This window comes from Ixodes scapularis, unplaced genomic scaffold (genome assembly GCF_016920785.2).
Source record: "Ixodes scapularis isolate PalLabHiFi unplaced genomic scaffold, ASM1692078v2 PGA_scaffold4__175_contigs__length_147842914, whole genome shotgun sequence".
NCBI classification, from domain to species: Eukaryota; Metazoa; Arthropoda; class Arachnida; order Ixodida; family Ixodidae; genus Ixodes; species Ixodes scapularis.
In genome coordinates, this window is record NW_024609879.1 from 96,700,666 (window position 1) to 96,772,754 (window position 72,089).

The 72,089-nt window shown below is 44.3% G+C and overlaps 2 protein-coding genes and 1 pseudogene across 2 annotated transcripts; all 3 read left to right on the forward strand.

The window, feature by feature from the left end:
• The first annotated feature begins 14,234 nt into the window (after positions 1 to 14,234).
• On the forward strand, positions 14,235 to 16,526 carry LOC115329937 (sulfotransferase 1C2-like). Its single transcript, XM_029991615.4, has 2 exons — positions 14,235 to 14,355; positions 15,434 to 16,526. The coding sequence occupies exon 2, from the start codon at positions 15,452 to 15,454 to the stop codon at positions 16,394 to 16,396; it is 945 nt and encodes a 314-aa protein (XP_029847475.2). The 5' UTR covers positions 14,235 to 14,355; positions 15,434 to 15,451; the 3' UTR covers positions 16,397 to 16,526.
• Positions 16,527 to 29,756: 13,230 nt separating this feature from the next.
• Positions 29,757 to 30,722, forward strand: LOC120839894 (annotated as a pseudogene).
• A 3,903-nt stretch (positions 30,723 to 34,625) lies between these two features.
• LOC115315951 (sulfotransferase ssu-1) lies at positions 34,626 to 41,223 on the forward strand. Its single transcript, XM_029975256.2, has 2 exons — positions 34,626 to 34,724; positions 40,159 to 41,223. Exon 2 carries the CDS (start codon positions 40,177 to 40,179, stop codon positions 41,140 to 41,142), a length of 966 nt encoding a protein of 321 aa, XP_029831116.2. The 5' UTR covers positions 34,626 to 34,724; positions 40,159 to 40,176; the 3' UTR covers positions 41,143 to 41,223.
• Positions 41,224 to 72,089: the final 30,866 nt, after the last annotated feature.

Here is a 72,089-nt window from a genome sequence, read left to right on the forward strand (position 1 = left end):
CAAGCTGGCAAACTTCCTCCGTTTCTTGAGTGACATACCAGGCGTCGTCGTCCTGTTCGTCTTCGTGACAGATACCACACTTGCCGTAGGTATCGTCATCGGGTTCATCATCAAGGTCGCCGTCAAGTTTGTAGTCGTGGTTGTCGTTAAAGGGCAACTCCTGACCATACTTTCAATTTTGGTATTATGACTGTTTTTAGTGCAGTCAGCGTCCCTGAATTGCAAGGTGTAATTTTTTCCTCGTTATTGTGCGTAGTTTTAAAGATATGGACTCCTCAAAGTTTTGTTTGGGGCACGGCCAACAAAACCGAAACTAGCCGCTTGAGGCCCTGGCAGCACTAGAAATCAGCCGCTATGTGAACGTGACGTCAGGATCGTTCTCGTTCAACGAGTACGCAGGTTGATCAGCAGCTACTTCTGTCGCACTAGCCGTCTAAAGGTAGGAGGTAAGCTGATTTTATTTTGATTCTGTGTATGTGGTAGTTATCCAGCACATGTAGGAAGAGAGTGCGTATACCGAAAAGCTAGTGACTGGAAAACCCGTAAACTCGTACAGTGCCGTAATCGGCGGCCGCCGCCGCCGTGCGTGTGCCATGCCATACTTGTCGCTAGTATACCCAAAAGGTAGCGACTGGAAAACGAGTGAACTCGTTCAGTACCGTACTCAGCGGCTGTCGCCGTGTGTGCAGTCTTCCGTACTCTGTCACTAGGCCTAAATTGTCATCGGGGCTCCGTGGATGGAGCGGCGTTGCTCTACGACGCGCTGCCAGTGAAGTACAGTACTGGGGGCCCTCTCGCTTTCGCGCTGCAGGTCAGTAACAGACACGAAGCTTTGAGGCTTTCCGGCACGGGCTGCTGCGTTAGGGCTGTACATGTCTGTTTTTGCATTCTTTTTTCCTTGGGCGCGTAAAAGCCAAAGTCCACTCGTCGAACAGCGTTTACCCACACCTTCTTCAATTTCTGGTACGTTGGAAACTTGTGAAAAAGCACCTCCGGGTTGTGCAGCAAGTTGTTTGAGCAGCCCACAGCACTACAAGTGCTACTCGGCATCCTTCGAGGAACAGCTGGGCAGTCTTGGGCGCTACGAGTTGCTCGCTAAAACCAGTCTTTGAGTCCTCACAAGCAAATAAACAAAAGGCTATACCGAAGCTACACGGGCTACAGATAAAAGCAACGGCTAAACATGACAATCACAAGTCCAAGTAGCGGTGGTAGCGGCTCAAAGAAGCGCACTCCGCGTAACGCTTGGAGGAAAAAAAGAACGATACTGACGTCACGGCCCAATGTTGCTTTAGTGATCGGCAACCTGCTAGCCGACCGCTAAGGTGCAGCGGCTCGCGGCGGGTCACATTTTTATTATCGGCATTAGTTGAGAATGCGGCATCCCACGGACGTAATATTTTGGCTGGGGTCGTATTTTGTGTCACTACAGCGATACCAGTAATTTCTTTAATTTCGAGTTTTGGCCGGAGTTGCCCTTTAAAGTCATCGTCCGGATTGTCCTTGGATAACTGTCAAAGCCGTAGTCGGGATCGTCTTCCATGAAATTGTTTGAGTCTTCGCCTGGGTCATCATCAGTGTCGTCATCAGTCTCGTCACCACGGTTGAAGACTGTCATCGAGGCCGTTGTCAGGTTGGTTGTTGACATTGTAGCCAGGTTTGGTCTTTGGAGTTGTCGTCCGTTTCATCATCAGCGTAGAAGTCGTCATGATGCTTTCGTCTAAGTGTGGTAGCCAGGGGCTTTGTCAAGTTCATTGTCCGGGTCGCTTCCGAGGCCATAGTTGAGGTCGTCGTTGATGTCACAGTTGGAGTCGTCCTCGGATGATTTCAAGGACGTCGCCTTCACGATCGTCGTCTTCAGAGTTATCGTGTTCACAGATGGTACGCTTTATGGGCATAGACTGCGTTACCCTGCACATCCACCAATATGTCATGAACAAAAACAAACTTGATTAATAAAACTTCAGATCAATGTTAAATGCAGCGAACTTGTGCCGAGAAACAAAAAGTAACAAAGACCGCACATACTTTGACAGCGACAAAAGGACAACTGACTCGAGCAGCCATGCGAAGCTCTTTTTGTAAGCCCGTAGGTATCTAGAAGGTTCCGAGCTCGAACAAACAAGATTCTCGAGTCATCTCAAACATTCTAGGCGGCATGTAAACAAACAAAAGATTCCCCATTCCACCCAACTCCATTGCAGAGAATTGGAATTTTCTAATACTAATTCCATTCCTTTGAACTCCTGGAAAGGAAAAACTGGGCCCATCCCCACTCCTGGAATGGCTGAACTGCTGCATTCCATTCCTCTCAATCCCTCCCAATTGTGAAAATGGCACTTGACAGCTAGTACTAAGTTACCAGAAAATAACGTCGGCGTAAAGCTGGCGTTGTGAAATGCGTAGACAACTGCAAAATTCAAAACCCTACCCGCAATCATTGATTTTACTAAGTTGAGCGTTGGTCGCACATAGCACTAGTGGCAATTGGTATGGGGGCACTGCAGATATTGATCGCACCACCAGGTGTAAAAGCCTCATAACAGAGAGGAAAACTAAGTCGCCCATCTTTTCCACAAAAGAACCGTATATGTCCTCCACTTTTACGAAATACGTAATAAGTGAGGAGTCATGTGTATTAACGAAGTGCGGGCGGTGTGACATTGTCCCTGCCTGGTGGCCTGCAACTGGTGCTGTAATCACACATGGTCCCAACAGCCTTATGGTTGCATCTCGCAGCACCAGGAACGACACTTTGGCTGTGTTCCAAATCTTACCCAAATAGATCCCAGTTACTCCGGTGGGTCGTGTCACGTGACAACACAGATTGAAAAGTGCTGGGCATGGGTAGGTTTTGGAACGCTGAGGTACAAAACCCTTACTCTGGATTAAGATCGAGTAAATTGCCCTTGTCAGCCTACAACTCTACAGTTTGGGTTGCTTCACTGGGGTTGCCACTTTCATCCTCGAAGGAACATAATCAGTCAGATAACCAAACCGTCAGTTACCTAAGTGCAATAATGCCGTTTCGAAAGCCCCTTTGACGGCATCTAAGCAGCTCGCATTAGAACAAAGCCTATTCCATTCCTACTCTATTCTGGGCAAAATGTAACTACTAATTTCATTCCCATTCCATTCCAGTGCTGCCACCATTTTATCTGCATTCGATTCCAGGGTTGTGGAAGTGCGGAATCGTTCCAACTCTGGAGTGGCAACTCCTCAACACTGGTGATAGTCACCAAGCCACCCAGTTCAGTGTGAATGCTGTCCTCACAGCCCATCCAGAGCTGTTATTACTGTAACAAACTCCAGTACGACAAAGTAGTTGAATTCGGAAGCCTGTTGTGCAGATTTGTACCTTGCATTGTTTCCGGTATTTTTTATTTCTTTTGTATTTTATAATGGACAACAACCGTTGTAATCTCGGTATTGTTGCCAAACCTGAAGGTTTTATCATCGGTGCACTTTTAAATAAATATATGCCACAGCCGCAGCTCAGCGATGAGCACTTACACTGCGACTTAGGTGTTTCGTAAGTATTCATTTTGATTGCGCGATAGTGATGTTTGTCTTCTGTTAGAATTAAAAAAACCAAAACAATATTCAACATGGTCTATAATTTTGGACACCCGCGGCATGTGTGATCTGAGCGTTTGTTTTTTTCATCTGAAGTGTGTCTCTTGCTTACTACCTATAGAGTATACGATGTTGTGGACGGAAAAGATGCTGCGACCGACTCCGAGCAATAAAAACATTCTGTTTATTCTCATGTCGTTGAGCTCGTGGCGACGAGTATGAGTAGCACTGTCATCTTTGGCGATGCCAAGGCTGAAACGATAGACTGCCGCAGAGCTATCGCCCTCAGCTCTGCACTGTGAGGAATGGCACGATTTTGTTGAAGTGATTGCGGCTCCAGAGAGGTGTCGTTGCTGTTGACATGTACCGCAAGCAGGATGACATACTAGAGAGCAGGAAAGAGAGCGTTTGGAAGCCGTGCATGGTAGTTGACGCCGAGGTCAGGAAATGAGGCAGCAGACGGGGGAAATCGACCCTGTCGTGCTTTCAGTCCGGCTCAATCAGTTTGGAGTGTACAACCTCGGACTAAAAGGGGGATGCCGGCCGACTGCGGGGCCGATGCAACATCCCCTAAGATGAGGAACCGAACTGAGAGCGAATGCCTGACATGGCAACGATGAGGAGACCCTGGTCGGCTAGCAACATGCCTTGTGAACAGTGTGAAGATGTCGATGAATATTCACTTGCCAAGCCGGTGGGGCAAGCAAGGTGGTCGCAGCCCATTGCTGGGAGATGCCGGTGCTAGATGCGACAGAGCAGAGGTGGTTGCGGAGGCGCTGCAGATGTGGAGGCTGAGAAAGTTGAATATGTGCCTACTGCATTTTCGTCCGAAAAGGCAGAGCCATTGCCGTGCCCTTGGCCACGAAGAACATTCCCCTGGATAGCAGGTGCTCGGAGTCAATCATCATGTCCAGGTCACCAATCTGTAGCACTTTCGATCTTGAGGACGGAAGAGACGGTGCAACAGACTCTGAGTTTAACTGTGAAAACATTCACTTTACTCTCGTACCGTCAAGCTCGTTCCGACGAGTAGCTTGCTTTTATACACTGCAGTCATTAGCATTATAGTTGATCTAAACTAGTATTTTGCAACACTATTAATACGGCAGATTGGGCGAGTTGTACGGCATAATTACGAACCAGCGCACAGGTAGACCAGTTACTCAAAATCCAAATACACAAAAATATACACTCGCACAGCGCTGACGTGAGTTTTTTGTGTGTGGATTTTGGGTAACTGTCTACCTGTGCGCTGGTTCGTAATATTGCAACACTGCCATCTTTAGGCGGTGTGGAGGCTGAACCGATGGACCGCCAGAGGCCCATATCTGTATCTGTTTCATATACTGAGTGCCTTTTTGCACGGCTCTGTGTTTACTTTTGTCTTCCAGATTTTTACTGCTCACTTGTTTTTTTAATTTTATTTAGAGGATACTACTGGCCATTGAAGGCCCAAGTAGGAGTGGGGTACAACATATGCATTCACACACCTACAACAACAAACAAATAACACGACATTAAGAGGTTTACGACAACTAACCAGCAAATATACAGGATATATATATTTAAAAAGGGGGGGGGGGGGGGCGGCACAGCATGCATCAAGCAGCATGTAATTCAATCATTTGTAATAATAGATGTGAAATATAAAACTTATATTTAAGATTAAACATTATCAAACAATTGTGAATTTAATTAAGCTATAAATTTTATATAGACTGTTACTTTTTATGCAATTTTGTCTAGATTTGTCAGGATACAATCTGCAAGTACGCATAAAGTAACTGGAAAGTTGAAAGAAGCAAATTAGAGATTGCAAAACCTACTTCTCAATAGATATTTTTTTCCCAAAGTATTTACGTGATAGTGCAGCTGAAATAAGGATCCTTTTTCAGTTTTTTTTTTATTTGAAACACCTTAAAAATACATTGTTTACTAAGATTTTTTTTTATTATTATGCTTGGAAAATTAAGTTACCGATTGTGTTCAGTTTATTCTAAACTATTTATATGAAATTCCAGAGTGCTTTTGTGCATAACAGTGGCTAGATAAGGTTTTTATAATCTCTGATAAAAAAAACTGACTAGTTTCTCTTTAGTGACCGTTTCGCCAAGGTGACAGCAGAACAAGTAACGGATCCCGACGTCAAACTGCCGGAATTTGAGATATATGTTTTCTTAGCGAAAGCACGCCACTGTTGTGACATATTTGAATATCCTTATCGCTTGCTTGGGCTCAGCGGGTAATGCAGGTCGGCACTAGCGTGAGTATAAAGGCTGAACTGCATAAAGCGATTTAGCGAGCGACGGCGACAGCGACGAGTCGAAGATTTCTTACTATCGCTCGTCGCGTCACTCGGTTTTTGGATTTCTAGAAAACATCGTTCCGCTTTCATGCGGCTTGCGTCGTCGCGCGAGTGACCGAGCGTCAGCGAAGCGGGTCGCCGTCGCTTTTCTCGTCGCTCGCAAAATCGTTTACATTCGGTTTATACTTCACGCTGTCAATAATATCGACTCGAGCGCGCATAATTTCATTTCCACGGGAGCGCGTGTAAATCAAACCCTAAACCAAGACGGGGGCTGCAGCCAGCAGCTTTGAGAGCGTCATACAATGGATTATAGTTTGACAGAAGCAAGCACACACTTCGCTAGCGCATTCCAGCCTTGAGCGCTCGAACTTCCGAAAACGAAACCAGATTTTGCTACATTTTGGCTAGCTCAAAACATTTTTTTTTTTAAATATAGGGTGTCTTTTAGCCATAATCTAGACTAAGAGAAATGTGTACCTTCCCAAATTATATTTATGTCGCCGTACTATATAAGTAATAATTGTGTAATATCGTTACGTTCATATAAAATACGGGGGGTGTCACCGGACCTTCGTCTGAAACAAAAAGTCTGCTATATATACCGAGCGGGTTTCTATTATTATTGAGTAGGAGTGTCGGGTTGTTAGTGCCTCTGTTCGTTGTTTGTGTATGTCGATGCTTGTATGTTGATCTTGTGGTATGTGCTGTGATGTATGTGTTGGTATGCTGCCGTCCGTGTTAGAGCGTGTCACTTCCACAAATGCCGAAATGTCCTTCATTTTTGTAATTTTCCGCATACTCACTAGGTGGCGCAAGCAGCCGCCCAATTTTATTTTAGCTTTGTTTGTACGTAGTCCATTTATGTGTAAGGAACCACACCACATAGCTACAGTCTAGTAGAAAAGTAACCGCGTGTTTAAATGGCGCATAGCCGGCGTTCAGTTCGTCTTCGTTCGCTGGCCGTTTCGGTAGCCGATTCGTACCCGGAAAGCTGCAAAATTTGCGTACACACGAGATATGAGTGGATACGTCGAAACGTCGCGTACAACTTTGCTCGCGGTAAAGAGGTGAGCGGGACGTCGGTAACGCCGGTCGAATAGGGTCGGGTCGGGTTGGTGTCGGAGCTATTCGTCGTCGCTCACGGCAAACGGGCTTTTTCAATAAAGTTCATGTCTGTGGTCGCGAAAAGATAACTGCTGTGGAAATTACCCGGCGTCGGTGACAATGCAACCGGCTTGAGGCCTCGGCGATCGGCTGAACCGCCACGCGAACGAGACCTGCTCGATGGGGAAGCACGCTGCTGGATGCAGTCGATGGTCGCTCCCACTGTCGCGTAATCGCCGTAATGGATACGGCGTCGGCGCTTGGGGGTGAATGCTTGCGGTAGTTCAGCACGTATGGACGATTACGAACGAACACGTGCAAACTACGCTTTCGCTGCGGCGAAAAGCCGTGTAAAGCGCTGGGCCTCGCTCGTAGAACCCGTCTTGCATCAAACGGCCGCCATTGTAAAAAAACACCCCTAGACGTGTGATCGCAGAACGAAGTACACGTTCAAAGATGTTCATTTTACACGAGACCTCGGGTGCAAACGAAATACACCGAGCCTCGCGTGTAAAACGAACACCATTTGGGGAGTCCGCCCTGGGACAACGGTTTACACGTCCAGGGGTGTACTTTTTCGCTGTGTGTGTAGAAAATAAAGTCGAGACTATCTGCCAGCTCCAGCTCGTTCTCCACCCCCGCTGTCGTGTCGATCATAATGCTAACAAAGTAAGGGAGCCCGTTCTTTAGGTATAGTCTCAGAATGCTTTTTTGCGAACTCACGAAGCGTCTTGATGTCTCGGGGACTGCCGCACGTCCCTTGCATGTTCCTCCAGTGAATGGTGACGCCGTCGAGCCTATGCCTCACCAGCTTCTTCAGGTGGTCGGCGGCCAACCTTGTCATCAGGACTGAGTTACTTCCAAACCGCGAGAAATGGGCGCTGTCTTTGTGGTATACGCCGACAGCCATGTGAATCTTTACGGGCGTTCTCGGAGTGTACCGCTCCTGGGTCGCTCTCAGCTCCCACATGCCGTAACGTACTTCGAACTCGGGAACTGGACTGATCACTTTGCCGCCTCAAATGCCCATCGACCAGTAGATTACGTTCGGGCACAGTTGGAACGGAATGTGTTTGGGAAGGTAGTCCCAGCGTAGCCGTTTACGGAACCTCGAACTGTTTACAGGCCGTAGACGGCCGTCGTCGCCTTGTCGCTGGGTGCCGTAGCTGGAGACGCGTCGTCCGTGTGCAAATTATGGACGTTGTCGGCTAGTTTTACCTGCGCCAAGCAGCTCTCGTCGACGTTGGTCCACGGGATGGGCGTCGTGACGGAGGCCGAACCTCCGGCGTCGAATGCCGGGATCTAGTAGCCGAGGTATGGGGCCAGGATCAGGCCGAGCGGGATGACCAGGGCCGCCAGCGTCATCAGACACACGAACCACATCTCGAAGAGCGTGCGTTTCATGCGTCGCGCCTCCCTGCGATTTCTGAGGCAGACCACGCACTGGGGTGGGGCCACGGGGAGGAAACTCTCCTCGGAATCGGAAGGGGGCCTGGTGACGGGGTAGCCCTAGGGAAGGTCCGATGGTTCTTCAACCTGGACGTCCGAGACAGCCCGAAATTCAACGTGGGGAGTCGGGGCTACGGGTTCGGGGATTGACGGCTGCCGTGGGTGGGCGTCGCGGGTGGAGCCCGATAATTCGTAGGAGCTGGATATTGTGCTGGTCAAAGGCTTCGTGCTCGAACTGGATTCGGACCCATCCACGGCGGATGGTTTGCGCCTCATGTGGTAACGGCTGAGTGGACCTCGGTAGAAGGAAGCAACTGAAGCTGCAGGGCAGTTCTGCTGCGGCCGACGACGCGCAATCGAAGCATCGAATGCCGTGAGGGGCGCGTGAGCGATGCCGCGTGAGAAGCGGGAGGATGGGGTGACAATGATGCAGAGCCCTTTTTTTGTGTGTGTTGTTGAAATTTTGGACACTTTCATTCTTAACGAGGGCCCCAATCACAACTTTATAGTTGCTCGTGAACAGGTTTAACCATTTCCGAGTTCGTTGTATTGGTCTTGACATTCCTTCTATGCTCATTTAATCTGTCGCTAATGCATCTTTTTGTTTGACCAACATACGTACACCCACAAGCTAGAGGTTTTTCATACACGACACTATTCCTGCAACAAACTGATATTTCAAGATGAGCCTTTTTGCACTCCTTCGTACCCGCGTGGAATAGCGTCATCCTGTTGTACTTGAAAACCAAAATAGACACAGGTATCCACGCCAAACTTCTGCGCACAGGCACAGGCACAGAGGTTTAACTTGTGTGTCTGGGCTCTGTTAATAGTCTTTGTAAGGTCGAGTCCCCTTTCATCTCCTCTTTTGTGTTTGAACGTGTGTGTGCTCACATTCTCTCACCACAGCACCAGAGGGTATGGCTTTGTGCGCCTCGGGCAGATGGCGCTACGGAAACTCACCCAGATGTACCCAAATATCCGTCACATCGGCCGCCGCGCGTGGTTAAAAGGCACGGGATATTACCTTTTCTTGCTCTGCTTTTTACGCGGCGGAATTGAAATATTTACAAAAAGATAGACGTGATTTCTATCTCTTTTCCTAAGATAAACGATACAAAAATTACAAGCTGCGAATTCCTAACGCGAATAGACAGGGTCATCATTCCAAGGAAAAAATTCTGACGACGTCCTGACTCCTCAGCACTAGTAACTTCGGTAGAGCTAGTTAGGGCGCTGTGTAACAAAACAACTTTGTGAAAACTTGTGCCTTGAATGAGTATGTTCACGGGTTTTTATTTGGAAATTTGTTTGTACGATATATAAAACGCGGCACAAGTTTAATATTGGTTGGGCTTTGAGTGTTCGGAAAAACGTTGTGCCCGCGGAACTTAAAGTCTAGAAATAAATGGTGACTTCACGCGTTCTCGCCAATTTTATTCTTTTGCTAAAGATTTCCTAAGTTAAAAGCCTTTCGGTTACCAGCGCGTGCAGATGACTAAATTGGTTGTCACCGGGCCGCACCTTTCAATGTTTCCCACCGCTAAACAAATCAATTGCGGGATATTTTTATTTTCGTTTCAACTACCCAGATTGTCTCACATTGGTTGTCGTCTCTATCTTACCGGATCAAACCTGGGACGAGGACATTTGTATCAGAAGTGTAAACAATACCGATCTAAATCTTCTTTGAAGGTTACATGCACACCCGTAAGATTGTCATAACTCGAATTCGCAAAATGCAAGCTACGGCATGGTGGGTGGGTCTGTCGACCTGCGCGTTAGCGCCCTTCGTGGAACAGTCAAGTAACTCTTCGAGATTGGAAGTAAATAAGAAAACGGAATAAAGAAAAAGGGAACGCCAGTAACTTTGAAGCACTTCAGAATCAAAAAGAAAAAAAGTAAGGTAAAAAGCATAAACCCAAGGATCGGATTTAACGTTCACAAAGCTAGTTATCCACTTTCAAATTTCGCAAAAAAAAGCCTGGCCTCAGGGACTCCGCTTGACCATAATCCTTTCGAATCCCCAGGGGACTTTTGTAGCACTCCATTCTCTTTCCCCTTGCTCGCTCCTTCTATTCGAGAGCGGATATTCCTTCCTGAGGGGTGCTCACACGCTGTGGGTGTTGTCACGCCGTCTAACTCCCTCGAACTCCCCTCATTTCTTAGAGTGTGCTCTATGGAACGCACAGTTATGAAACGAAAATCTAGATGGCACTTCGAACGACGGCAGGCGGATTGAAGTGAGTGAGGGGGGTACTCCCTTCCGCTGGAGTTCCACAGCTGAAGTAATCTCGTAACGTTGGCCGCACTCATATATCGTCACTCTGGGGGACTGTGACGCCCAAACGACGTCAAGTTTTGCGAAGGAAAGATTGCATGAAATCGCTCGCTTTTCTCCTCAAAATTACACCGCAACAAAGGAGTTTCTTGGTCAGTCGCGTTTTGTGGAAGTGTACTTGGGTTCCACTAGAGGCGGTAAGCTCGCATAAAAAGAAAACATTCCAAGCTAATATTCATGGTCCCTTTAAAAGCGGAGTCACACTGCTCGTACGTCATACAAAAGTCAGTCTGCCAACACGAGTGTGCACAATATCCGTTAGGCTAGGTGACGCAAGCTGCCGCCCATTGCAAAGGGTATAGCCATTACCATTCATCCACCCATTCATCGTGACTCGAATGCCGCGTGCCAAGTTTCCTCCTTGAACAGAGTGTCATGCGTCATTCGAAGCGCGGACCTCGCGGGACTCGCGTTCGAATCTGTATGCATGATACCGTCGCTCCAGGGGCAGGGGGTGCGAGCGCGTCCGTGGGGTGTCCACACGAGGGAGAAATCCCGGGGATTTCTCCCCGGCACGCGCATTTCATGACGAAATGGTCGCGTCTTAATTCACACGGGGGAGAAATCCCGGGGATTTCTCGGGTATTCACACGAGGGAGAAATCCCGGGGATTTCTCCCCGGCACGCTAGCATCACGAGATAAAAACGCGAGGCTTTTGCACATCGCAAAGCCTGACGTTTTCGTCGTGGGATGCGCGTGCCGGGGAGAAATCCCCGGGATTTCTCCCTCGTGTGAATTAAGACGCGACCATTTAATGCTGGCTGCACCATCCACGCCATTCGAGTGTACAAGCGCCGATCTAAAGTTCGATTATGAGTGAGCCACGTTCGAATAAAAGCGTCTATCAGCCTTTCTTGATGCGCGATAAGAAAACGTAACACAAAATTAAAACTAAAATAAAGAAATGAAAGAAGGAAATTAGGAACTTCGTGGCCTCAGCGTCCTATTAAACATTAATTTCAGCTTTATTATTGGTATTGCTTTCTTTCATAACCTGCGTGAGAACGTATGCTCTACTTTATGTGATTGCGAACACGAAGCTAGAGGTAAAAGCATGTTCCGATGAACGATGCTCGCATTGCACGAGCGCGATTGTTTGGCAGGGATACTAAAATCTCGCTGCTCTCTCTAGTAGCCTGCGCTACGCTGGCACTTATAGCGAAACAAAGTATATATATAAAAAAAGAAGAAAACTGTAGCAGAAAAGCGCGTAATGACGCATATTCGAAACACGACCAACAAATTTTTGTGCACCCGTGGAGAGCTGCTCAAAACTTGAAAGCTACGGTCGCATGCTGTCTTTTGTATCACGTATGCTTTGACCTGTGCTTGGATGGCTTTCGAATGTTTATTTTTGTTTCTTTGTATTTTCCTCGCTATCCCGTTCCGCACCAGAGCAGGCGCGCTCCCTCACGTGTGACAGATCGAAACGCTCACATTTGTACTGCCCAAAACAAATCCTAACAAGTTCCTTTTCGCAGCGCATGATTAAAAACGTCGGAGGTCTATCGCTTTAAAACGTTACAGTCAGACTAACGTGAGAATAGCGCATTACTTTCAAGCTTCTAGCGACAACGCGTTTCTCTTAAAACGCAGAAACGAGTAACATACTTCGTCATCAGACTGTCTTTTTGTCGGACTCAGGAGCCGTGGAACAGCGGCTTCAGGGATGGCAGATCCAAGAAAACTCAGACATGCCTCAAGGTAAAACTAGAAGACTGCCCTCTACCCTTCGTATGTTTTGTACGCATCTCAAAGTGCTCGCGGAGGCACTTTTTGGGTGAGAAAATATTTTCCTCTCTTTTGCCGATCCCAACAATGAGCAGATATCGTCCTGCAGATCGGAATATGAACCGCTGTGAATATACACTTATTTCGTTAAGCTTAACGTCACGGAATGTTCTATCACGAAAAAAAAAAAATATACAAATAAAAACGTTCCGCGACACGCGAACCTCGTTGGATGAGCAATAACATTTATTGCGTAGTAACAGTAACTTGGCCCCATTTGTTCAAAAAGGTGAACGAGAACGATGGAAAAGGAAATGTGCAGGTGATGATTTTGATCATCCACGCGTACGTTCATGCCACAAAGGTTCAGGTGTTTCCGGCCTCCTCGTGAGCACTGCGCACCGCTTGCGTTCCAAAGTGACTATACAAGGCAGAAAACAATCCCGAAAATCCAAAATATATAAAACGTGATGATTGTGACGCCAGAACAACTCGCTGACACGCTTGAGATACTTATGAAACTTGTAGTTACATTAGAGGGAATAAATCGCTTGCTGAAAATCCTTTCCCTGCAAGGTGCTCAGGGTGATTAAAGAAAATACCGACAAATGAGAGAGCGGCACGGTGACGTCGCATAAGAATTAGGAAGATAACGACTTTTTAAAAGAAAATACGAGGACGTGATTTTTCTTACTACTGCCCTCTCACTAGGCATTTTGTTTTTAGAATTAGGTCGACTGTGCTCTCAGTAAAATTTGTAATAATTTATTTATCGGTTTTCAAGAAATAAAGCAAGAAAGAAAAAATACAGACATTAAAGACAATGGTTGTGTTTCATCTTGAGGTAACGAAATCTATACGGTTGTGAAGAAGATTTTGTCACCCGTTATGAACACAATAAACCCGGGAAGGTAGTTGTGTCCCATCAATTTTCTAGATATGTACTGCACTTTGTTTCAACTTAAGTGCAGGCACAGCCGAGGCTACGAGATAGCGGGATCAATCAAGCAGCCTCAAAATCGCAAGTCATTAAGCTTTTTTTGATTGGTCCCGTCAGCTCTCAGCGTCAGCTGCTTCTGGACTTAACCTGAAACGACGTTAAGGAATCACAGCGTGTTTAATCTAAAATCTACCGCAGTATTTTAGCAGAAAACAGATAATTGCGGACCTGTTATCTGGAGCGTCACCGAATTCAAAATGAAGTTCTTAAGGGTACCAGTCCCATTAAATTAAATATCCAGAAATATAATGCGCGTTTATATTTTGTAGTCGACACTTGGCGTGTTCCTTTTTCTGACGCAGATGAACCTTCTGGGAAAAACCTACTTTCATAATTCACACGGTAAGCACAACTGTAAATGAACATCCTATAGTACTCAGCTGACAACTGATGACAGTATCATATATTTTAGAACCGATTATCCACGCAAACAAACAAAGATTGGTAAAAAAAACAAAAAAAAAAAAAAACAGCGTCAACACGATGAACGACAAAGCACTCTCCTAAAGGATTTTTGTGAATGACAGTAACCGGATGTCGGCGCGAAGATTCTGACCTTTGGCGCATCCGTTCGCGTCACTGCATTTCCTGTCTTTTGTGAGCGGCGCATGGCATGCGATCGTCCGTTTCCTGGAAGGCATGTGGATTGCTAAAGAGCGATGACCCCGATGATGGAGACAATTTCGATTGGCTCTCGTCACTTTGCTCATTTAAAATAAAGGTAACGATTTTGTTCGGTCCCCGAAAACCTTTCTCATATTGCTGTGCCTGTGCCTGTGCGCTCATATTGAAGGCACAGAAGAGAGAAAGTTCGACAGACCAGGCGCAATATACCGACAATTCAGGTGAGTCAGAATGATACCAGTCGCTTATCTTATTGCGACTAAAAGATCAGTTTTGATGGCGTCTCAGATTGTCATTGTGTTACGTGTTGTTAGAAAAACTTATGGAAACTGTCCCACATTGTGTGCATTCACGAAAAAAAAAAGTTTTACCACTGATTCTTTAAGGCACTATGTATATAGGTACACACACTCCGTATGACAATAACTCCCACTGTAGAGAACGCTGCGATCTGACGGAGCCAATCAAGTGGAGCCAAAAGTACATCGTCATAATGCTCGTCGTCTTTGCGCGTTTGAAATCGCAGGCTAAACCAATCGAGCGCAGAAAATGCGTGCCACCCTTTTTTTTTTTTTGGTTCGTGATTGTTTTATTTTGCAATAGCAAATGCACCAAGTTGAGGACTGAGTGCGTGATAATGCACTTTTTGGCGTCGCTTGATGGACTCTGTCTGATCGTAGCGGTGGCTGAGGTCGGATCTAACGTAAAACGGAATAAAGGTTTTCGCAATTCGCGACGGCTAGTCCTTGGAGAGCCGATATTTTCTGAGGGGAATTCCGAAGAGTATAGACCAACACGCGGCCCTGACGTCACGCAGCTGCGGTGGCCCTGTCGACGGCACTGCGCATGCGCAGACACTTCACGTGAATTCGGTTTCTGCTCTCGCGCAGTGCCCACACCTGGTGTGCGCAAACACGGGCTTGTTTCTAAACAGCGTGTCGGTCTATTGTTTTCTGCATTTCTTAAGGTCGAAGCCCCGAGTTTGGCGGCTGATATGTTTAGATTGATCACACATAAAATTGGGATGTTATCCAACTAAGGAACCTTCCGTCGTCTGTTAGCGAGGCTTCCTTGCATGCCAGCTGCATATTATCCAAATAAGTACGCTTAATAAACCTTTCTACTAACTGATTATTGATGTATTAATTGAACCTCTACTAACTGTTACTTAAGGCAAAATAGACAATTCTGCTCATTCTTTGCAGGATGGTCTGATTTTAGGAAGTTTAAAAAGCTCGCACCGTTGTCTCCTTTTATGGGAAAAAGTACTGTAAATACGTTTTGTATCACTCTTTATAGGAACGAAGTCTGATTCAAATGACGACCCAGCTGCACAGAGATATTGATGGCCTGTACATCAGCAGATTTATCCACGAAGACAATATTCGGTCCGCCTTGGCCTACGTCCCACGGCGCGATGATCTATTCATCGCGACCTATCCAAAGTGCGGCACGACCTGGGTTCAGTACATCGTTTACAACATCATTAGCGAAGGCACACCACCCGAGGACCTCAACGAGTTTATGCTGCGGATGCCTTTCCTAGAGTTTCTCGGAGCAGAAGGCGTCGAGAAGATGATACGGCCAGGAGCCATCAAGACACATCTACCTTTTTCAAAGTGTCCCTTTTCAAAAGAAGCCAAGTACATCTGTATTGCCAGAAACCCGTTCGCCTGCTGCGTGTCCTACTACTACCACACAAAGACCGCCCCCGTACCCCAGGTTCAAGACCTCACGTTCGAACAGTATTTTGAGATGTTCATAAATGGTAGAGTTGGGTACGGCGATTACATTGACCACTTGCTGGCGTGGTACAAACATCGGAATGATTCAAATGTGCTCTTCTTCACGTTCGAACAACTTAAGAAAGACAAAAGAGGACACATTCTTGAGATAGCCGATTTCATGGGTGAGCAGTACGGGAAAGTCTTGAGAGAAGACGAGGTCTTACTCAATAAGATACTGGATGCCACGAGCCTTGAAAGCATGAAAAAGGTGTTCAAAAATGATCTGAAGACTATAATGTCGTCCCTGGCTTCCCTTCCTCCTGAAAGGAGGCCCAAGTCCCTGGATGTATACAAGAGCATGTCCGTGGATTCAAGAAATTTCAAGTCGACGGGAGAGTTTATACGGAAAGGGGAGGTTGGTGGATACATGGATCACTTCTCGCCTGAACAAATATCCCGGATGAAAGATCATATTGCTTCTAGGACGGAAGGAAGTGATGTTATGACGCTGTGGAAAGAGGACGGGCTTCCATGATGACGCAAGTGGAAAATACATTGTGGCTGAACGTTTTATTGCGAACGTTTCGGTGATATTAAGACAACTTTGTTGTAGATCACTTGGCGAGCCTGTGATGCGAGAATAAAATACTAATTCCTTTACTGAGTATTGGTATTAGCTCATTCATTCATTCATTCATTCTGAAGACATTCGTAATTGACCTTTACGAGTCATTCTTGTCACTAAGGGCATTTGGGAAGGCTATCCTTGGCCCTAAAGCATCATTCCCATCCCCTACGCTGTTATGGAGGTCGCAGGTGTAGGACGTTGTCCGTGCGGTTTCCGGTCGTGTATTTGTCCAGGGAAACAGATAAAAGACGTCATGGCTCATAGTTACTTCAATTGGCCACAGTGAGTTTGTTGTAAAAAACACGCAATGTGTTTCTGGTATCTCACGCGGTATAGCGTTTGCCTACGTTTGACTACTTTACGTGGACGGACGTCAAGATCCAACACCGGGATATCCGTGCAATCTACAAATAGTGTCAACCAGTTAATTCTGTAGCTTGATTATATAAGAAAAAAGAGTCTAGAGGTGACTCGAGCTTCAATCTCGACATTGCGTCGTACAAAAATATTAAAACATAAAAGTACAAATGTGCCTAAAGTCAAGGTATGACATCAAGTCACGAAGACAACGAAGCGCTGCTTCGTTTGGGTAGCCTGGGAATTCAGTCCTGTGTCAACCTAAACTTTTGAATAATCAGGCATGCGCCTTTCCCACCCTGACGCCATAACTAATAAATCAAACGGAGGAAAACTGTACCTGCAGGTGTATTTTTACGACGGAGTTTCTCCGCGAGGAGAGGATTAAACGTCATCGAGTTTGGAGCTCACGTGCTCCCCGTCACGGAAGCTCGCGAACCACCGCGCTAACAGGGAGCCGAAGAGAATCTGTAACCGGGCTACAGAATATCCGTCGTCCCGTCGGAGCGACCGCGCCTCCTGCTTTGTCCTCCTGCATTTGGATAAGCTTAGAGTTAACAACCTTGAGGTCTGGGGCGCCTTTTAGGGGCAAAGCTCCTTAGGGTCTAGCCTTGTCCGTCCGGCGTCCGTGCTCACATCGATTGCCATCCCATCTGTCTTCTTAAAAAAAAAAATGTTTGCGCAGTCGACAGGATTCGAACCTGTGCGGGGAGACCCCAATGAATTTCTAGTCCATCGCCTTAACCACTCGCCCAAGACTGCGGGACGAGTAGGGGGCTCAGAGATGTGGTAGTAACTCAAGAGCTGGGGATGTCATGGATGAAACGTTGCATGTAGCCGCTCAACGTATATACAGGAGAGAGCGCTGCAGTCAAATGCGTATATAATCGTGTTAAACTTTGCACCATCAGAACCATCAAAATCAGCACCATCAGCACTACCTATGAACAAAATCAGTATCACCAGCACCACCAGAGCTTCGCCCCAATCAACATCATTCACCACGTGGAGGTGCTGTCACTTTTTCTTTGCCTTTTTCCACTGCATTTTGTTCTATGAGCTCCCGAAGGTCGCAAACTGGTTCGTGTAAAGAAGAAAAGAAACTCCGGCGACTCCGACTCCCCTGTGCAAATGCTCAAGTGTATTGTTTGCACCGCCTCCTTCCTCTCGTGTCTTTTTCTTTTCTGTCAGCTCAATGACGTACTCGGTTTTCTTCGGTGATCAATGTCTCTCGTAAGAATACAACATAAGCAGTGCCGCGAGGGCTTTACAATACTGCCGTCTGAAAACAGTTAAAATAGTTTAAATGTTAGGCCCGTAACTTTACCGCTCGTGCGAGGACAGAATCCGTCCTTCCAGCCTGTCTGACGCGACTTCGGAACACGCGAAGCGATACTTTTCCGCCATACGATATGAAAGTTAAAGTCCAGGGCCCCATCATCTGTTTGGACATGCCCCCATGTAAACATCACGACTTTCCTCCTCGCCTCCTCTGCTTTTCTGTGACCTCGGTGCTCGTCATACTTGACGTCACACGCCACCTGCCAATGGCCTACCTGTTACCTGTCCATCTGTTCTGCAGCGCCCTTGTATCCTTCCCTTTCCCGTTTTCGAGGCTTGAGCAGCAGCGGTGGCCTTGACGGGTTATTTGACAGCCAACAAAGCGTATGAGCGGTTGTCCAGACCCACGTGATGAGCATGCTCTAGGCCTCGGCAAAAGGACACAAGCGGACGTTAAACAAAAAACTTAATCGCCAAAAAGAAAAAAAAAAATTGGACGGATAGGCTTGCGCTTGCCAAACTTTATGCAGCGGAGAAGTGTCCGGTACAGACAGCCCTTTGGGCGTGCTCAGAAAACGAAATCACCCTTTCGATTCATTGGTGCTCATAAAAAGCTCGCATGGGCGGCTCATAAGTGAGGCGTACTTAATGCTTTGCACATTCTGGAACTTGCGAAATCAGACAACCCTGCAAAAACCATGTCCGTGATTCGAGAAATTTCAAGTCGACAGGAGAGTTTTTTACGGAAAGGGGAGGTTGGTGCATACATGGATCACTTCTCGCCCTAACGAATATCGGGAATGAAAGAGCGTATTGCTTCTAGGACGGAAGGAAGTGATGTTATGGCGCTGTGGAAAGAGAACGGTCTGCCATGATGCCGCAAGTGGAAAATAAGAACAATATAATAACCGTTTATTTACAGGACAGGTAATAATAATGCATCTTTTAAATTGTGGCTTAACATTTTATTGCGATACTTTTGCTGATAATAGTGAAACTTCGTTGTCAGTCATTGGCAGTTCGACTGCCAGCTCAAACTGTTTGAATGACAGCTTGCAAATTATGACACCAGTGTCGCCGGCTAAAGCTATCAGTTTTGCCTGGTCAGCTATTAGTTTGAACTATACAACTAACAGTTCAACCAATTCAGCTGCCAGCTTGTCTAGTTCATTTCTCAAGTTCAGCCAATTTCGACAGTTTGATTTACAACTTGCCCGGCACAATTCCGCTACAACCAGTTCATTTCGGGTTTGGCCAGATCATATCCAAACTGTTTTCAAATTGTTTTTTTTTTTTTTCAATAAGGCAGCCCGGGGTGCAATAAAGCACTCATTCTTACACTAAGTCTTGGTGTTAACTCATTCTTTCTTTCATATGACGTATTTAGTTTGCCTCTGCGAGTCATTCTTGTCATTAAGGGCAACTGTGGAGGCTATCCTTGGCCTTGATGCATCATTCCCATCCCCTAAGTTGTTACGGGGTATGTAGGCGGAGGACGTTGTTCGTGCGGTTGCCGGTCGTGTATTTTACCAGGGAAACAATCAAAAGTGGATGTTATGGCTTATAGTTACTTTACTTGGCCACCGTGAGTTTGCTATGAGAAAAATGCGATACGTTTCTGGTTGCTGGTAGGGTGTAGGGTTTCCCTACGCGGTTCAACCTCGAAGTCACGTAGTACAAAAAGAGGAAAACGCAACAGTGTGCATGTGCCTAAAGTCAAGGCATGACAACAAGTCACGATGACATCAAAGCGTTGCTTCGTTTGGGTAGCCCGGAAAATTAGTCTTTTGTGCAACGTAAGCTTTTGAATAATCTGACATGCGCCTCTGTCACTCTGGTGTACTAACAAATAAATCAAACGGAGCAGAACTGTATCAATTCCCTATAGCGGGGACATCACAATAAAGCCGTCTGAAAACGGTTAAAGTAAATACTTTAAATTTTTGTGCACGTTTCGCCCTTCCAGCCTGTCTGACGCGCAGCCGAGTCCTGGGAGTACGCGTTCACGCACTAGGCGTGCTTGTAAAGCAAGCCTCTCTTTTTCTGCTAATCGGCGCTATTAAACAGCTGGTACGAGCGGCTCACAAGCGAGATGCACTTCATGCTTTGCACAGGTTATAACTTGGTCAAGGCTAATTACCATCGCTAATACAATCTAGCGAAAACTGCGCGACACTGTGAACGCGAACACGACACTGAAGCTTTTTCTTGTTTGACGCAAGTGTTGAATGGACGAGCCTCAAATTGTATCGCGTAAGTTAGAGCTTCAAATGAGCACCTTTCACTACACTAGAAATTTTCAAGGCAGCCTTTTGATAAAGAAACAAAATTGCGATATTTAACTTCTTAACAGTGCAGCGCGATGTACATTTTAATCTCTCTTTCAGTTGCCTACTCGCGCTTTAAAAGTGGTAATCAATGCAGTCTACGTTTGCATATAACACTACGTCACAATACGTCACGAAGGATTAGCGCTCGCCCCACTCCCCCTCCGCGCCCCCGTTCTTTAAAAGCGAAGCGGTTAACCAACTCACATATATCATTACACAGAGTCAACCTTATCGGCCAGCTTGAAAAATGGCTGACCAGAAGCAAATCCAAAAATTAATTTTACTAGGGATTCAAAAAAGAACCTGGTCGTTCAAAAAGGAAATGAAACACGCTGAAAACAGAGGAACTCGGGGAACAAATTGTATGGCTCATACTTCCAAGATACCGCTGTTTCTAAACCGAAAAAAAATTGAGACTGGATTCTTTTATTCTGATTTTGCAAAAATAAATTTGCTTGATTTTGTGGAAACAGGAACGCGTATTTTTGAGGTTTCGGTGTCGTAAACAAGGTAACAAGTGCAGACGGGTGCTGAATACTCTGGTATGATATGCCGCAGAGCCATGCACCTGTGAAACATTTTTATTTTTTTTATTGTTCCTCACTCACACAAGCATCTGAAAAGTTTGCCGTATTTGGAATTAGTCGAGGACCAAGCGCTCAGCAACTGCAATCGCTATAGACGACCTATTTCAAGAGATAGCCCATAGCTCTATAACGTTTTATTACGCTCCTACTGTTAACGGGGATCGCACGTAAGGCTGGTAGACAATGACCCCGACTTAACCTAATATATCGTAGGAAAAAAAAAAAACTACAATATTTACTGCGAGAACAAAGATTGGACACATTTCAAAGCTTTCTCGACCGAGTCCTGGTTCTCAAGTAAGTATTATGCGTTTGTTAAACTTCAGATTTGTTTTAACTGTTCGAAGCCTCTCCTTGTGAGCTTTCGAGTTTTGAAGTCATTTTTTGTTTTATTTAATAGGACTAGTTTGCGATTGATATTGCATAAGTAAACTCGTTTTTTTTTTTAAAATAATTGATAGTACCTTGTGTGGAAAGTGTAACAAAATATTGGTGACGACTCTAAGATTTGCCAACGGATGTAACGAGATTATAGACTTTCAGTTTTTCAGGGGTGTGCTATTATGAAAGCAATCAACAGACCTTCCCTTGTTTGCAAAGATTCATGACTACTACCGGAACATAATAATTCTAATCGTTTTTATTGTATTGCCTAGGCTGCCTTAACAAATGAACAATCATCCGGTGGATGTCTTTTACCTTGTGCTATTAAATGAATCAGTGAACCTCGTAATTTATATTTTAACTAAAAATTCTATATTAACTCGCAGCTTAAAGGAAGACTGAAGCGGTACTGAATTTGGAAAGAAAATAGAACATTTAAATCGTCTTTATTTGGCCTCCAGGATTACGAACATCAAAATTATATTTTAGAATGACTCGCCAAGTTGCCCCAATACCGCCTTCAAAATAGCGCTGAAGCCCGTGTGAAAAAGGAATCATGACGTGTCGTACCTAATTCACAACATTTCGATGCTTTCCCCAAGTCTACCTGAGCAGCCAAAAGCGGCGCACGTGTTCCCTCACACGCGGCACGCGCGCGACAGCTCTGAAACCTATGGGTGTGACTTTACGACAGAAACAGTGGTTTGTTTTTCTTGTTTTTTCTCGCGTCTCATAATGCGTTCGGGTCAGATGCTTGCGACATTCCAATTCACAGGACGAAAATACGCTAAAATTCACCTCTAACCCGTTTTCTTTGAAGAACCCCTTCTGCTTCCTCTTAAGAAACGCCGGGAATGCGTTATTCATTATATTCAGTCTTGTTCCTTTGTAATCGTTCTTTGACGTTCTCCTCGGCCAATGTCGCATTCTCATGTGCAACAGGGTGATAATAATAAGCACAAGGCTTGCCATGCCTTGGCTTTTTTAAATCTGAAAGCTACTATACACCTTTCCAAAAAAAAAAATGCTTCTACGGTCTCACCCTGTTGCTTATGATGACGCAGTAGGTGTGACTCTAGCGACCCTATCTGCTAGACAATTTTTGCCACTCTCTTGGTCTCTCGAAACCTGCTAAGCGCGATTCTCCACCTAGGCTTTGCGGTTTTGCGTTCTAAGTATTCCGGGCTTGTCTTGAAAGTTTGCACTTTATTTTTCTTGCGCATGCTGCCTATCTTTTTTTACTTATCTTGCACTGCGAGAAATAGGGCTTATAAGTGCCTGCCGTTTCTGCGTTTCTGCCAGACGGTTACGGGATCCAAAGGAAAGAAAGTCGAACGGCCCTCGACGCAATTTTGTGAGCAATGAGAGCTGTTCTCCCCACTCCAAAAAATTATCCACATAGGGTCCTTCTTAGTCATCGCCAAAAATAGCTGTCCGGGTTGGGGTGGGGAACCAATCAGTCGCGTTCGTTCCTTTTTCTTGGTGCTGGTGTTGTGACAAAAATGAATCTATCCCCAAGCGACAGGGCTGAGGCGGCACCAAGACGACAGAGGCTATAAAAAAAGGAAGCTCTCTCCTCAGCGACAGGCTATCTGCAGTACACTAATCCTCTCTTTATGCAGCTTCTGCCTTCCACCGCCGAAAAGCTGCCGTCAGCGACACGGGCCAGCTGACGTCCATTTCGGTCAGCCAGAAGAACAAGCCAACAGGCCCAAGGAAGCTACAGCGGCAGCAGTGGCGACAACGGAATCCGAGACAACAGCGGCTAAGACGACACCAAGTCGACAGGGGTTATAAAAGAAGCACTGCAGGCGTCGACGGGAGGACTCAGCGACCAGGGCTGTCGGCAGTACTCTAATCATCTGACTTTGGAGGTAGGCGCAGTACCATCTTTTATTATTCTTAATCAAGAAAATCCCGATCGCTGACTGCGGCCTCTGAGCGTTCAGTGCCATGCCCAAAGCGATTTGTGTCTACATTGTAAGATGGAAATTGATGATGAGAACATTAGGGAGCTTTATAATAGAGCAGGCTAAAGTTTTCCGTACGCATTAAAAAGCGTCCTCGCCACTGAGCTTGCGCCGAACGCTAACCACGTTTTGCTCTCTGCGTGCGCTATTTTACAGTATGCTATTCTTTGGAAATTGCGTGCGTGCGCAAAGAGGTTTTGCGCTCCTCCAAGGAGGATTTGTGATGAGAAGTTGGCTAAAACCTAGACAAGCACAGTTCAAAAATGGCGGCTCCCAGGACCATAGCTGCGGCTGCCTTGGCGTCGACGTGAGCGCGATGTCGGCGGCATCCTCGCGACTGCAATTTTAAATACGGGACAACGTTACACTCGGTTTGGAAAACGCAATAAGGTGGGCAACGATCAGCGGCAACTTTGCTTGCGACAGGGGAATATTTCTCGGCGAAGGTATACGGTGCGCGAAGTTCAGTACGCAAGACCTCTCTTGAGGCGATGTAGGCGGGCACGACCGATCGACCGCTCGTGTCGCATTCTCGTGTTTAAACTAATCTAGAATGTTAATCTGTACCAAAACTTGTTTTCTTCCCATGTTACAGCATTCGATGTTTTGAAATAAAAATTGTGACTGTATTTTGGTGGCGTTGCAACCGCGAGATGCTGGGGCTCTTGCCTCGCGGCAGAGAAACGTTATTCTAAAACACTCTTGCGTAGTTTGCGCTAACACAAGCGCTGAATTTAGCAATAGCGTGCGCTAAAATTGCGTACGTTATTCAAAGACTCTCTATTGTCTTCAAGTGTAACGAACGCCCGTTTAGTTAAACGCTGGCACTTGTGCGGGTGTGACAGAAATCGCTTTCCGAGCTAAAAAACCGGGGTTCAAAGAAACCTGGAAATGTCGGACTTGCCAGGGTGCAAAATCAATAACTAGGAGCTCACAGGACAATAAGCAGTCGCTCGAACAGCCGTGAGACGTGTAATAACAGCAAAGTTAAATAATGTGGATGTGGGCAGTACTTGCACCACCAAACCAGCAAGTTGGCGAGCTGTTAGAAATTAAAAAAACCGTGATGCACTTTTAAAAATCGGTACAGTCAATGTCGGATAGTTACGATGAAGTACTGAAAAAAAAAAAAGAAAAACGTGACAGCGATATCAAAAAATGAAAAAATAGAGTAAATGAAATCAAGCAAGATCGAAAGAGTGATGAATCTCCCCAGATCAAAGAAGAACTAAATAGATTGGAGAAGTCTGGATGAATAAATGATCTCGAAGTACATGGACTCACTGAATCACTAAATAAAACTCTCCTGGAAAAACTGAACAAGATCTCTGATCAAGGGGGAGTGCCAAGGTCGACCCAAAGTAACGTAGAGTCTGGTCATCGCAACCCAACTAAAGCAAAAAAAAGATACCCACGCTAATCATGCGTTTTGTTAACCGGAATGAGCGAATTGCGTGGCCTCAGAACAAGCAGAAGTTAAGGAGCGGAGCAAGTCTAGATAATCTGTATCTAAAAGAGAACATGATTTCGTCAAACAGGAAGCTTTTTTACGATGTCAGGATGAAGGCCAGGTACCCTGGCTACACGTTTGTGTGACACAAAGAAGGATGCTCATACGTCAGGCAACCAGACAACGAAGCAACTATTCGAATGAAGCATGTAGATGACCTTGAAAAAAATTAAATATGAGCAACCTAAACTTGAAAGACCTGTTTTTCTGCTCAATTTTTCAAAATTTTTGAACTATGAAAATAAATCAGATGATCTTGAAACCTTTCTTGACTCGCTATGTCTACGTCTTGATGTAATAACGTTTACGCAAGCATGGCTTAAGCAAAATGATCCTGCACCATATTTTGAAGACTACAAATGTGCAAGGACGCAAAAACGGCGAGGTGGCGTTGCATTTACGTTAAGAGCATGTATCCTGTATTACGTTGTTAAATAATTTTTTTTGTTATTAATTCGTATGTTGAAAGTTTGGTTTTGTATGCGGAAAAAGCAGCAATTGTTGTTATATATAGACCACCAACAGGAGATCAAGGCGAATTTTAACATTTCTTAAAAAACTGATTTTTTTTGCTACAATCTATTATTATTGGGTCAGGTGCATATTCACATGTACTTGAATAATACTGCCGCCACAGACCTGTCTGATTTTATAACAACCATGTACAAATGCGATAGCTCTACAAACCAGGATTCTTTTAGGAGGTGCCTCTTTACTTTACCTGTGTATAAAAAATATACACGACGCCGCCTTCACTTATGTTTTTTTTTCAACTGATATCAGTCACTGCTTTTCTATATTATTTTAACTTACTTGTTTAAACAAAAAGTAAGCAAAGAGAATTAAGTTTATTACCGTAAAATAAATGAGCAAACTCTATCCCACTTCCCTTATTTAATCGACAGCCCCGATGTGGCATTTAATCATTTCTCAAAGATCTTTAAAATATGATGTGATAATGCATACCCCCTCGTACAATCTAAAAATAAAAAAGGCTGAATGTTACAAGGCCATGAATAAAGGAATGCCTCTGTAAAATAATAATTGAAACGACAACGTGTACCAGGACTTCGTGAAAAGACGAGACCAGCCACTTCTGAGTCGATGTAAAAAAAAACAACAAAAAAACAAATAAACGCATTAACAGCCGATATCGTCACGAATGACAATTGATGAGGCGACGAAGACTGAAGCAAGCTACACGTTTAATGGGGCGAACTTGTGCCCAAAACAAGATAAAATAAGGTTATTGTCGCAGGCTTCGATGGCGCAAAACATCAGGATCGAACGCTGGGGCGAGACTGACTCCGGCTCGCCACCTGAAGCTCCTTTCGTACACCCGTGGGCTCCTGGAGCAATCGGCGTAAAAGATTCGTCAACATTCCGACCTCGAACAGACGACAAGGTTCTCGAACTTACGAGAACGCTAAATTGAAAGAATAAATAAAAGACGCGCCGCTCCGAGGAACAGAACCCGAGGCCTCCGCACGAAAGCCAAGCACCGTAACCGCTCGGCCACGCACGCGCTCGCTCGGCAACGCGCGTAACAAAAAAAAAAAAAAAAAAAAAAATAAATAAAATAAAAAAAATTAGAAATTAAAAAAAAGCAAAGCGTGAGTATTATCAGAGTATGTTCAACAATATAAAAAAACGAGCCGAGGAAGATATGGAACGCAGTGAATGATAGAACAAATAGGAAGCAGTACGTACCGATAAAAGTGTTATCGATAATACAAAAAAAATATATACATTCGGGAAAGGTCTTGCAAATATAATGAACGCACATTTTGTTAGTGTGGGTGAATGCATAAAGAAGAGAATAACCCGGGCGATTTCGTCATCGACAAAACGAAGACTTTGATTTATTCTATAATCTTTAAAAGCAAGTCTAATCAAAAACGAAACCAAAGTAAATAACTCGTATTGATTTAGTGGCGCGAAATATGATCACAACCGAAATATTACGCCGAAGGGAAGCCGCGCACTCCACTAAAACTGATTTCAAAGACGCGACCAGCTGCTCTTTAGCGGGCGGCAAGCGGGTTGGCTTTTAGTCAAGCAACACTGGCGCGGCACCCTTGTGGCGTCACGTCGCGGCCGTACGGCTGATGATCAGTACTGCGATCCCTCTAGCAGATACTTTAGGTCTTGCCATAGACACCAAAAAACCAAACTTTGAGCCGTGATATTAATAAAACTACACACAATATTCAAACAAAATGTTGTATCTTGTAATTGGGGGACACAGCTTTACCTGAAAACTGTTGTAATCCCAAATTCAAAAATATTGACCGGAGCTTCCCTTCAAACCAACTATGCCGATTGAAATTGATGTACTGATTAAAACATTTAAAGTCAATGTTGAGAACGGTATTGACTGTTTTAAATCGGTTCCAGTGAAAAACGTCTCACAAACACTGTCTCATTCTGTCATATAAAACAAATATTATGCCACAAACAGGAACCTTTCCAAACAAGTTAAAAATATCTAGAGTTAGCTCAATAATTAAATGCGGGGAAAAATAATTTTATACCTATATCGACCGATTTCGATTCTGCCAAATGTTTAAAACATATTTGTAAATGTAATTCATACTAGATTATATGCATTTCTTGTACGTATAATATAATGAACGAGGCACAACATGGATTTCAAAAACATAGATCTGCAGAGCCAGGCTTACTCTAAATAAAAGTTAAAATAAAAAAAAAAAAAATATTGAAGATAAATTTTATACATGACGCTTGTTTTTAGACTTTACAAAGACTTCTGAGACAGTACAGCATATCGTATGAATTAAACTTCTATATTGGGAAATACGTGGCCTGGCAATAAAAGTAGTTGAAAGTTATTTAATGAATCGATTTCAATATGTGCATGCAAATGAAGTAGCCTCTGAACGTTAGGTGTACGACATGGAGTACCGCAGGGATCCATTCTAGGCCCTTTTCAATTTATTATTTATGTAATTGATATGAGAAACAGGCAGGATTCCCCGCAACTAATGATGTACGCAAACGACACGAATGCGTCCTTGATAGTACAGTCTTAAGATACATTACAAATAATGGCCAACGAATCCTTGGAAAAGCTGGCAAACTGGCTTAAGTGTAAAACATGACAACTTAATGCTGAAAAAACGAAATACCTTTCATAATATTTCATCCGATTAAAAGGGAAGATAAAATTTCAACACTTATTATTTTGATGGAATGCCTTTAAAACAAGTCAAAGAACAAAAATTCTTAGGTGTATGGTTTATTAAAAACTTCAAATGGTCGAAGCATATACAAATTTTGTTTTTTAAACTATCTAAATCAAAAGGATATATGCATAGAATTCATAAACTACTTTCTTTATGGGTGAAAGAGGTATTATATTATTCTTAATGTTACTAAAAATACCATACGGTGCATTAGTATGGTGTACAACAACTGTAACGCACTAAAATAAAATATTTGTCCGTCAGAAACGGAAACTTTGCATGCTCGATAATTTTCAGGGTAATTTCCGAGACTTGCGTACTCGAAATGCTTTCGACGGTTTGTACAACAGCAGACGCGTAATAAAAATTGAGGTGTTTACATATGCAATGTAAATTAAGGAAGCATGCCATCAACGTTACATACCCCATCGAGATTGGAAATAAGTTTCCAGAGCCTTCACTAACAGTTCTTCCACCGCGCAGATACACCATTCGGAATGCTGAAATTAACGGCCAGTTTTTGTCTGATATTGGAGTTTATACCAAAGAAATCGCTGAAGCTAATTAAATCTGAAACCGAAATTATCTATATATATGCTTATAGTAATCTAAGATTTATTTATAAAGGCAATGATAAATTACTTGCCTAATTTGATGCTCGTCGTTCACAATTATTTTTGTTCAGGTGCTTTTCTTTTGTGATAACATAAACCGGTAGTTCTTCATTTTTTAGAATGTCGAGATTCGGTGACCGTATATTTTTATATTCGTGGGGTTGCCAAAGCGTGTGAGAGGCGTATGCATAACAGAATTTATTCGTTTTTTCTGTAAAGATTTGGAGCTTTACTTACAGTCAGAGAGATGGTCAGCTAGCTGAGGCTAGTCTGTGCTTTTCTGAACTATTCAAATGTTGTGGTTTGATTGTGGAAATATATGCTAATGACATGTGATACCAAATTATGGTTCTACATATTTTGAAGCGTCACAAGTTTTTAATCAAATAAACTGAACGCTGTAAGATAAAGGTGTTGCTATAATGTCCTTCAAAGTTGTGTTATTGGGCTCAAAGTTAGTGAGCATCTCGTCTCAACAGCGACCCGATAAATAAATTTTTTTTCAAGCATTTACTTTAAAAAAGAGTATTTTACACAGACTTCTTCTGGGCTTTATTACGGCGATGTTCAATGCCACGTTGCGCCGCGGACATTTAATAGTGTTCAGCCAAAACCTGGCTTAGCAATATTAATTATTGAATGAATATTTTATTTCTTCAACATTTTCAATGTAGTGGACAATAATGATATTATGTAAATTATGCTAATCATTGTGCACCGGTGTAAATAGTGCTTGGGGTTTGTTTTGTCAGTGAAAAATATTTTGTCCCAACTAAGCTTTCACTATCCCATACGGGAATAATGTTGGGTGTTATCTTTCGCATTATAAAACGCTTGGAGCTAAGGATTCCATATTTGATCTTTCATTTTTTTTTGTCGTACATTTCCCCCAAAATATTGAGCTGACTGGGGGGGGGGGGGGGGGCAGGGGGTGATGATATTATTTCAAGATTAGATGGCTAGGGTGCAATCGGCACAGAGTGCAACTATTGTTCCATCTATAATTACAGGAGAAACCTCTGGAACGGATGTCAGCTGCACCAAATGTGAATGCCAGTTCTCTTTTCAAGAACCTGGATGGCTTCTACATGAGCATCTTCCAGGACGAGGACATCGTACAACCCGTTATGTCTTACAAGCCCCGGTCCGACATCTTCATTGTCACGTACCCTAAATGTGGAACAACATGGACACAGTACATTGTCCATTGCATCTTGTATGACGGTGTCCTTCCCAAGGACTTCATAGAATTCTTTCTAAGGTCACCTTGGCTTGAGTTCTTGGTCTCCGAGGCTGCAGAAAAAATGGTCCGCCCAGGCGCCATCAAGTGCCATCTTCCCTTTCAGAAGCTTCCTTATTCTGAGAACGCGAAGTGCATATTTGTGGTTAGAAACCCGTATGACGTCTCCGTCTCCTTCTATCACCACGCTAGAGGCATCCCTAGCAATGGGCTTGAAGACGCACCGTTTGATACATTTTTAGATTTGTTTCTGAGTGGCCAAGTTGGTTACGGAAACTATTTTGACCACTTGCTGTCTCTCTACAAGCTCCGAAACAATTCAAATGTTTTGTTCTTTAGGTACGAAGTACCTACAAAAAGACATAAAGGGTTGGGTGCTCAAGATCGCTGACTTACTTGGTGAAGAGTACGGTCAAAAGCTGAGACATGACAACGTGCTCCTCGACAAAGTCGTGAAAGCCACCAGCTTCGAAAGCTTGAACAAAACAGTCAATGACGGCGTGAAAACCCTGATGCATGATCTTTTCTCACTTCCCCCTGAGAGACAGTTTAAGTCTTTGCAAGTTTACAGTCAAAGATCTGGCGAAGACCGAAGTTGGAGCTCAAGCATAAACTTCTTCGCAAGGGTGTCCTTGGGGACTACAAAAACCTCTTCTTGGCTGAACAGATTAGACGGATGAAGGAGCGAATCGCGTCTAAGACAAAAGGAAGCGACGTTATGAACTTGTGGATTGATATTGGGCTTCCACGATAACATTCCGGTGGATTTGTATTTCGGGATAACATTGTTTTCTTTTAGCTCAATACCAATATTCATTCCTTGGCAAAAAAAAAGTGCATCTGAATCATAACACTTGTATGTGGCTAGGACCATGTTCCTATACTACACAAAAACTGCCTAAAGTATAAAAAAATAAAAAGAAATGTAGGTACGCCGAAGTCACCGGAATTTTAAATTTGCGTGAATCTGCTTTTTAGTCACGGATTACGCTGCGAGGCGTCCCCAGTATCGAGGTAGTTCCGTCATTCTTTCAAATGCCAAAGCTCAATGTCTGGGGTCGACAAGCTTTTCCTACAAGAGGCCGATTTAGCGCCAAACATATGGAGCGGGTGAAATTAAAAAAAGGGGGAGGGCAGTTAGTCTACAAAATAAAATATGAATGAAGACTGTGAGAAGCTCAAAGTTATTTGCTCCCACGAAAACCAATGCTGTCCTGATTGAGGCATGCGCAACGTAAGATTCCTGGAGGTTCTTGATGATTAAGGCTGCTTAAAGATGCGAAATTTCGCAATAGCTACTAGCTGAGAGATGCAAAACGTTTGGGACGGGTCATCTGTTATTAGCAGACGCGTACGTTTGATAATATGGTGCTCAACTCACAGTGTTCACACACTTATGTGCTTAGCGAACACTATGAATCAAGCTTGCAGCGAGCTTTCACAAATTAGAAAACCGATTCAAGACGATCAGTGGAACCCATCTTTCAACTTATATCCTGTTTGATGATCCGTGAGGCTATTTACACTTATGGACAACTTTCTGTGGCAATTAAGGAGGAGTGAAGTGCGCTCATGTACCGCACTAAGTGGCGTCCTAGTTACTCGGCTTCCCTGCGCCTGTGACCTCAACTGCATAGTCGCAGAAAGTTGTCTACGAGTATAGTAAATGTGTCTGCTTTAAATAAACTTTTGAGATGTCTGCTTTAAATAAACTTTGGAAAACGTAGCTGTCATTTGAGTATTTCTGAAAATCAGCAAGCCAAACACCCCGTTAACATTGCGTACTATCTCACTGAAATTATATTTGTGAAACACTGTGCTCATTCCTTCTACAAATGTTCACCAAGTAGGAGAACGATAAAAGCAATTTGTTAGTAGAGGTTCCTGGTGATGAAAAAAAAAATTGAACTTATATTTTTTAAAAAATCTTACGCTTTGAAGAGCATCAAAACTTTAAAAAAAACTTAGAAGTGAATGTCTTCACGTAACCAGTACATTGAATTATATTGAACATAGCATTTCATTTCTGAATACACATTTCTGAAAATTTTGTTTTCAGATCACGTTTGGGTAAAACCCTAATACAAATGCAGGCAGTATATAAAAAGCTTATCCTCTTTTTAACGAGTCTTTCAACTTTCTCTTCAGTCACGTCGTATCAACAACTTCAATGCATTTTCTATCGAGGTCTATAAACTACAGACGATGAAAAAGCTATATAACTTCTATCGCCACTACTCGACATGCTTTATGTCACTATCTTTCTGCAGAAAATTTATAGACAACATTTAATAGAATGATAAAATGCAGTCCGGAGCAGCGACATCAAACCCAGTTAAAGCTCCTTTCGGAGGGTACTTTTTTCGAATGTGTCGAAAAATTATAGTTTCTTGCATTGCTTTATAATAGGAGATACAGTTCAAGAACCCTTTGAAAGTACATTTCGTACAAAGTCTTGGCAAGACAAACCAACACACTTGTAGTCTTTTTAACCTTCTGGGCTGGTCTACTCTCAAATGGTTGTCTTTAAGCGCAGGGTACCTATTGCCGTGGAGCAGTCAACACTACTCAGTTTTAGCAGAACGGATAGTTGGGCTAGTTGGTGCGTATTCATAATATAAACAACGCGACTGATAAGGACGAAGAAAGTCCGGACGACACAAGCGCAGACTGACAACTGACGATCTTATTTTCATAAAAGCAAGGAGAAACAAACACGGAAATGACTCTCCGATCAAAAGGCAATCACAACCGTGCATCACAACAGCTTTTGGCGCCGTCAAAACACTTTGTCTAATCCTTGACGCAGTGCACACCCATCACCTCTATCTAAAAAGTCTGCCTCGCTCTCTAACAGCGCCAAATACGCTTGATTCAGGCAGGTTGGGCCTGCCTTTCTTATATTGAGTGCCTCGACAATCGTCCGTGCCTTTTGGTCTTTGTGTCTAAACAACACGACAGTCTCCTCCAGCATCGGGTGGAAGGGGGAGTCCCTGCAATGCAATGCCAGGTGGGAGCACGCTGTCCCTGCCAAAGAGCTACGATGCTCACGCAGGCGACCGTCAGTCTGCCCAATATAAAACTTTCCTCGAGAGAAAGGTATCTGATGCAAAACACTTAATCAACGCGGTGCCTTACGACAAAACCGCCCTTCTCCGGTTTATTTTTTTTTCTCTCACGCGCTTTTCCACTGCATCGCGTGCCGCACGGGTTCAAAAGGGCCACCTCAAAGTATGGGGTGGACGTGATGTTCTCGACACGAAACAAGTTGAGTGGGATTTGCTCCGCAGTGGAAAAGCGCGTGAGAGTAGGGGAGAAACCGGAGAAGGGTGGTTGTGACGTAAGGCGCCACGTTGATTTCATGTCTTGCACTAAGGGGGTAACTTAACAGATCTGGGAAGGTTTACATCGGGCAGATAGGGCGGTGGCTTAACGTTCGCCTGCGTGAAAATCGTAGCTCTTTGGGACAGCGTGCTCCCGCTTGGCATTGTATTGCAGGATTGCAGGGACTGCTCCCGCCACCCGATACTGGAGAAGGTCGTCATGAATAAAAGCTGGCCCAACCTGCGTGAGTCAAGCATCCTTGGCGCTGTTAGACAGCGAGGCAGAATTTTTAGTTCGGGGTGATGGGTGTGCACTGCGTCAATTATTAGACAAAATGTTGTGAAGGAGCCAAAAGCCATTTTTATGCGCGGTCGCGATTTCGTCTTGATTGGAGGGTCATTTTTATGTTTGTTTCTTCTGTGTTTCATGACAATAAAACCGTCAGTTGCCAGTCAGCGCTCGTGTCGTACAGTCTTTCTTCGTCCTTGTCAGTCGCGTTGTTTATATTCTACTGAATTATTAATGTTATGAGAGATCCGCGGCTTGTGTATTTGCGATGTCGGCGCATGTGCACAAGGCAAGTGGCGAGTGCATATCTCCATGGATACATCGTAAAAAACCTAACATTAATGTTCAGGATTCATAGTTCCAAAGAAAGTCAACGGGAAAAAGCCAAAAAGCTACAGACATGGGACAGAACAGTTAACACATTTTTTTAAGAATATCTACAGCCACTATACACAATTTATGAGCTTGGGCTTTTAAATGGTCATATAATAGGTGGTGCAAAACTATTCGAACAAACCTGCTTGTAAAATAAAGCACGATTGAATTCGTCTGTTCGATCTCGTGTGGTTAGTGCTAGTCATGTTCGTTGAATGGCTTATGCGAACCATTGGAAACCAGGGTTTCACTTGAAAATATAAAAAGAACAAAATCTTTAAAACATTTAATAAAGGGAGTGAAAAAGGGGTAGAAGCCACCATAATGTTTTAATAATAACTACAAAAACACAGCTGTCTCAAAAGTAAAATTTGTTAAACCTGCTACATTGAGTCGTCGGCCTTGACATTTCAGTTTAACCCCTTAGCAGATAAAACGACGTGTTTGTGCATGCTAATTTTGCTGTTTATTTGTCGCGCCGGGAGCCTTGCCCTTCAATCACTGAGGTATCGGGCAGACTAGAGGGGAATCGGCAGATAACGCTATCGTTATGTTTTGTATATATGTATACCCTTCATTAAGCCAGCGGATTTCTGCACAATGCTCCTTTGCGCTGCCGATATCAACGTGGAGAATGACCCCTATAATGATAAGAATATCTCTCGGAGCCTGACTTCATCTGCAATAAAATGCATTCTTTACCGCGAGCTGCCAGAGGATTGCCAACCTTTACCAAGCTGTTTTCCTCGCTGGAACCCATTGTTCTCAGGTAAATTGGCAGACGGAAATTAAGCGCTGCATGTTCTTAGTTGAATGTGCTTGTTGCAAGTTGTAACTTAATGCTTTTGTTTGTCGTTCCTTAAAACGTTCTTTTTGGAAGCATACATAATGGCACGGGTTTCTGGGTTTCTAACTTGAAAACAAATCAAGGCGTTATAGAAATTGTACGGCGAAATTTTTTCGTGGGCTTAAAATTTGATTACCATAAATAAGCCATGTTGCCTTGATTAACTTGCAATTTGTAGTTCAAGAAGAGTTGTGGTTGTAATAAGTTTGATTCGACTACTTATAATCGTTTGCATGTCAACGCAGTCAGGGCAATTAGAAAAAAAAACGAACAAATAGCGAAAGAGTTTAAGGAGGAAAAATGTTAGTTCCCTGGTTATATAAAATAAATGTTTCGTAATCAGTCTTTTTATTTTTCCTTGTTAGCGCTCGTTATTGCATTTTAATTTTAATGCGACTGGTTATGTGCTTTGACAGTTGTATGGTTCACAACAATTAGAATCAGTTATAGAAAAAAAAATAAGGAAAGCCTTTTCCTGAAAGATACATTTTTTATTAGACTTAATGTACGTTTATACTCCAACGTAACGTCTACGGACGTGGCGTAGCGCAGCGCCCATGCAGATATACTGATAGGTCGCAGATATCGAGTTTCTGGTTTCGGGCCAATGAAAGGCACGTGTTTTGCGCTACGCTGTGTTCACTGCACTCAACGTCGGAGTATAAACAGCCCTTTACGTTCCAGAGCATCCAGCAGAAGTAATTTATGTATTTCTTTTGGATTTTTGTACCCTTTAAGAGCAAGATAAAATTAACATAGCCATATGGGGCTACGCTGAAACCAATGCACTGGCATGGACACCACGTGTGTGTGAAAAATGCATCGCGAACGAAATGGTCCCTCACAAAACGGCTCCGGTATAAAGAATCTCAATTGCAAACCGCAGAATGAAATATAATTGTAATTTTTTAGACTTTTTTATATAAACTTTGCTGCTTGTAGTTCATATATGATCGGAATATTAACCTAGCATATCTATACATATCATCGTTTGTTATTGCGATCTCACGATATAAACTAAAAATCATGATTGAATGTGAAAAGTGGCAAGATTTTAAAGATAAATTTTTATTCACTAAGTTTTTTTGCAAGTTGAATCCAGAAACAGTAGCATGAATTATAGATAACTTGGGCTGCTTACGTAAAAAAAAAAATTTTTTTTTTGCTATTTGTGCTATACGTACTTTGTAGACTATAAAATGCTTCTATCTTGTAGTTTACCTAATTATTGAATTGCAAAGTAAGAGTAATTTAAATTGCACTATACTTTTATTATGGCAAATATTTTGTAACACACGTATTTGTCAAACCGCTTTGTTCAATATGTTACATTTTTTGTTCAAGCAACTGGCTAACTGGTGGAGATCGAGAGAACAATGCTGCAAAATTTATTCAGGATCATTTTCCGGGATTAGCCCTCGGGGCTATTTTGGCGGGAAGAATTTTGACTAGCCATTTTTTGCGAAACCATTACGACAGGAACTAGTGCCACCAAATAAGCTACTCTTCAGAGTAATGACACTTACCCATCTTGTGTCTTAAAATCATGGTTGCGAGTTATTTGAATCTTTATCTAAAATCACAAGAAACGCTTTTCCATCCTCCACAAATGTTTTAATAGTTCGCAACAGAGCAAAACAATAGTACATGAGCTTCCTAACACCGAAGCTAACGTTGATAAAGTCGCATATTTGAATTACGACGATCGTCAGTTGCGTCTGCTCTGCGGAGGCACCATATTAGGGAGTTTTAGAATAGCGCACGCTAACGCTTTGCGTAAGCAAAGAATAGCGTCGTCGCCACTGCGCATGCTCCGAACGCAAACCCGGTTTTGCGCTTTGCGTACGCAATTTTAGCGCGCGCTATTTCTCAAAAATAGTGTGCGTACGCAAAGAGTCTTTGCGCTTTTCTAAGGAGGATTCGTGATCAGAAGTTGGCTAAAGCCAAGACGAGCAGAGTTAAAAAAATGGCGGCTTCCAGGATTATGTCGGCGGCCGCTTTGGCGGTGTCGTGAGTGCGACGTCGGCGACATCCTCGCGACTGCGATTTTCAATGCGGAATGACATCGTACTCCGTTTGGCAACGATCCCCGGCAACTTTATGCCTGCGACGCGCGAACATTTCTCGGCGAAAGTACGATGTGCGAAGGTCAGTACACGAGACCTCTCTTGCCGAGGCGACGCAAGCGGACACGACCGGTCAACCGCTCGCGTCGCATTCTCATTTTTAAGCAAATCTAAATTAGTACTCTGAACCAAAAAAACTTGTTTGTTTCTAAAGTTACAGCATTTCGTGTGTGAAAGAAAATGGTGACTATCTTGGTGGCGTCGCAAGCGCGAGCTGCTTGGGCTTTTGCGTCGCGACAGAGAAACGCTATTCTAAAACCCTCTTGTGTCGCGTGCGCTAATACAAGCGCTAAATTTAGCGCTAGCGTGCGCTAAAATTGCGTACGTTATTCTAAAACTCTCTATTAGGGAGTTGTTGTAGATCGGTTTTCTCCTCCGCTACGGTATCCCCGAAGAAAACGCCGCAGCTGCGCATGCGCGCCGCCAGCCTTATCTGCTTAGTTCGAGTTCTTGTGTCGGATTACGGAGCGCTCTCCGGGTGCTTAGCGGGCTGCGGAAACGGTCTACTACAATTCCCTATTGTACGTTATTCTAAAACTCCCTATTGTCGCGCCTAGAACAATATCGGGGAACGGAGTGCCGATATTTTAAGCGTAGCTCCTATGGTGGCTTTAACCAGGACGATTTAGTCCTGGGCCGTATTAACCATCGGAAACAGTTGAGCACGTTGGTAGAACATATTTAGCAGTGACCAGCTGAAAAAAACTCACCATACAAGTGAGAGGAAAACATGAGAGACGCATTCAACCGCTAGACTACCCACCACGTTTAATAATACTCTTCATCTTCATCGACCGGCTAAGATCGTTCAAAGCATAGTTTGCTTCACTATTCCCTTATTTGTTTCTTCTTTTTTGCAATTAGGGCATCCTGCTCGTTTGTCAACTTGTGACCTTAACCGGGGGTGAGAGTGTATTGTTGCGAGGTGGAAGCACTGCCCACCAGTAGACAAACGAGCAGGATGTCCTTGTTTAAAAATGAAGAAAAAAAAGAAAAAGTCAATCAAGCTATGCTTTGAATGATCTTAGTAGGCGATAAAGACGCAGTTTATCATTAAACGCAGTTAGTAGGGCAGTGGTTGAATCCGTCTCTCACGTTCTCCTCTCATCTGTATGGTTGGTCTGTTCAGCTGGTTTCTCCTAAATATAGACCATATTGTGACATTGTCTGGATCTGGGGCGGCACTCCACCCGAACATCTTTGGCGGAGTTCCCACAACTGGGGCTGTGTCCTCGATTCATTTTTTTTGTAAATATGAAGCAGAACAATGAAATAGCGTTGGCGTATAAATTGGCATAAAAAATAAATAAAGCGTATTTAAATGCGAGTGTCCTTGCGTTAACATCTGAATACATGCCACGAAGCTACTTGTTGTTCAACATTTAATGTACATACGGATAAGTTATTATCAGAGCCGTGTATTGAGAGAGTTTGGTCAATGGGAGGTGCGGGCAGAGTCGGGGCGTGCGGCAGAGTCGGAAAGAGGGCTTGGCATGCTCTCTTGACCAACAAGAAGCCGAAAAGAATCCCCTAGCGGTGGTAGCGGCAAACAGTTCTAATCAAAAGTCTATGTTCGTATATGGTTTTAATAAACGCGTAAGAGTGAAGTGTAGTAACTCTTCGTGGTTGAAAATAGGGTTCACGTGTTATTTTGATCATGATCATGCAGAAAGATGTAAGAAACCAAAGCGCAGCGCAATTCTGTTGTGCGCGGACAGAGTGTGACCGTTTGGACGACAGATTCCCGGCCCTGGGCGCTTGGCGTACAGATCATGTCGATCGTTCCGCTAGTCGCACCCTTCCACCATCATTTTGGATTAACGTGATTGAAACATCACGTGTACCATACTTTCAGCCATTGAGGGTTACTCCAATGCAGTTATCAGGTTTGTTTCTCGCGACCACCGCCAGGGTATTATTTCCAGCTTCTGGTTGGTCACATTCGAATTTTGAAGACGCCCTGGAACACGCCCAGCCCGCTTTTGGCCAATGGCGCCTCCTCATTCGTCTCCTATACTTCCCAACGAATGGCCAAACTCTCTACATTTACGGCTCTGGTTATTATAGGGGCAGAGCCAGCTCGGTGGATTGGAAAGCACCCAGCGCTATCTAAGAGAACAAAGCTGGACTACGTGACAAGGCTAACTGTTGCTGATTCAGTGCTGATTTAGGAGCTGACTTTTCATAAAGTGCGCTGCGTCCTCATTCATTATCTCACGACCTTATCAACGAACACCAAAGCACTGAGTAATCAACTTGGCGATTTGATGAAATAAAGTTTGCTCTGAAGCTTTTATAGCAAAAAACGGCATGCTTGATTTAATATCAGGGCAGATACTAGCGTTACCTCAGCAACATTTGACCGGGCAAGCGGGGAGTGATGGCAAATTTCGTGACGTGGATCCGCAATTGGAAGGAGATCCAGCCATCGCGCCCCTAGAAGCTAAATTGAGGACTACACCGATGGGGAAAACAACAAAGTAGATTATTTGTCAGTGTTTTGACACAGAGCTCGACCCACGTAGTTGAACGTCGCGTCAGCGTTAGGCTCGGGCTGCTGTTAAATCAGCACCCAATCTTTGCCCCGCGCTCAATCGAGAAAGTTGAGGTAAAGAATCCAGTGCACGTGCCTTCCGTTAGTAGACATGGAGCTCTGGGGGAGACGAGTCACGCGTGTTACGTGACTCGTGATACTTCCATTTAGAGATTGGCTCTGGGGACTCGTATATCCGCACACTGTAAGGTGAAACGGTGTTTAGTAGTGTTCCAGTGCACTTTTGAGGTTTATTTTGATTTTTTTCCTTAGAGTACGCATCCTTTCACACTCACCACTTTAGTTCACGCACAAGTCTTTGACGGCTTTTAATACCCTGCAGTCTGTCTTGTCTGAAATCGCAGTTCATAAATCAGTAATATTAGTATTATATGTATCATTGTCACAAAAATTGTAGAATTACCTTGTTGTAGGTAAAGATTATCGTATCTATTTTTTTATTTTATATTCTAAGAACCTTTTTTTTGGAATCAATCAGGAGATGTTTCTTTAAAGATCCGGGTAAAATGAGAAGCGCGAACAACTTAAGAAACGTAGGGCTTGGCTAAACAAGTTATCGCTTCCTGCTTTTGTGATCGGTTTTGGAATTCTTGTTAGATAGTTTTGCCATCTTATGAACAGAACAGTGCTAGTGACATGCCCGGAACTCGCCACCTTTTTCTGTCCCGATTTACAGGATAAAGCGGAAGCAAAAATGTCATCTGGACTGGACGTAAATTTCGCTCCCCTCTTCAAAGACCTGGATGGCTTCTACATCAGCAGTTTCCTCGACGAGGACACAGTGCGATCCGCTCTGTCCTACAAACCCCGGTCCGACGACATCTTTATCGTCACCTACCCAAAGTCTGGCACGACTTGGACTCAGTACATCGTGTACTGCATATTGAACGACGGTGCACTCCCGAAGGACTTCACAGAATTCACGCTGATGTCTCCCTGGTTAGAGTTCTTGGGTGTCGAAGCGGCGGAGAAAATGACGCGACCAGGTGCCATCAAATGCCACCTTCCATTTCACAAGCAGCCTTATTCGGAGAAGGCCAAGTACATTTACGTGGCTAGAAATCCGTACGACTGCTGTGTCTCCTTCTACCACCATTGCAAAAGTATCCCTCACTATGGGCTAGAAGACGCAACATTCGACCAGTTCCTCGAGTTGTTCCTCGCCGGAGAAGTTGGCTGCGGAGAGTATTTTGACAACTTGCTTTCCTGGTACAAACACCGAAAAGATTCGAATGTCCTTTTTTTAAGATACGAAGACTTAAAAAAGGACACCGTGGCTTGCGTGCTAAAGATTGCAGACTTTCTAGGTGAGCAGTACGGTCGAAAGCTGAGAACCGACGACACGTTGCTCGAGAAAGTGGTCAAATCCACCAGTTTGGAAGGCCTCAAGAAGCAAGTGAACGACGGTGCAAAGCAGATGGTACCGAATCTCTTTGCACTTCCACCTGAAAGGCAGCTGAAATCTTTGCAAATTTTTGGTCAGAAGTTTAGTGACAAGGAAATGTTCGTGCACAAAGGAAACTTCGTTCGCAAGGGTATTCTTGGAGACTACAAAAACCACTTCTCACCCGAACAAATTCAACGAATGAAGAACTGGATCACGTTTAGGACAAAAAGAAGCGACGTCATGAATTTGTGGAGTGATATTGAGCTGCCTTGATTGGCTCGCCCTAACAATTAAATTTGGGTTACAGTTTTTTGTTGTATGGTCAAGGATGATATAATGTGTTTTAGCATTTAACATTTTCTGTGTGGTTTTATCTGCTTGCGACATAAACCATACACGTCACTGCCAGTTAGGCGGAGAATACCCGATAAACAACAAGGGTAGGATATTTATACAGTTTGATTATTTTCTGTTCTTGTGTTTTAATGCCAAAGCATTAAATGTCCCATGGAGCGCAGCCTGTAGTCTTTAACAGCGAATTGATGCAAAACTCCCATTGCATGGCTCGCGGCAAAGTTCCAAGGAACGCCACCCCACAGAGAAGCCCTTTCCATGGCGCAGCGGCCCGGACGCCGGTAAGGGGGAGAGGGTGGCCGGGCTCCGCAGAGCGGCCGGCCGCAGAGCCTACGCAGAGGTCGCCCGACCTGGCTCAGCGCGGTGCGCAGCTTGTGGGAATACGCTACGTATACGAATGCTTTCGCATTGCTACTCGTTAGCAGCCTTACGTGTCTTTGTATTTCAGAGACGGCTTTGTTCCCGGGTTTCTACCGGTTTATTTACAATGTCGATTCGCACGAATAAGTTTGCCCGGGCGTGTGCGCGGATGTGTGTGCGCAAAATTGTTTTTTCTCACAGCTAAACTAAGGGGTTCTGCGATCAACCCTCATCCCGGCCTGTTTTAATATGAACGGGTATATTGTACCGAGGTGCGGTTCTATGGCCCCTTGCGTACGTGAAAGACCCAGGTTGCTTGCAGTACAGCTCTGGCGTAACGACACCCTTTCAAGTCAGTCAAGACAGCGTGCAGTATTTATGTGCCGGCTTGATTCAAGTACTATCGAATCAGGCATCTTGAAATTCCCGGCAAGTGTTTTGAAAGGCAAATAAATGGCGTGCGCTAAGCTTGTAACAAAATATAATAGCAACTCAACCTTTCATGTATCTGTTAAGAACGATAATTTTGAGAAAATCAGGAACCGGGGATCGTTGGCCGTCTGCGTTAGTGCACAACGGCTCGTAGCACGTGGAGCGAAAGTTCGCGCTCAGAACCCAGGCATTCTCGGTTTAATCCCCATAGTTTCCCTTACCGATCCAGATGAGAATTGTACCGGCGAGCGGTCGATAATCACCAGTGCGTGGCTAGCGACTGTAATGGACTGGCTAAATTTCTCCTCTGCAACTGAAATACCAGACACGCATGGAGGCTGACTAATTTCCGGCTGTCTAAACATGCGCACAACACAACCAATTAGTTTGGGAAAATCAGCACACAGGTCATTTGGCCGGCGGGGTTCCTTTTCCGCCTTTTTGGTGCTCTAAAAATACAGTAGCAAGCGTCTGAAAAAAACAAAGCAAGAAATATGACACGAGACAGGTCGAGCTAGCAGATCGAGAACGGGAACTTGTGCACTTCGATTTACCCACAAGACTATCCAAACGCAAAGAAGTGCTCGCTTTATATACCAAAAGTTTTGCGGCGTTGAAAGTAAGTCTTCCCAATAGATGATCGACTACAAGCAGCTCTTTCACCGTTGCTTCCTTTGCTGAAACGTAGCTTGCTGTGAGTATTCTTAGCAAACATATTTTTCTCCGTGCTATTTATTATTTCGCAAAGACCGTGATTATGCTAACATGGGGTGGGAATTCGCTAAAAGGGTTCTAACCTTCGATGCTTCTTGTGCAAGCGGCAGTGCTGCTCAGAATGATAATGAGTAGAAGTCATATCTTAACCGACGGGCCTAATTAATTAATCGGCCTTATTTCCCACCTATTTCTGACCAGGCTATAATTACATGTCACTTTAGGGGCTGTAATTAACTTCAATGGGTCTAAGAGATTTGACAAAATTGATTATAATATTCTGTCTAAACTTGAGAGCAATAGTTTGTGTTCTAGATGCTTTGATTTGCTCAAAAGAAATATTTCATGTCGCAGAAATATTCTACGTGTTTCAGATGCTTTATCTGATTTCCATTTATCACGCATTGGAGCGCCACACTGAAACAATTCTGGATCACATTTGTATTTAATTTTTGTAAATGACGCAGTGCTTTGTGTGAAGAACTCCAAAATGTTGTTGTTTGCTGATGACACTAAGCTATTTCGTTGTATTTTCTCTCTTTTTGACTGCGTGCTTCTTCAAGTTGACACCTGAGCACTGTCTCATTAGCGTTAACATAACTCCCTCGTTCAGAGCGAGCTGAAAACAAGAGTAATGCGGCTAAGCAGGAAGCATAACCCATTTGTATTTACATACACCTTAGACTGCATTGCCATGGCCCGAGTGTTTGTAACTCGTGATCTTGGAATTCTTGTTCACTCAGCATTGAACTTTATTTGCCATGTATCGACCATTTGTGATGCCTCGCTTAAGATTCTTGGTGCAATATTTCACTTCACAAAACACTTTTCTTTGCCTGCATGTTATGCGCGGCTATTTTGTGGCTTGGTTCGCGCGAAACTTGAATTTACTCGTATGATTTGGAATTGCATTCACCATACTGCGTCAGAACGTGTCTAAGGACGGTTCGTTAAAATAGTTTTTCACATATACTTTTCTGGTGCGTGATACTACAGCTATTGGGCACGAGATCGAACTATAGGGGGCGCTCTGACCCGTTTGTTTTCCCCACGCTCGGTGTTTACTCAACACAAGGCCTGTGCACATGCCTACAGGCCCTTATGGGCATATCCATCCCATCTTCTACAATAGAGCGCGGGGCACAGTTTAAGGTAAAAAATACTAACAATCGACGAAGCGACGTTAAGTGCCGGATCTATCCTCAGAGAATGCGAGCTTGACCCACTTCGGCTTTTGTGCTGAGCTGGGATCGTGCATGCTGCATTGTTCATGCAGGCCGTAATGGAAACAAAAGAGCCCCTCCTCCCCCTCGCCGGAGAGCACGAACTCCAGCCGAACGCTGACGCCGCGTTCGGTTATGTCGGCCGAGCGCTGCGTCATTGTGTTTGTTGTCCCCATCCGTGTAGTTGTTCAGTTAACCGCTTGGGGCGTCACGGTCTGTCCTCCTCCCCAATAACAGCTTACTTTAGAAACGGATTATTTTCGTTGTTTACTAGACGTCGTTTATTTGATTGATGTAACCGTGCCGATCACCTATTCTCATTATTTCGGCAGCGCGCGGTTGGTGAAAACGTCGACCGGACGCTGCCAAGATAAGGACAAAGGGCCAGTCAGTCTTCTGCAGATTATTTAGAACGCACTACCGTAAATAATCAAAGGCGGCTCTATGCTCGCACTTTTTCATCTTCCGACAAACGTGTGAAAACTTATGAATGAAAGTGTCAAAAACCATTGCCTTTTAGCAAATTATATAAACTGTTCTTGTCATTACTAGTAATTGGCCTTAAAACTGCAATTTGAACATGAATAAAAAGTCATTAATTTAAAAGTTTATGAGGTAATTTTAGTCAATTAGCCGGTTGATCGTTATGAATAATACTCCGTCTGACGTTAGCGGAGCTCGTTTTTTTATATATTTATTTACTCAGGTACCTACATTTTCTTTGCCCGGGCATTATGGTAGAGAAGAAGACAGTACAAATAATATATATAGATATAAAATTAAAGATGTACATCGAAAATATGCTAGTGATTCGGAAAATGTTCCAGTGACTTCAGGAATGAAAATAATAACATAACAGAACATTTGCAAAATGAAAACAAGAAATCGACGAAAACATAGTATCCCCCCCCCCCCCCCCCCCCCAAAAAAAAAAAAAAAGAAGTATAATTGTTTGCTAACTGGATTTTGGAATAGTAAATTTAACTGGATTTCTCGCTGGAAACCCGAAATCCAATTTGAAGACAATTATACTTTTTTTTTTTTTCGGTGGGGCACCTGCAATCAAATTCTCAAATTGACACTTAGCAATACAAGGAGCTCTGCGGAACCGAAAAAACGACACTGTTAAAATAAAACAAAAAAGTTAAAAACACAGTGAAGGCATGTAAGTAAAGTAAAATCAACTAAAAAACAAGTAAAAACTAGTACAAGTGAAAACAAACACGCTGTACAATGGAATCCTTTTTGTTTTCAAGGTAAAGGACCTTAAGAGGGTGTTGCGTGCACTAACTACATTTTTACAAACTTTGCATTATACGGGGCGTGTACATTGGGTTCAAATAAAATGCTAACTGCGGAGCGCGTGGTCTTCGACAGATACTGCGTATCCTGGAGGACTCTGGAAACATAAAATTGCGGGGTGGAGAGTGGGGGGAAGCGAGGGTGTGCGTCCTACTCCAATGTGTTTGAGCCTTGCGCAACACAACCCAAGCTTGGGCGCTGCCCCCCGGTGCTATGCAAGTTCCGTAACTGCTCGCATTTTATTCGAACCCGGTAGTAGAGCATAGAGTTAATATTTTTTTCAAAAATATCCCGAGATTATTGTTACCTCTTCGGTTTCAATTTTCAAATATTAACAAACATGGATGACGGCGTTCGCGGCGTGCGTTTATATTTATGAGTGCGAGTTCTTCTGTGCTCACCAAAGTGTTTAGAGGAAGATCTCAACCGACATAGTTTACAGCAAAAAATTACAAGAGGACAGTTAAGACTGCTTAAGTGTAGGAATGCTTTCGCATTCCTATGCGCCCAGCGCATTCCTTCACGCAGAACGCCACGTCTTCCTTTTTCATACGGAGCCCCTGACGTGACATCACGCTGCCCTGATGGGCAAGCGCGGCGAAGCCCGCCGGCTCCATGGCTTTCGTAACGATGCATGTGCATTGCTGTGCTTTTCTTTGTGTTTTATTCCCGAGGCGCGTCCGCTTTGTCCTTGAGCGCCCCGCCGGCTTGCTTGACAAAGCATCTGCGTTGCTGTGCTGTGATTTTGGCCAATGGGAATTTAAATCCCGTTTCGCTGCTACAGACGGTTACAGACAGCGCCGGCTTCGCTCCATGGGACAGTTAATGCTTCCGCATTAATAACTGTCACAAGTACGCGCCTTTAGAAACGCTGTGTGGGTGCTTGTGGTTTTAGCCGGACTGACAGAAAACTAGCGTCCTACGTTAACTATTTGGCTTGATCTGGCTTGATTCGTTTTTTTTGCGCTCGTTGATGCTGAATAAAAATGTCGGTTCCCATAAAAGTGGCCCCGCTGCCTTTTGAATTGCGCAACCGTCGTAATAAAAACAACGGTTTAATTTTGAGAAGATACCTAACAGGTAAGATTTTGCGAGCCATTTGGTTGGAGGCAATCGGGCGTTCGGCTGGCACCAAGTTTGTCCAAGTATGTTGCCGTCATTTCAATTCGACAGGCAAGTGGCTCTCAAGTATTGCAGTGCTCTTGGCCTGCCGAAGCGAATATATTTAGGTCGCGTTTTAGCTGTGCACCATGTCGCTTACCCCTTTCCCCCTGGATGCCATGAGGAGGAAACAAGAACAGAAAATAGAAAAGAACTGCACAATAATTGTTTTGTATTGTTAGTCCTCTCGGTTGTTTCTTACTGCACATCGACAGACGCTTAAATACACTTGTATTGGACAGTGACTCGTGCATGACAAAAAGCTAGGACGCCGCTTCTATGGTCACATCTTGCGAGCGTTGCAGACCTTTTTAGAAGAGGGCGGAATAGCAGACGGACACAGGCTGTAAAGGACGCCGACGCACCGCTTTCATGACCGCGTCTTACTGGCTTGCAGATAGACAATAGACAGAGGTGGAATAGCAGACGATGCCGAAGGCTGCCGCGCGTTTGCTGGCCCGACTAGCAGGTGGTGTCAGACAACAAACTAGATGCACCTGACGCACACCAGGGCCGTGTATAGAGAGAGTTTGGTTAATGGGAGGCGCAGGCAGAGCCAGGGCGTGCACCAGACTCGGAAAGAGGGCTTGACATGCTCTCTTGACCAACCAGAAGCCGAAAAGAATCCCCTAGCGGTGGTAGCCAGAAACAGTTTTAATCATAGGTATATTGCTTTAATAAGCGCGTGAGAGTTCATTGTAGTAAGTTTTCATGGCCGAAAATAGGGTGTACGCGATGTTTCTATTATGATCATGCAGAAAGATGTAAGAAACGAATGTGCCGCTCAAGTCGGTTTTGTTCGGACAGAGTGTGACCACTCGAATGGCAAAATCCCGGCCCTCGGCGCCTGGCGTACGGATTATGTCGATCGTTCCGCTAGTAGCACTCTTCCACCATGATTTTGGATGATCATGATTGAAACATGTGGAGGTCTGGCTGCCCTCCCCGCGCCGACCCTCCGGACCCTAATTTCCGGCCTCCGAGATACGTCATGCCTCGGGGGAGCGGCGATGGCCTCGCGTACCACAGATCCGGGTACGGCGCTCCCCTAGGCCAACTGACATCACGCGACTGGCTTCCCAAGACAAGGGCGCGAAGGCTTGAAAAAGGGAAGACGGACAAAGGAAGGTTCTCTCTTGGACGGCAGCTCTGAGACACCCCATTCACACGGTCAAAAGAAAGGTACCTTAAACATAGGTCCCTTTGCTACCGGCGAATCAGTCTGTTGGCTTGGGTCGCGAGCACACGCTACGCGCGCAACATCGTTATTTTATTGGCCGCAGAGAATAAAGGTCCCTTAGCTAAAGGTACCTTTACGGTCGTGTTAATAGGGTGTGCTGCAATGGAGTTTGCTCGGACAGGTCGCGCCATCTATCGCCCAACTTTCGTAACGCTGAGCCGTACGTTGGGCCACCGCCGCCGCCACGGCCGCCATTGCACATGTTTACCAGCTTCGATTAACGACTGCATCTTGCTCGGTGGTGATGAAACCAGTAAAAAAGAAGCCTCCCAGCAACAAAGCACATGACCGCACCAAGAAAAGGAAGACGTTCGATACTGCTGTGTTAAGGACTGCGCCACAACAGGGAGGGGACTCGGACCCTGAAGCTTTACCGGTTTCCTGCACAACCGTGCGAAAAGGAATATTAATGCCACAAAAAGACCTTACCTTGCACGCTTTGACTGCTGCAGAGTGTCAATGCACAGATCTAGGGCATTGGCACACGCAACATTCTTTTTAAAAAATTGTGGATTCCTGGCTTGTCATTTCCTGATAATGCTGTCGTGGTGAAACTTTTAACTTGAGGTATCACTCAGTCACTTAAAGGACAGGATATGTTTACATCTCTGTCTTTGAGAGCACTTCATCAACCGCCAGCCTCTCGGCGCTCAGGACTGTTGCCTCCACGATGCTTTGCAGCACAGGCTCACATTCTAGAACTACAGGATCCATTCTAAGTTGTTTCAGCAAGATTGTGAACGGCGACTCGGTGCCATCAAAGTGGTTCAAAATGTGCGACTGTAAAAACGCGGGGGGCCGCTTCCCTCCAGCGAAGATCCTGCGTTCTGAAAATCGAGGTATTACGCGATTTAAAACGTATTCAAGTCTATTTTATTAAGGCAGGTGAATCACTAAGTGTTCAAAGGTTACCTCCAAAGAGTACACTGATGGGCGCCTAACCCTGCAGTGTCGGCTTTTTTTATTGCTTTCCTCATGCTTGGGGAAGGCTCGTGCACGCTGCTGTTTCGTCATCGCTCACGAACAAGGCGACGGCGGCAACGTGCTTACAGTCGCCAAGGGTGCCGTAGCGACAGTTGCACGTGCTATAGGTGATTTTTCGCGACAGATGATTGACCTGCATAGAAGCAAAATATATCATACGTAATTTTGAGGCAATTATAGCTAGTAAATGTTCATGCTAACTAGCGGCACGAATCCGCCAGATGTGGGCATGAATTGTTACCTGTTTTTGATTGCGCACTCACCAGGATCGTGATGCTATAGACATGCCTCCCTAGTTGAAAGGGGAGACACTGACTTGATCGAATGACATTTTAGCGAACGCCCACGTTTCACCGAATGACACTTTAGCGAATAGTCGGACGCCGCGAAGCGGCGTTTTCGGGTGGGCTAAATGGGTTCATATTTTTGTAATGAGCCGCCGCAGACTGTCGCCGGCGAACTGGCTTTTTCGGGTGGGCCAAATGGCCCATGGGTTTATATATTTGTAATGAGCCGCCGCAGACTGTCGCCGCGAAGCGGCGTAAACGTAGCGCGGCGGATGGCTTAACGCGCGCCCCCGTTATTTGCTAAAACGTCAATTCGGCTAAATGTCGCTGCTCGCTCAAACGTCATTCGCTCATGTGATATGAACCCGTTTCGTCCTTTTTTTAACGCCTGCTGTCGAAAATAGCAGCTAAGCTCATTAATGGGCTTAAACCCGCAAAATAGCACGATAGGAGGCATCTCGTTACTTTCGAAACCGGCGCCTCGTGGAGACGGCTCAGCGCTCCGAATCACTGCCGGCAGAGGGCGCTGGGTGTCGCTTTACTATGGCGCCCCCTAACCACCTGCTCTGAGCGAATGGTGGACACAGAGACAACGTGCAGCGGTGACAGGATACGAAGACGCTGGCGCGGTATTTGGCGGGAGACGGGCTCAGGCGCGGGAAAAGTGCGGGCAAGACGTCGAGTGGCGGATTCAACGAACGGACCGGACGGCGACCATGGACAACGACGTCCCCATAACGCGGTGTGGATGACTACCGCTGGGACTTGGAGCAGCAGCAGTGCAGCGTACTCTCCCGCGGTCTCGCTGATGACCGTGCCCCGATCCCAACCCCCCCCCGCCCCCATGCAATGAGTGAGTGAATAAACCCTTTTGCCGAGAGCGAAGTATTGCTGTTCCATGTTCGTACGGGAACAGGGTCTGAGGGAATCGGATTCAGAAGCCCGCAAACATCACGCGCACCATACTTTCAGTCACCCAGAGTTACTCCGACGCACTTATCAAGTGTGTTTCTCCCGACCACCACCAGGGTATTATTTTCGGCTTCTGGTTGACCATATTCAAATTTCCGTAGACGCCCTGAAACACGTCCAGCCCATTTTCGGCCGATGGCGCCTCTTCCTTTGTTCTCTAGTCTTCGCAACGAATGGCCACACTCGCTAGATATCATACCTCGGCAAACCTCACTCATGAGGGCCCTCACTCACCCTCACTCACTCTCATCCTCACAGGTGAGGCGAGGGTGAGTGAGTTTCTGAACCAGGAAAATTCATGAGTGTGAGGGTGAGTGAGGGCCGTGAGGGCTGCGAGGGCGGTGAGGGCCTTGAGGGCTGCGAGGGCGGTGAGGGCCGTGAGGGTGGTGAGGGCCGTGAAAGCGGTGAGGGCCGTGGGGCCGTGAGGGCCATGATGGCCATGAGGGCGGTGAGTGCGGTAAGGGGTATGAGGGCCATGAGTGCGTGAGGGGCGTGAGGGCGGTGAGTGGCGTGAGGGCCATAAGCGCGTGAGTGGTGTCAGGGCGGTGAGTGCGTGAGGGGTGTGAGGGCCATGAGTGACATGAGGGCAGTGAGTGGCATGAGAGGCGTGAGGGCCGTGAGGGCCGTGAGGGTGGTGAGTGCATGAGGTGTGTGAGGACCATGAGTGCGTGAGGGCGGTGAGTGCGTGAGGCCCCCTTAAGATCGAGCATCTTTCTCAGCAATTTTGGTGTTAATGACGGGTTGTTCTCTAGCTTTCCCTAGGTCGACACGAATTTCTGAGATCGGGTCCGGCTCGAAATAAGCAAGCAACTCGGAGCAATTCGAATACGTTTGAAGCGGCTGCATCCAATCAGGGACGCAAAAGTTTCACGTGATACCTCGTGCCGGTGATGATAACACCGAAAGACTTGGTTCTGATTTGAAATCGATCGTTTTTTGGAAATAAACTGTTTCAGAAAGGTGCATTAGTATTCTTAGCGAGATTTAAATGCATAAAAACACGTTTATAACGGGTAATTGTGTCTAAATAGTGCAAGAAAAATAAAATTTTATGATGACGATGGCAAATTGCAGCAATTGGTTGCTGCGTGTGATCGCGGGCGGCCCGTGTTGCTGGTGTTGCGACGATGAATCGGGGAATGTGCTTAGCGATAGTGAGTGCGCTAACATGTTTAATATCGCGTTCTCATCAGTGTTTACTCAAGAGCCCGACGCACCACTCCCACCCGTAATCGTAACTATTGAATCGGAAATGCACCCCATCTCATTTTCCACTGCCGGTATTTCGTATATTATTGATAACATCAAGTTGTCATCATCAGCGGGCGTCGACGAAATCACCTCGAAATTTTTTAAGAATTGTAACTATGTATGTTCATAATTTTTCTCACTTATGTTCTCGCAGTCACTTTTCACAGGCGAAATTCCAGATGACTGGAAGGCGGGGAAGGTCGTTTCCGTTTTCAAATCAGGCAACAAGGACTCTCCATTAAATTATCGACCCATTTCCTTAACAAGTGTACCCTGCAAAATCATGGAACACGTCGTTTATACCCACGTTATGAACTTCCTGGACTCTAACCAATTCTTTCACTCTTCTCAGCACGGGTTTCGCAGGAACTTCTCCTGCGAAACTCAACTAGCTCTCTTTCTCCACGACTTGCATACCTATCTCGACTCTAACTGCCAAACTGACGCTATCTTCCTGGACTTTGCAAAAGCCTTCGACAAAGTACCTCATAGAGGCTTGCTACTAAAACTTTCTCGGCTAGGATTAGACCCTGACGTCTTGAAATGGATACAGGAATTTTTGACTAATCACTCTCAGTCCGTCCTCGTTAATAACCAGTCCTCCAACTGCCTACCAGTATCATCAGGTGTTCCCCAGGGCTCCGTCTTGGGCCCACTGCTATTCCTCATACATATTAACGATTTACCCTTACACGTTACTTGCCAAATCCGTATGTTTGCCGATGACTGCGTTATTTACCAACCAGTTAGTAACATTTCTGACCAAATCAATCTACAGGAAAACCTCAACCGCATCCAGGAATGGTGCGACCACTGGCTCATGTCACTTAATCCTAATAAATGCAAACTCATGTCCTTTCATCGCCGAACCAACCCTTTCCTTTTCCCCTATTCAATTGCTAACAATCCCGTCGAACTAGTACAGTCCTATAAATATCTTGGTGTCACCTTAGGTAGCGACCTATCATGGCGCGCACATGTCACTAACATTATCTCATCAGCAAATAAAAGTTTAGGATTTCTAAAACGCCATCTACGTACCGCTCCTCAAAGCATAAAACTGCTAGCGTACAAATCACTCGTAAGGTCAAAGCTGGAATACGCATCCCCCATCTGGAGCCCGCACCAAGCCTATCTCAGTTATGCACTCGAACAGGTTCAGAACCGCGCCATTAGATTCATCCACTCATCTTACTCGTACAAAGTTAGTATCTCATCCTTAAAAGCTGAATCGGGCCTTTTAGACCTCTCCTCTCGTCGCCAAACTGCTAGCTTATGTCTATTTCACAAGTTTTTCTATTCTCCGCTCCATCACGCGCCCTACATTGTACCCCATGCCCGCATCTCTCTCCGAACAGGTCACCCATTGCAGGTCACCCGTCACCGCACTCGAACTGCCACTTTTTTCAATTCCTTCTTCCCCCGTACTGCAACAGACTGGAACGGCCTTCCCGGCGAAGTTGCTACGATCACCTGCCCATTAAGGTTTGCTGAAGCTGTGTCAACCATCAATCCAACGTAACAACCTATTGTTCAAGTTATTGTTTTTTTTATATTCTCCCACCCCTTATGTAATACCCCTCCCGAAGGGGTCTTTAAGGAAATAAAGTGAAGTGAAGTGAAGTAAAGTTTCTGGGCGAAATTGCCCCATCTGAAGCTGGCCTGAGTGGCGTGAGGGCCATCAGTGCGTGAGGGGCGTGAGGGGTGTGAGGGCCGCAAGGGCGGTGAGGGGCGTGAGGGTGGTGAGGGGCGTGAGGACGGTGAGTGGCGTGATGGCGGTGAGTGGCGTGAGGGCCGTGAGGGTGGTGAGGGCCGTGAGGGGCGTGAGGGCTATGAGTGCGTGAGGGCCGTGAGGGCGGTGAGGGCCGTGAGGGCGGTGAGTGGCGTGAGGGCGGTGAGTTTCGTGAGGGCCAGGAGTGAGTCAGGGGCGTGAGGGCCATGAGGGCGGTAAGGGCCATAAGGGGCGTGAGGGCCGTGAGGGCGGTGAGTGCGTGAGGGCCGTGAGGTTTAGTGAGGGTGAGTGAAGGGCTGAAGGTGAGTATGACTGTGAAGGTGAGGGTGAGTGAGGGGCTGAAGGTGAGTGTAGCTGTGAGGGTGAGGGTGAGTGAGGGGCTTAGGTGAGTGTGGCTGTGAGGGTGAGGGTGAGTGAGGGCGACCTAAAATGCTGACCTCTGCTAGATATACGGCTCTGGTCTGTGCTAGCCAGAGATGGCTAAACTGCTTTCAAAAAGTAATGAATTATAAATTATATTTAATTACTTTTACTATTATAAATTTATAAATTACCTCAGACTAAAAGCAGTGACATTACAATACAATTAAAAACCAATTGTGAGCTCTCCTGTTTACAGGGCTAACTTCGTTGGAGGTTCGTAGATGTGCTGAGTTTAAAGAGAAATCGTTTCTAACATACCGCTACTTACTTTTTGACAATGCAGGCTAGCCTTCGCCATATCAAGAGCGCCCGGATTTCGCCCGGTTTAATTTTGTTTACACGTCGCCGGGTACGGCGATGTCTCGAGCGCTTGCGCAGTATACAGGACGGCGAAGTGACGGAACGCCATAGCCTTGAATAACTTACGCGCTGAGGGAGCGCGAAATCAGCTCTTTCTAATGGCTGGGCCATATAAACGGCGCTCACAAGCTCTGCACAAGGTGGATACTTGGATCGGGACTGGAACAGGTCACTGTTGCTTTTCTCACATAACACTGTGCCTTGAAAGCTGGCCTTTTTTCAGTTGCTTGGAAGACACGACAGTGAAGTGACGATTAAGTGACTGAGTCGATGGACGTAGCATGTCTTGCCCAGAATACCGACCGAAATTGTATCCGCCTTACGCTGAAAAAGGGCGGAGCTATTAACCATTTCTATAGGCATTCTTTTCCACTGATAGTGCCCCCTTGGCCTGTCAAAAGCGGTCTTCTTTTTGACACTCGGTTCCATTTCTATTTGCCAGTAACAGGCGGCTATATCTACGACAGGAAAGAAGCGTGCAGATCCCAAAAGAGCAAGCGTTTCTTCCATATTGGGCAATGGGTAAGGATCAACTGAAGCCTATTCGTACAAATCTCTGTAGTCGATCACAAACCTGAATGACCCACCTGATTTTTCTTTCAACAAAGCAGGAGCTCCCTACAGGAATGTGGAGAGTTCAACTAGGTTCTTCTGCAGCATTTCCCTGACATGAAGTTTCATATCTTCTCGCTTCGTATAGGGGATTATATCGGCTCTTCTGTATACAAGAGTATCTACTAACATTTGTACGCGGTGCTTTATTACGTCGCAACGTCCAAGGTTTGGTTGATTTAAGGAACACAGGCTCTTGGGTGATTTCAGATAAGATCGACCAAAGGGTGGCTGGTCGACATTTTTAAATCAACTGATGTTTTTATATGACATTGTCTAGTGTCTGGTATAAACGAATCCACACTTAGTTTTGACCAGAAAAAAAATTTGGAGACAAGAAAAATTGTAAGGCAGGGAGAGGTGGACAGTTGCAATAACGCGCACTGATGGAGGGGGCAAGTTTGAAAGTGAATAATTAAAACAATAAAATTAGGAGAATTTTAAAACTTTTTACAAACAAACTATGGGTACAACATGCTTGTAATATAAAGTAATAATATTTATTAAAGATTTATTTAGTTTTCTAAAAATTGCCAAACATGCCTGCTCGAACGACAAATGGCAAATTTTGGAAATCTGTATCTCATGAAATAATTTAATCATTATTACATAACTTGCAGACATTATTTTACTAATATATGGCTATTATTGAAAAAATAAATAAGGTATCTGAGTGACACAATAGTTACAATATATTTAGGCAAACATGGGAAAAAAATCAAACAAAAAAAAATTCCAATGCGAATAAAAAAAAAACACCACCTTCGATTTTTTAAAATTTGGGTACCCTGTTATACTCTATTTCGGCATTCATTTCTATTAAAAACATGTTGCATCATTGCACTGTGAAAGAAGAAACAACTCCCCAAAGTAGGGTCCTTTTTCAAAGCCTACACTTAGCAGTGTCCTATACAAGAAGTGACTCTGAGTTCCAGTTTCATGAAACTTGCACAAATCTTTTATATACATCTATTCAGATGAGGTCATTGATAAAAAGAGCGATCGGTCACACAGTGAAAGGGAGGAGAAACTATATACAGCATTTTACATAAGCGTACAAAGTGGTATCATATTAGAGACTAATGATTTGAGAAAAGATGATGCAGTGTGAAGTTGTACCTTCCGGTATATTTTACATCTAGGGTAAAATAAATAACTTTACTTCCACACACAAAAACAAAGATATAATAGTAAGATATTTAGGTTGGCTGTGTATTTACGATTACAAACAATTTCAGGTGACGGATGCCATAGTGCCTAACTGGAGCAGCTTCGATGCTCTCGGTGTATGAATGAATCGTGGCAAGCCGATATATTTTATCCTGCTCGAGGATAACATTTTGGGATTTTTTTTATAGTGATCAGATAAAAATTATTAGTAACCACCAACAAAAACAGTAGGTTAAATACCCCGTGAAGAAAAATGTGATAAATAAGATGTCCCTGCATTCAAAATGAGCAGTCCTTGGGAAATCAAATTCGGCACTTTACGCTAAGGTTTTCCTCGCTGTACCCATTTAATAAAGTTGCTTCCAAGCAGATCCGACTGTCCGTGCTACATATACGTCACAGGTCCCTTCTGTTGATGACTTGCTGAGCCGCCACGCGTGCCAAGACTGAATGCCAGGGAAGGCGCGCACCGTCAGCCATTCTTCTTTTTTTTGTTCACGATACTGAACAATCTGATTTTCGTCCAGATATACAAGATGCACGCCTTTCAGTTTCTTTGATAGAACGCTCACCATTGTCCTGGCCGTCTGAATTGCGCTTACTGAACGTTCTCTCAGGTTGTTCAGCGTGGCCTGGTGCTTCACGAGTCCGCCAACTCCGTCACGTGCATTTTTCCCATGTCCAGATGCAGAAAATAACCACTGGGCTTGTGGGCAATCGTCCTTTGCAAATTGGTGAAGCTGGTAGCGATTCTTGAAATGACTGGCGGCGCCGTCACTTACGTACGTCACGTACGAGTATACCGCAACGTTGTCTTCAACCCACTCCTTCACTTTTTCTAGAGCCAAGCAAGCGTGAGCGGCGTCGTGACACAGGTCCTCACTGATGATGGCAAAGCTGTTTGTAGATTTTCTTGTCGTCACTACACATGTAAATATCGAAACTTGTTTTTTTTTCCAGTGATATGCTTGCACTTCGTCAGGAAGCACGATGGTCCAGTTTTCAGCAAAGTCGAAATGAAAGACAATGCTCCCGCGTTGCATGCACTGTTTTTCATCGTAGATCGCTTTACCTTGCGTTTGCCGGATATGGTTGTGAAGTATCCAACTTCCAACCGTCACTTGGATGACTTTTAGGAAAGTCTCAGGTTCCAAAGTTTTTTTCACAAGGTCGCCGGACTCCCATGTTGCAAGCACAATCTCTTCATCCTCCGGGATATCAAGTTCCTGGATTGTAGGAAACTGGCCTTTTGGGCAGTGATCACAGTCTCCTTGAAGGCACAGTTCTGTTGCTGGGTCGCACCGAAATGCCGAGTTCATTTCACCAGTGTTGAATGTTGAGCCTGTAACGTTCTCTAGAGCGGCAATACCAAGATAATAATTGGCGCAGCGCACACAAACGCACACTTCCTGGTGTGGAATACATTGGACCCATCTAGGGCGCAACGAATAAAATTTCGTTAGCCCAACGCCGGAATCGGGATGCTTGTCTTTGTATATACGGGAGGCCTCTCGTATTGAGCGTGTCATGAAGCGCTTTGGCACGAACGTTTTCTCTCCGTTGAGCATGACAGAGATGACGTCCTTCTGGTTGGGACTTTGGCGCGAACATTGTAGCTCGTCTTTCGTGAAGTACTCTAGGGCAGCAGACAGGTTTTCAGGGCTCACCTTGCACCTCGTGTAAGAATCCGGCTCATACCACACGCCATGCTTTTCCTTGAGTTTTCGGGATTTACTGATGAGGTACATTGAGGCCTGTGGAATCATCTTTTGAACCTCATTCTTCGTCAGTGTTGACGGCAGGAGTGTAAGCAGTTGACAACGTTCCCGGAGAGAGGTGGCGGTTTCAAAGGCCTGCCGAAAGTTGTCCACCCACTCAGTGCATGTGGAGCATGTTGGTTCGGACGACCCCGATGGTGCGTCCCTGTCGTACGCCATACGTAGCCTTGAGCGTATATTCTTGACAGCAACCTGCTCCAGTTCTGTCTGCTTTCTCTTGACATAGGCAGGCCTGTCCCGACTTCTTACGACGCTTGGTTGTCTCAGCGGCGACACATCTGTAGGTAGTATGCTGCGATTTAGATCTTCAATTGCTTCTTCAGCTGGCACAAATATGTCAGGGCACTGCTCTGAGCTTCGCATCGAGATCTCCTTAGTGATGTGCATGAAGCAATGGTAGCACAGGTAGTCCGTCGCACTCACTTTGGTGGAAGAGTCAGGCGGAAGAATTTGCTTCAACGAGTTTAGGTCCAACTCGCCAACACTTCGAAAATTCCGCTGCTTTGGTATAGTCTTTTTGTGTTTGCAAAAGTAATCTGCACAAAGCACTCGTTCGGAGCTCCAGGACGTCTTCATAATGTATACATAAATAATAGAAATTAAACCCCAACTGATGGCATATAATTGCCAAGTGAAAGAACTACTGGGTGCACAAGTGACAAGTCCGAGGCTGAGGAGCTCACTCACTGCAAACGTACATTTGAAAAGAGAGGTCACAACTGAGGCTGTCGGCAAAGCTTGATCCACGTCAAAGGAAGAAAGAGGGAAAGTCTCCAGACAAAAAATTGTGGTCAGCGGCCTTCGAAAAAGACTTTCCGGAATCGCACTGTCGTCCCTCCACGCGCTGATATGAAAGCACCTGAGCTTCTACCACGTGGTTCATGACACAGCCTGAGCCATGTCGGCGACCGGTTCGCGAGGGGTTGGCGGTGGGGTTACGTTGATGGTCACTCGGATTAGCCCTTGCTGTACTGAGCTACCGCCTGCAGTGCCTTATCGCCGGCTGGTGTCAACAACGAGAACACACACACCCTGTCTACGCCAAAACTACAAGCGTTCACCGCACACGCGTCGCCGCCGCTTTTAAGCTTTTGTGAAATTGCTTTCTTTTGCCGCGGAGAACCGCCTTATCTTAACTACGCGCCTGAAATCCTTCCTGGCGGGCGTACACAATATCAAGCGTTTCGAGAAATGCCCATGGAGTAGAACTATGGGAAAATTCGGAGCCCGCGATGTCGATATCGTCGCCGTTGTGTTAGTACGCCGTCGCGTACTGCAGTCCCCCGTTGGGGGAGGGGGGGGGGCGGTCTTACTACAATAACATGGCGACAGCGTTTACACTCTATGTATTTACGCGAGGCTCGAGTATTTGGGGATAATGCTGCCGGTTGGTGTGCCCCTTTGTGCCTGATATTATCGCCCGTGACGCCAGCGAGTGAGATGGCGACAGGCATGACTGCTCAGTAAACAGGCGTCGGCGGCCATGTTTTGCTGGTTGAAGCGAACCCCCTTGTCCTTGACAGCGAGCGGGGAAATGCGAAAAAAAGATTGTATCGGCCGTTTTGCCAGAACTAGCGACGAGTGTCGTTTGCGGTTTCCGGCAACTATTTTGCCATAATCGTGAGCTTAGCGAGGAAATTATTTTTGCTAGCCACAGAACACTACCACGCAGAAAGGGAATGCTTGAACATGTTTTTGTTCTGGATATATATCAGGGATATATATGAGAGAGAGAGAGATGAAGGTAGAGCGGAAGAGGGAATAGCATATAGTGTCGCAGGAGAATAAAGTAAACAAAGTTACTAGTGGCCGATGGCTGCATGATCTTTTCTCGGATCACTAGTCCGTAATATGATACCTCTTTGTACACGGTAGTTTCTCCTTAATTTAAGTGTGTGAACGATTTCTTTAGTTATCATTGGCCTCATCTGAATAAAAATATATAAAAGATGCGTGTTGGTTTCATGAAACTGGAACTCAGAGTCAGTTCTTGTATAAAACACTGCTAAGTGTAGGCTTTGAAAAAGGACCCTACTTTGGGGAGTTGTATCTTCTTTCTCAATAAAATGATGCAGCATGTTTTTAATGGAAATGAATGCCGAAATAGAGTATAACAGGTTACCTAAATTTTAAAAAAAATCGAGGGTGGTGTTTTTTTTTTATTCGCATCGGAATTTTTCTTTGTTTGATTTTTTTTCCATGTTTGACTAAATATATCCTAACTATTGTATCACACAGATACCCTAGTTGCTTTTTAAATATTAGCTATATATTAGTAGAATAATATCTGCAAATATATCATAATGATTAAATTATTTCATGAGATACAGACCTCCAAAGTTTGCCATTTGTCGTTCGAGCAGGCATGTTTATCAATTTGTAGAAAAATAAATAAATTTTAAATAAATATGATTACTTTATATTACAAGCAAGCTATACCCATAGTTTGCGCCCAAAACGTATTAGAGTTCTCCTAATGTTATCGCTTTAGTTATTCACTCTCAAACGGGCCCCCTCCATCAGTGCGCGTTAATGCAACTGTCCACCACCTCATTCCTTACGATTTTTCCTGTCCCCAAGTATTTTTTCTAGTCAAAACGAAGTTTGGATTCGTTCATACCAGACACTAGACAATAACATATAAAAACATCAGTTGATTTGAAAATGTCGACTAGCCATCCTTTGGTCGATCTTATCTGAAATCACCCTCTTGCACTTTGCAAAAAGATCTAGGACCGACGATTATTCTTCCTCTCGCGAATGGTGAATGTCGGAGATCTTAGAAAGATGCCAATCTTCTTTTGTTTCTGACTGTACGTCACAATCCAAAATGGGCACTCTAGAAGACTGCACTCACGTCAAAGAAGGTCACTTTCAGCTAGAGCATAGAAGCTGAAGCGGCAGTTGATGTTCTGAAACATGGACTGACACAAGCTCCTTTGTTTGAGGTTACCGGACTTTTTAAAGCGTTCATTCTGATAACAGACGCTTTTTAGAGTGCACTGGGAGCAGTGTTGGCTCAGGAGTTCGAGGAAAACGAGCACCCTATTGCATATGCCAGCAGGAACCATAATCTGGCCGAACATAAATATGCTAAAACGGAAGAAGAATGTTTTCGCTGTAGCCAGGGCAGTTAAGCATTTCCGGTGTTACTTGTACGAAAGAAAGTTCTAGGTGATAACCAACTGCCGTGCACTCAAATGGCTGATGAACGCCCTTGACCCAGATTCTCGTTTACCACGTTCAACTTGCTACTGCAAGAACATAACTTTAAATAGGAACATGGGGCGGAAAAAACAATCAGAACGCTGACGTATTACCCAGAGATGTAGTAAGAAAGGTTACTCTATCTGAACCACATTTTAATGGCGATGGTTTTATTTGTGCATAGAAAGCTAATAACGCTCTTCACGATGTGCGAAGAGCAACTTCATAAGACATCGGGATGCTATTTTATCGACTCTCGAGGCCCTCTTTGCCGGAAAGAACAGACTGCGTTGAAGTAAGACCGTCTTGTGAACAACCGAAGTGTTGTCCCTGCATCGCTTAAAAATTACGCGATACAACTATATCATAAAGAAACCTTACTCTCCACACCGAGGGACGGGCGAAACAAGTGAAATGATTCGAGAAAAGAACATTTGAAACGGAATTCAAAAGAAGATACCGAGCTACTGTGCCAAATGTTTGTCGTGTATGCGTCATAAAAGTCACACAATAGAAGGCGAGCACCTTTGCAAGCATTTGAAGAGGTTGCAAAAACATGTCAAAGGGCAGGAATGAATATTGTGGGGCGTCTCTAACTACGGCGTAAGGAGATCACTGTGTTTTGGGATTTGTAGATCTTCTGGCCAATTATACAAACGTCGTCGCAATGCCACACCAGAAAGCTGAATCTGCAGCTAAAACCTTACTAGAACTCGTAATCTTTCCCCAAGGAGTGCCTCAATAAATCTTTACAAATCAAAGCACTAATTTTACCTCAATATTTTTCCGGAACGTTGGCGATCTGCTTAGGATACGGACGCTCTAAACAACAGCCCATCATCCATAGTGTGGCAGAGCAAAACAACGTCTTAATTAGACCTTGGTCTCAATTCTTTCCGACTACGTGCTTGCGGACCAGAAATACAATGGCCAAGGAATTCCATATTGTATGTTTGCGAGTAGAGCTAAACGGGAAAGTAGAGTTGAGACGCCTTTCTACTTATACGGATGTGACGCTGATTTACCGGATCTCTTATATGAAACACACCACCCGTCAATAACGATACACCGCACAATTATACCCAAGAATTACGACACAAACTTAAAATGGCTCATGGAACAGCACGAGAGAAACTAGCAAAATTTGCTGGACACTGAAAGGATCTGTATGATCGGAATTCCCGAGGATGAATTGACAACGTAGGCGATCTCGTGTACATGGAAGTAATGGCCGATGAACGAGGAATCTCAAAGAAGCTGTTTCCAAACTGGGAAGGCCCGTACCACGTGATTGAAAAGTTTTATGATGCAACGTGTCCTGTCAGGAATGCCCGCACTGGGGAGCGGAAAGTGCTGTTTGTGAACACGATGAGAAAAATAACAGCAGGCAAAACGCGAATCTTGAAGTTTGCGGACAACCATTGCAATCACCCTGAGGACGAGGGAGGCCCTGTCTCATTCAGAACACTCCAGTTAGCTCCGCGAGAATCTGCCGAGCACCAAATGACAGCTGTCGGGTATCCAGATGAGAAACTGATTGCGCTGGGGTTCTTAGAAGATCTCAAGATAACTCGAAGAATGGCGATCAGTGTGCAGAAAAGAATGCCCTCAATATCTTGAGTTGAACGCGTGGAGGAGCTGCCAATGGCGACCCAGGAATCTTCTTTAATGTCCCATTCTTAAGCCCTCCGCAGTCGTGGACCTGTGGGAACAGAGCTTTCTTACACTATCAAATATTTATTCGTGGGTGTATTAAGCTGCCCTTTTTAAATAAAATCTTCGTATATAGTGTTGATTTCCTCGTGTGAAAGTTTGTTTTGTACTGAACCTAACTGAATATTTAAGTGCTTAACTGAAAAGACAAGGGAAATTGTTGTTTCGGGAACAGTAAAGAAAACTTTACAATTTGTCTAGAAGAAACTTTTTTTTTTGTTTGAGCGTGTGTGACAAAGCTTAGCGTCGTTTGATTTTTTTATGTTTCTGTCAAACCAGTGTATTGTGTGTGAGAACGGTGCCACTGAAAAAGAAAACAAGATAGAAGAGAGGGAAGAACTGTCAGATAAAAAGAGGCCTGTTGGGCGGATCGGTAGAAGGTAACCTTCCAGGAGTCAGGACAGACACCATCTCCAACCCTGGAACTTCGAAAGGTTCACATCTACTTTGATCCCCATTATTCGCAACAACGGGCAAAGACGGAAAGAAGTCGGCCGGCCGTGAGTGGTGCAGACGAGAACTAATTGAGTCACCTGCATTGAACTCCCGAGACCCGATATGACAGTCACTCTTGCTTCATGTAAATAGCTTTTCATCTTCATTTATATAAGTCTACGTTCTAATTTTTCTAAAGTTTTCTCTCCCTTTTTGCACATTTTATGCTGATTCCCAAAGTAACACAAGTTAATTTGACAAGGTTTGACAATTTAAAATGACATTCTACAACACATAAATATGGAGATGTCGTAACACCCAGAGGCGTCACACATGCAACTTGCCAAAAGTAATGAAAGGGAGATAGCTTGACATTTAAAAAAAAAACTATTTTAAAATACAAGCTAAAAAATAGATTGACCATGATGATAATTATTTTAAGTGTAAGAGAAGAGTCGTAGTGCAGTGGTGCGAGAAGTGACGAAATAGGGAGCGGTCAAACCTACCATCCCCGACAGGTGGAAGAAACGTCAATTTTCCCCTCGACCTCTTCAATGTTCAATACCTTGAAAACTAAAAATGTGCCAGTCTTGCCGTTTGGGCTCGCGCCTAATTCAAGAATTATCATAAAAAAATTTAATTAAAACTCGACCCTCAACATGTCCTTGAATTTAGAGGAAAACACCCCATAGGTCTTTATTAAATTAATGTACCAGGTGGTTCATCGCCTGTACCTTATAACACAAATACGCTCTGATTCAAGGCAGTGCTGTTATTAGGACATACCAAGATATCCAGCAGAGATTTTCAAAACCTTTTGTATTGAACGACTTTGCATGTGTAAGCGGTGTCAAAGTGAGAACGAAGGTAGCAATTATCAAAACTATTCAATTGCAAGCTTTCTCACTAGCGAGTTTAAATATTGTTTTATTTACATTTCTTAATTCAAATGGTGCTTTGATGTTTTGACTGAGTCTTTTGAGCTTTCTTATTTTGCCTGCACTTTCTGAAATGAAAAAGGGCAGTGAAGACACGTAATATAAAATATCAAATTGCTATAATAAATACAAGAGAAAACGCACTAGAGGGAATACCTGCACACGCATAAATTCATCTATACTGAACAGCACGTCAACCAAAAGCTCAAGCAAAAGGGTAAAAATTGCGATGTCATGTCTCAATACGCCGGTTGCAATTCTTCATCAAATAACGTGAGCGTCATACGAGTCGAATGGCTCAGTTTGGCAGTTCGAATTATTCTTCTACAGCTCGCAGACGGGGCGCTGTTCGAAAAAAGAACTGAATCTCCGCAGCTGAAATATTAGTGCAATCCATCCAGTTCTTGCTTCATTCCATACTCGTAAGATTCGTATGTATTAAACAACCTCCGATAGCACAGCCCTTTGGGTCAAATAAGGTTTTTGTCTGAAAATTTAGGGCATTAAAACGCGCAAAGAAATCCAAGGGAAAGCCAAAATTTACCTATCTTGGCCAGTCTGGGTATCCTTGCCCTAATACGCGAAACAAGTGTCAATATTAGGTTTCACTGCTGGGAGTTTAGCTTTGATTAGGCATCTTTGGGCCTCAATCGCCTGACAAGTGTCAAAGTTAGGTTTCACTTCTGGCTGTTCGGTTTCCATGTGGCAACTTTGTGCCTAAATTGCCAACCAAGTGCCCGATTTAGGCTTCACTGCATGTTCCTCGGTTCTTACATGGAACCTTTGGTTCACGTCTGGCACTTCGGCAATCATGTGGAGAGCCAAACATAATCCATAGAAACGCCAAAGGAGAATCCTCTGGTACTAACAAATGCCCAGGAGCAAAGCCGTATTAGACCTAGTTTAAACCCCTAAGATTGCCAAGCTTGCGCCAACCAATAAGTTTTTCTAATATCACCTAGGCTTGTCAAAGGTAAAAATTTAAAAGTTCAAAATATTATAACACAAGATTTCCAATGCAATGACTAGCCAAACGTTTCAAAGTAGAGAAACAATAGCCCTCGTATTTAAACGTATACAAAACAAGAAGTAAGCTCTAACTGTAGCACGAATTTATACAATGTTTTTTTGTACAATTTTGAGCAGTGGACTTTGTTGAAAGACATATTTGGCCCTGCTATAAACTGATTTATCAATTGCAGATATAAATCCGCTACCACTAAACTTCTCTTTCTACAACAGAAACCGTAAAGGGAGGCTCGAGTCTTCAGATAAACTGTGTACTGTTTAAATATAAAGTTTTGCATACGCCAAAGTTGTTTAAAGCAAAAATAGTGACTTTCGAACGCATTGAATTATCCTCTTACTTAAAGTCCTTCTTCTCCAATTTCACGCTCTCCGACGTAATGCTGAAAAATAAATTCAGTTCAGTTGGAACACACTCGATTAATACCAAATCCCTATTAATGAGTACATCAGCTTTCTAATGCTTTACATCTGATGCTAAAATTGCTGTAAGCTGTGGTGAATTAATTTAAATGTATGGGCAGCTATTCATATTTAAATACATTTTAAATTGTATTCAAACCACCTGGCAAATCAACTAAGCAAATCTGGCAAACCCCTGGGAAGTTTTGAGGATTAGTTTACTCGTCGATCGCGTCAATACAGTTTTATGAAAACCGAATCTTAATTGCATGCACGCTCACACCGAGAGTTTACCATCAAAATCGGGGTACCTCTGCTTGTTTTGAAACCTGCCTACACAACTAAAATCTGCAACCATGGTTTTTTTTCGCAGCCGTGAAGGCTGCTTAGTGGTTTGTCTCGTATTATAACTCATTAACAAATAATTTTGTTTTCAATTTAACAGTTTGAAAGCAACACGTAACCGTTATGTTTTATGTTGTGATCTCTTTCAATGTTAAGCATTCTTGGATGTATGTTTTGTGATTCTAGGAACAAATTCATAAACTTTAAGCATAATAAAACGAATCACGAGTTTAATATCTCCTGGTTTTATCACACTTGCTTTGAAAAGTATATATAATATTTTATCCGAATTCAGTAAGGTAGTACGAACTCCAGGTGCAAAGCAAGCAGTCGTTTTTATTATAACGCGTAAGGTACCAATAATTGCATATCCATGTGTCAGCAGCGCGCAGACAAGCGGAACAATGTGTATGTGCATTAATTTGTTCCAGATGTCTTTGTAGCTGATGAAGTTGGGCAGTGGAAACTTAGATTATGACACATTTGATAAGAAGTTGTTTTTATCACGACCAATAAAATTAAATGGTATAAATATTCCGGTGTTGCAGTTACTTGACCTGCGTTACAACCGTTGTTCTCAATAGGAAGGATTGAAGTAAACTCAGCGTTCACATCGAGTTCGTAAACGCAATGTATTATGGCATGTGTCTACCACAATGAAGTTCGGCTGATCACTGGACCGTAATAATACTCACAGTGTAAAGTACATATTTCCTCTCTCGACGCAAAACATAAAACACCTTCGGCAGGTTCTCATATAACACTATTTTAATTTATTTTGCGACGTTGAGAAGAAATGATTTTTCTTGGTGATAAGGCATGCGATTTTTTGTTTGATTACAAAATAAGAAATATAAGCCGCTGGATATTATTTTATTTAGAGAAGCGACAAATAAAGAAACACATCTTGCAATAGGTTTTCAATAAGTGAAAATATTTCATAGTATAAATATTGATTATCAAACGGTTACCAGAAGCCAGCAACATATGTCGAACTCTGAAGAGTAAATTTTTTTTTATGTCTTTCAATAATCCTTATAGAGAGAGAGGTTTCTGATGTTTCTGGTAAGTAACCCTCATATCCCCTACTGAACAGTTGTACGATTTTATACTGGTCTACAGAGGCTTGTACCGGCCACCGGTACCACCGTACCGGCCACCCCTATGCAAAGCCCGGTTTCCGGTACACGAGTACGGGTCATTTGGTTTCAGATGCCGGCCGCCCACACGTTTACCGGTCGCTGGGAAAGAGATAGGGTTAACGCCGTGATGATAATGAAGGGGACCGATCAAATAGTAAAAACGGCAGTATATCGTACCGATATTGTTATCTTCATTGATATGACCATATCACTACCGGTGGCTTTTAGCAACGCCCTGGTGGGCTGTGCCGCTACGCCGGTACGTCATACAGGCACACCGGCCCAGCATTTCAAAATTTTACCCGGAATTCCCTTCAAAAATATCTCACATTCAATGTTCATTTTCATGGGCTCTTGAAAATCCCGATATACACGAGGTAAAAAAACAACTAACTTATATATTCGGTACACACGAAGGAACGATTGTATCTTCCAAGAGAAATCGCAAGACTACCCCAAAATAACGCAATCTCGGATCAGGTTAGGCTTCCCAGAATTCTCAGACAACGTAAAAAAAATAGTTACTTTATATAGGCGCACATGTATTTGTATTTATGCAACTCTATAAACATTAAACCTTTGGGAAATGTTAATTGAGTGAATCGTATTCTAACAAGAGTATATTTGACCACAAATCAGTTTGAATTCTCGATCTGCTATTTCTGTGTTTTTAGAATTGCCGGCTCAACCCAACGAGTTTCCTCGCTAGTGGGCTACGACAAAAACTGGATGAAAATGTGGTAAAATAAGATAGGTTTATTACTGTTACTTTTATGAGTTTCTAGAGTAGATACCCGCATGAAATTTTACCACGTTTTTCATAAGCACTTTTGATAAATAGACAAAACGTTTTGTCCTTGGTTTGGGATATAACGTTTGTTATCGGTCGTTTGGCTCTGCCGACTGGACGGAAGTTTTCAAACAAAGTAAAACACGTGCTTCGAAATATATTTATGCGAATGTCTTTCTACCCCTTCGCTGTGGTCATGTCATCTTCAGAGGTTCTAGAAATCTACGGAGGGGATCTGATATATTTGTGAGAGTGCAACAATTTTCGCAAATTCTATGACTAGATCCACGAGAAATCTTATGCTTAGATGCTTCGGAAAGTTAGATTTTGCGTTACAGATGAGGAACCATGTTAAAATGTTATCGAAGTATTGATCAATTGTTTCAATGTCTTGCAGCATATCAAAAACTATATCAAGAAAGGCGTGGCCCTATTTTACAAAATACATGAGACGAACACGAAGGAAGTAAGAATTAGGAATACTTTGACGTGCTGTACCTGTACGATACATTAAGTGAACAATATTGAAGCTAATTTTTAATCCTTTAGAGTTTTGGTTTTCGCTGCACATTGTAATGTTGATAGACTCCATCTCTTCCTCGTCGAGAGCAGAATGCTAATTTAGTCGGTTTCGCGTGGGTAGCTTAGGCCAACTTTTGAACAAGCAAGCCTGATTGTGTATAGGCTTCTGGCTGAATTCGGAAAAACGTGTATTCATACAATTAAACCAGTTTGAATATAGGTTCTGTATGCCGATAACATCGTATGATTTGAAGTGGTCAACCCGTATAAACAGTTTTTTTTTCAGTACGGTCACGAAGCATTATTTTCACATTTTACTGAAAAAATACCAACACTGTAATATGATAAATAGAAGTCTTGAAACAACCCTAAAAGGGTAATAACCGGCTTAAATTGATGAATGCGGTGGCTGAAACCAAATACCATGTAAGCCAATACTGGAAACTCCCGCAGACCGCGGCCGAAAAGTGATCGCAGAGCCCCTGGCGAGCTCGGAGTCTCCGCTAGCAGACGAATTCTCCACGATGCATTGGTTTTGCCTATCTCCGTGCGAGGTGAGAAATGAAAAACAAAATTGTCACGGGTATTCGCTGCTTTGAATGTTAAAAAGTAGGTTCCATCTCATCAGTCAATGACTATTTCTTCGCGAGGGGAAGATATTACAGCTTGTAGGGTTAAATTTTCGGGCTCTCCCGAAGAAAACATTCTGTCGGAAGACACAGAACTTATTTCTGCCAGGCAAGACACGAATGTACCTTCGCCCTCTTTCTTTGAAAAGGGCAATGTAAAAAATGTTTTGGAACATTGCTACGTTTCATTTTTACTGTGCATATCGATTAGTTATTTTTGCTGTTGCAATTTCAATTTCTCATGATTCTATTGCTTAAAACAGTTTCGTCGAATAGACGAGCTGGATATATCCTGATCGTCTCTGGATGAAGAAGCAAAACGCAATTTCGAACCATGTACTTTACTGCGATGTCGGTATGCTCTGGTTGATTGATTGATTATTAGGTGTTTAATGGCGCAAAAAGCAACATAGGCCATGCTGCGCCAAAGGAATAATTAAAAGACTCTATAGCAGGGGTGGCCAAGATGCGGCTCGCGAGCCGCATGCGGCTCTTCGCGTGTTAAAGTGCGGCTCGCGGCTCCCTCTCCTACCTCCCCCGCCCCCTTCCCCCCCGGGCACACAAGCCCGTCGCCAAAAAGAAAAATGTAACGCGTTTTAAATCGAAAGACAGGTTGCGGTTTGGTAGTCTTGTGTTATTGCTCCCTTAGATACAGTTGGACTGCTTTTGACTCGGACAGATCGAAAGTATAGTTCGCGTTTCGTTTAGTGCTCTCAACAAAAGTTTATCTCCCCAATCCCGTCCCCCCCCCCCCCCCCCCCCCCGGCTCTTGGAAGTTTCGTGGTTTTGCTTGCGGCTCTGAGGGTGGGTTAGCCTGGCCACCCCTGCTCTATAGTAAAAGGAAGGAATTACTATGCAGAGGATCTATAACTGGTGCAGGTAGCCAGTTTTTTTAAGAAAATCTAAAATATGACCAAAAAGGAACTAAAGGTTGATCTCCTAGTAAAAAGGCTGGATGAAATGGAAGGTATCCAGAAAGTGAAGGAAAACTTGTTCGACGTTCTTGATCAAAGAATTTGCAGTGCCATAGAATATGCAGCATTGTTAGCAATTCACCGCAATGCTCACAGACTGGGGTGTCCTTACCACAAAGAAGGTGTCGATGGGTGACACGTGAATGTCCAATTCTCAAACGACACATTAAAATTTCATGGTGACGGTCTCTATGGTGCGAACTCTCCCATACCTCCAAAACGTGGTTTGATGACATGTAGCTTATTATTTATTTCTTTGTCCCAGCCTTGCTGCCAGGCATTATGAATTGCTTTCTTAAGAACTGGTTTAAAATCTTCTTGAGGCAGCTGAACGGGTGTTTCCAGAGCATCTTTAACAGAGGCTGCTAGCATATCCGCCTTCTCATTACCCGAAATTCCCACGTGGCTTGGTACCCAGCACAGCTTGATATTGTATCCCATTTGGAAAGCCAGGTTTAACTCTACCCGTACTTGTTGCACGAGCCGATTCTTAGAATCATTGAGGGAACAGAGAGAGAGGATAGCACTCTGGGAGTCCACAAACAAGATAGCTTTCCTGATGTTGTTGCCTAATATATATTCAATGACCATGAGCATACCATAAAGTTCTGCAGTAAAAATGCTAGCAACAGAGTGAAGCCGTCGAGCTTTTACAAAGTGTTCTGAATATACAGCCGAACCGACAAAGTGTGGAGTTTTTGCACCATCAGTGAAGAATTGTGCATGGTCCTTATACTTAACTTGCAAGGTCATAAACTCTTGCTGAAGGACTAGTGGTGCAACAGTTCGCTTATTGTATTTCGCTAGTGACCAGTCACAGGTATAGTGCACCGCCTTCCAAGGAGCAATGCTTCGAACTTTTGTCATCAAGCTACGCTCAGGAAGTGCAAGCTGCAGGGATGCAGACATGCATTGAATGCGGAGGCTTAAAGGCCGTACTATACTTGGCTTATTCTCAAAAAGACGAAAAAAAGGAGATACCTGCAAACAACGGAAGGATGGGTGTTCAGGGTCAGATTTGACTTTATAACTATAGCATAGGCTGAGGAACTGTCTTCGCTTTTCTAGTGGCATTTGGTACGCCTCTGCATACAAACTCGGGACAGGCGACGTTCGGAAGGCCCCCGTGGCAAGTCGAAGTCCAAGGTGATGCACAGGATCTAGCATTTTAAAGATGACGGTCGTGCCGAGCCATATACAACCGCACCATAGTCGAGGCGGGAACGAACCAGCGAGTTGTAGAGTCGCAGGAGGCATCTCCTGTCAGAACCCCAGGACATGTGTGCAAGCACCTTGAGAACATTGGCAGATTTACGACACTTTTGCTTCAGTTCTTTTAGATGGGTCTGAAAAGTGAGCTTCTTATCAAAAATAACACCCAAGAATTTGTGTTCATGCCTAACGGTTGCGTCAATGCCATTCATCTGCAAGCTGGGATCTGGCGACAACCCTCGACGTAATGAAAAAGGCACGCACACTGTTTTTTCTGGTGCAAACCGGAAGCCATTTTCATCGTCCCACTTACTCATCCTATTTATTGCTATCTGCAATTGGCGCTCACAAATTGACAAGTTGCATGAGGAGAAAGCGATCTGGACATCGTCTACGTACAATGAATAAAAGACTGATGGTGGTATAACTGCAGCCAGGCTGTTAATCTTAATTGCAAACAAGGTAACACTCAAGACACCTCCTTATGGGACGCCGTTTTCCTGTGTAAAAACATCTGAGAGCGTGGATCCCAGGCGGACTTGAAAGAAACGGTCTGTCAAGAAGTCCTTTAAGCAACGCAGCATGCGACCACGAACGCCACACCTATACAGGTCCTGAAGTATTCCGTACCGCCATGCCGTATCGTAAGCTTTCTGTAGATCAAAAAAGACAGAAACGCAATGCTGCCGGTTCACAAAAGCCTCACGCACGAAAGTCTCCAACCGGACAAGGTGATCTAAGGTTGAGCGACCTCTTCTAAAACCACACTGGTTTTTATCGAAAATTTTCTTTTGTTTTAGAATGTATACTAGCCTTCTGTTAATAAGCCGTTCATAAGTTTTTCCTAGACAACTAGTCAGTGCTATAGGGCCGATAACTTGCAGGTAGGGAAGGGTCTTTGCCAGGCTTCAAGATAGGAATGATGTGTGCTCGCTTCCAGCACTGTGGAAAACAAGAAGCTTCCCATAAATAATTAAAGAAAGACAACAAATTCACCAAGGATTCAGCCGACAAGTGCCTCAGCAGTTTATAATGAATCATGTCTCGACCAGGTGCTGACTGCTTCCTTACTGCAAGGGCAAATTCAAGCTCAGACATTGTGAACGGCCGGTTGTAACCAGTATCATTTCCAGAGAAATCAATATGCTGTTTTTCTGCCAAGGACCTGAACTTTTTAAATTTGGTAGAGTAATTTGAAGAACTGGAGACTTCTCGAAAATGATCAGCAAGAATGTGAGCCTGATCTTTTAGTGATGGGGATGATGAAGGAAAAAGGGGAATGCTGAATGAGTGGTAAGTACCTCGAATTTTCTTAACACGATCCCATACCTCTTTTTCAGGAACAAAACTGTTTAGGAAGGATACATATTTCACCCATGAGGTCTTCTTCGCTTGTTTTCGTGTCCAACGAGCTTTTGCTTTACACCGTTTGAATGTGATCTTGTTCTGAACAGTCGGGTACCGCCGAAACCTTCCCCAAGCCTTATTCTGAGCTTTTATGGTGGTCGTACAGTCCTTATTCCACCAAGG

What these genes read in the sequence shown, in the direction of transcription:
- LOC115329937 (XM_029991615.4), top strand. Translation starts at nt 15,452, where the DNA reads ATGACGACCCAGCTGCACAGAGATATTGATGGCCTGTACATCAGCAGA.
- LOC115315951 (XM_029975256.2), top strand. Translation starts at nt 40,177, where the DNA reads ATGTCATCTGGACTGGACGTAAATTTCGCTCCCCTCTTCAAAGACCTG.